The 61,052-nt window shown below is 41.5% G+C and overlaps 4 protein-coding genes across 9 annotated transcripts in view; 2 read left to right on the top strand and 2 right to left on the bottom strand.

The window, feature by feature from the left end:
* Positions 1–764: 764 nt before the first annotated feature.
* LOC105688550 (cholinephosphotransferase 1) lies at positions 765–11,233 on the bottom strand. 6 transcript variants are annotated; one of them, XM_048655779.1, is made up of 10 exons: positions 10,826–11,233; positions 10,274–10,421; positions 10,075–10,197; positions 9,893–9,996; positions 7,461–7,595; positions 6,220–6,351; positions 5,107–5,265; positions 4,896–5,021; positions 4,669–4,813; positions 765–2,306 (listed from the first exon to the last, which is right to left on the bottom strand). In XM_048655779.1, exons 1-10 carry the CDS (start codon positions 11,060–11,062, stop codon positions 2,260–2,262), a joined length of 1,356 nt encoding a protein of 451 aa, XP_048511736.1. In that variant the 5' UTR covers positions 11,063–11,233; the 3' UTR covers positions 765–2,259. The 6 variants fall into 6 exon arrangements, with proteins under 6 accessions (XP_048511736.1, XP_048511735.1, XP_012260392.1 ...); XM_048655778.1 differs by having other exon boundaries at positions 765–2,292; positions 10,826–11,231; XM_048655780.1 differs by lacking the exon at positions 765–2,306 and adding an exon at positions 2,651–3,971 and having other exon boundaries at positions 10,826–11,232.
* Positions 11,234–11,762: 529 nt separating this feature from the next.
* On the top strand, positions 11,763–12,907 carry LOC105688554 (39S ribosomal protein L21, mitochondrial). The gene is made up of 4 exons (XM_012404980.3): positions 11,763–11,960; positions 12,048–12,176; positions 12,322–12,642; positions 12,729–12,907. The coding sequence occupies exons 1-4, from the start codon at positions 11,861–11,863 to the stop codon at positions 12,827–12,829; spliced, it is 651 nt and encodes a 216-aa protein (XP_012260403.1). The 5' UTR covers positions 11,763–11,860; the 3' UTR covers positions 12,830–12,907.
* On the bottom strand, positions 12,855–17,199 carry LOC105688553 (transcription factor E2F8-like). Its single transcript, XM_012404979.3, has 6 exons — positions 16,871–17,199; positions 16,419–16,668; positions 15,901–16,336; positions 15,585–15,828; positions 15,310–15,498; positions 12,855–15,222 (listed from the first exon to the last, which is right to left on the bottom strand). The coding sequence occupies exons 2-6, from the start codon at positions 16,664–16,666 to the stop codon at positions 14,252–14,254; spliced, it is 2,088 nt and encodes a 695-aa protein (XP_012260402.2). The 5' UTR covers positions 16,667–16,668; positions 16,871–17,199; the 3' UTR covers positions 12,855–14,251.
* A 23,305-nt stretch (positions 17,200–40,504) lies between these two features.
* Positions 40,505–61,052, top strand: part of LOC105692882 (teneurin-a) — a 451,510-nt gene continuing 430,962 nt past the window's right edge. The window contains exon 1 of the mRNA XM_048655887.1: positions 40,505–41,917. The gene's annotated coding sequence lies outside the window, so the exon portion shown is untranslated. The remainder of the gene's footprint in view (positions 41,918–61,052) is intronic.

The raw sequence follows: 61,052 nt of genomic DNA, 5'->3' as shown, positions 1-61,052 counted from the left end.
TTGTTGAAAAACAAAATAAAAGAGATTCTTCGTGCGGAGTATGAACGTCTTACGAATTTTCTTTTCGGTTTTCTCTTTGTAATTCTGTAACACGGGACACCCGAACGCTGACGAGTTTAAGAAGTTACAGACTTGTAATCATATATAGGAAATGTTCGTTAATAGTTGCGACTCTTGATGAGGTATCCTGTGGAAAGGCTGCAGGACTGAAGAGAAAATTTGATACGTATGTATATTTAACTCATTCGATAGCATCTCGCACGGGTTCTGGAAAAATTTAAAATTTTCCTCTCTGATACGTAGCAGCGCAACAAGCTTGGCATCGCAACCCCCTTGTGAGTTACGCCACACTGAAAAAGCTGAGGGATTTTATAGGATATGTTATAATATCTCGTTCGTCGGGGGAGATATTCATCTTTGGGGGGGGGAATGATATAAATTTTGTCCTCCCGAGTTGACTGACGACGTTTTCATTTCAGTATATTTTTTATTTTCTATTTCATTGGTTTATTTTGGTAAAGAGAATTTCAGAGATAAATTCGAGATATTGCCATGCACGCCGCATGAAAAAAGAAATCACTCATAGATTTATTTCTGGTGAATAATTTTCACTATTTTAATTAAACATAATGCCTAACCAAGTAGGCGAAGGATCATGCACGTCTAAATATGCTTCCCATTAATGCATCATGCAACAGAAATACAATATGAAGCGTGCATTACGCATGAAAAATTCATTGGGATTGAAAAAAATATATTATGGATTATTATTATACACCATTTAAACAACACATTTATTTTCCCAACAACAAAGTTAACACGCATGCTTAATTTTTAGATAAAACTGTATTCACTATATTTATCAATATTATTAATAATTTAAATTCAATCCAAAAGTATAACCCTGTTATAATTTGTTAATTACGAATTTTCATTAAATAAATGTTACAGGTTCAACGAACGATTCGCCATCCGTTAAATATAATTGAACGAATATATTTTTCGAAAGATTATTTCATTATCTGAAGTTTTCGAATTAAATCATCGAAAGTCGATTAAAATACTCTTAAGGTACAAGGAATTAATTTTGTTATACTGATATCCTGTTGAGAATAAAAACTGTTAAAAAAAGAAGATCAACGAAATACTTTAGTGCTTGCAAAGTTCTGTGACGCAAGCTCATGAAAATTCCCTTTAATGGGCAATTTTGTCAGTCAATACACGTGTACACAATTAATAAATATTATAATAACTTAGGTACATAGTGGTTCTCGACACAAGTAATCAAGCGGTTGACGGTAGATTTCAAAAAATTCTGTAGTTAGTATCATCAAGATATTTTCGGTATATATTTTGATGAATACAATGCAAGTAATCTATAAAAAAACATTATGAAGGCACTTAGAGAATGCGTGAGACTTAAAATCTATGTACAATATTAAGTCTCACGATCAGAAAAATAAAACATATATTACTAATTCTATTTGATGAGATTGTAGAAATACTAGATTTTTTTCTTTCATTTACATCAACTTGATCCAGCGAGCAGAGGAAACTCATGTTATCAAATTCTTTGCTTTCAATATTCAACAATTTATCTTACAATGAATTACACGTATATTATTACAGTAACATCATCTGAGTTTATCAGCTTTTGGGTTACTTCAAGTGGGAATATTCCAAATAAAAGAACTATGGAATACAGCAGATTCCGATACATGGATGAGCAGCTATATTTATCAGAAGTACTGAATATTCTTTTATTTTGAATTCGCGTTTCTGAGAATTTTCTATGCATGACAGATAGATCTATAATTTTATTTACATATCGTTTTCTATGCAACTAATGTAACTCAGACTCTCATGCAAGAGCCGTTTGGCCTGGTATAAGACATTTATTACTGACAAGTATTGTAATCAACTAATGTTGTGGCAGAGCAAATAAACTGTCATTTCCTCGGTTGTACATTGACGAAAGAATATCTAAAGAGGATGCAGAATTTCTAAATTTTGAGATAGGTTATTGGTCATCACTTGTTATTTACTATTCTCTAATTACGAATTTCTTATGAAGAATAATACATCGCTCTGAGTTTGCCAACTTTGTCTCTACACACCATCCATCTTTAGAACCAATGGAATATCACATCATAGCGTAAGATTCATAGGCATATTATTAACCATCTACTGCGATAAAAAAATTATTATCTAAATATCAGAGGTCGAAGGATGTGTCAGAACCGTGGTGATACTCCTCGTCTAACAGGGGTTCTTGTTCCACCACCATGTGAACTGCAAACAAAACTCTTCATGCATACCAAACATTTACATATAAAAGAAATCATTAAAGTTATTTAGTTGTAACTGAAAATAAGGAGTGTTTGCGTATTTATTGCAAATAAAAATATTACGAATCTATTAAAAAAAAGTGAGTAACATCAAAACAGGAGAAAATAGTCTACAAATGTTGCACAAAAAAGACCGCACACCCTTACATGCAGGGTTTTAGTTTGTCAAGTGCATATCCAAAATCCGAAGAAAATCATACTAAAGAGAATGTTAACGTACCTAGAAATTTGTAGAATGTAGAGCATAAATTGAGCAGTAGAGATATGGAAAGGTTCTCTGGATTATTTAGTCTTATAAAATATTTCATAATACAACCTGCGTTTATTAATATACATCATCATTTCATTACTCAATTTATATCATCAACCACAACTTGTTTACCTTAAAAAATTCAATGCTACCTGTAATTTGTTTATAAGAGTATAAATGTTTCATCGGTTACATCTACAAACACTACGTACATCTTTCGCTCAGCGATTTGTACCAAAAACAAAGAAAAAAATAAAAATTTAAAATGAAAAGAAACAGCTCGACTGATGATGTTAAATAGCATACTTTAATACATTTCGTTTGGTTAATGATTCACATAAATCTGATAAATATATTAGGATGATAAAAATGTCATTTTTATATACAGTGTTAGGTCTCACGCTTAATGATATATACAAAAGGTTGTCATTAAGGGAAAGATGCTATCCTTGTGTGGCTGGGGATTAGAAAACTGGATGAATATTCCATCTATCCAAAAGGCAACTGAGCATCGTAACTCAATAGTTGACTTTCTTCTACAGAAAGTTATTGGAAGGGGGGGTGGGGTCTGATCTATCGATATTTTTTAATTGCTTTTAGTTGCGTTTAAAAATCTACATTCATCGTATAAATAATGCATGCGTACATCCAGAAAACAACACGTGACGAATTTCTAATTCTTATCTCACTGTCAACAATGTTTACTTTTTTTTTCATTTACTTGTAAAAAATTGGTGATAGGAATTTAGTTTTTACTTTGTTCGTTTTTTTCTACATTTAATTCACTCAGATCATTCTGAAAAGTCATAGAGACATAGACTGACTAGAAGACTGTGGTTTTACTGTTATTTTAAGTTATGGTGGGCTAAAGAGAGCAATGTAAGATACAGCGTTAAGATGGTACCGTAAGTCGTTTAATCACATCACTTGTCACCTCATGAACATTACTAGAAAATATATGAATATCATATGTATACTGAGGAAAATCAAATACATTTATGAGCAAGTAAATTAAAAAGAAAGAAAAGGTTCTAAACTGAATCAACTTTGTGGATAGTTTCTCAATGATCAAGCAGGTGGAAACAGATCTACAGCCATCTGATATCCTTGTAGTGTTTCATTAGACAAGTAAGAGGACAAGCGACATTATTCAACGTTTTTACAGTGTTGTTAGGTGTCTGTGAGAATTTGATTTCAAGTAGAAAGAATGTAGAACGCGTCGACTTATTGGTATTTCGGAGCACCAATTCAGACAAGTAAAGGTCATTAATAAGCAGTTGCATCTTAAAAGGAGCATCCAGTTCTGGTAACCTTGCTCACAGCCACCTGAGTGTTATGGAACTAGAGGCTACAGATTTCTGATAATCACCACTCTGTAAATAGGATAAAAAAGCGCAAACACTCACAGTTAAGGAAGATCGTTAAATAAAATTGAACTAATTGAGTGAAGTCATGCTAGATCAAATTCTCAAGCTTGCTTGCAGTCGTTTAATTATTTAGAAAAAGGACCCATCACCAATTCCTCGTTAAAAACCTAACTCGCTCCTCCGCCCCAACTAATGTCATGTAAAAAAATGAGCTCTTAATTTCCGAATTATTAACGCTAGTTCGGAATAAATACAACTGCAATTTTTGGCACTTAAAACACTGAGAAGACAGGAATGGGGCTTGATAGTTTCAACTTCATCATAGCGATGATTCTTACGTTGCTAATTTTCAATTAAGTAGGGATTCAAAAACACTTCAACTCTACTGAACTATGTTTCATCGATGAGCTGAATACTGGTAATTTGTTTGAAATTGAAAAAACCAGAAATCTGACCTCATGACTAAAATATAACTCATTTTTTATTGTCCAATTGGTTTGGGGGCGAGCAAAGTATAACGTGATAATGAACGAACAGTGCTTCGTGACATTTTATGTACAATGATATTAAAACTTTGGATAATAAACCACAAATCATTGCACAATCGTCAATTATAAAATGTGTATGTACAGTACATTCATTATCACGGTGTGGACCTAGTGGTGTTTTTTTTGCAGTCTATTACGTTGAAGCCTGTTAGTACCGTTTTTCTCGGTGATAATGGAAGTCTGTGAAGTCCCAATGCGGTGTCCACCCACTGGTATCCTGAAGAGCATGATTTTCAGGTGATCACAAATTTCCAAGCAAACTTGAGAAGAATACCGAAGTAAGTCTAATGTCACCCAAATCTGAAAGATGAATAACAATTTCATCAGCCCAACGAGTGAATGAATTTGTAATTGAAAAATATGATCACACAGCATCACTTACTAAACAAAGCCAAAGAACGTAATATTCTTTGATAAAGAAATTGAAGTACTGATTGAGGAACAGCATCGCAGGTCCAATCAGTGCAGTATCCAGGTATTGCATTTCATTTTTAGTCATGTGTGCGACCTATCAATGAAAAGACGAGTATTTTGGACACTTCCACAACTTTGTACAATATTTGAATAGGCTTTTTTACTAAACCACAACTTACCACAAGCCGGTTAGTTACTTTGGCAGCTACCATGCCAAAGGCCAGTATATACAAGGCAGGATGATTTTCATAGACGTGCTCAGCACTTTTTCTGTATATTATAAAGGCGGGCACCACAACAAAACTGAAGGGGATTATCGGTGACAGTACCGAAGTTCCCTAAAATAAATTAATTTCTACAGTACTCAGTAATATACGGGTTTGATTAATAATCTTTAGCTACAAAGCGATTATGCATTGCACTACTATCTTCATTAGCCCATTCCAAGTTTGAATTTTCCCCTCAATGCAATTGTTGAAATAATGATAGAAAAGCATGCCCGTGAATTTGATACTGGTAAACTTTCAAACCAGAACGTAAAATCAGATTTAATCATAACCCACCAACCAATAGTAATAAAATGATCATAAAACTATGGAAATTTAGGAAATTATTCAAATATCACTCAAGCAGAGAAGATTCTTTGAAAAAATGTATTCAAATTGATTACACTCAACCATAGTTAAAAATTTCCACGTCTGCAAAGTGAATGACAGGCACAACCTTTACCATTAAATCATGCTTCAAAACCATTTCACATAGCATTGTGAAAATTTTGTTATGCAGGCATAGTTTAGATGATTTCAAGAGAGAGGAATTATCAAGGTTTGGACTTTAAAATATGATTGATATTGAAAAGATTTGAAAAAATAGTGACCATTGATAGGTATAGAATGGGTGGCAAAGGTATATAAAATTAAGGAATGAAAAAACCACTTTGTGATACGATCAACTGAGATTACAGTGCAAGACCTAGGCCCATTGGTAAATAACATTAAATTGTTCTGATCTATTTGGCCAATTTTTCATACTCGTCGGATTCATTTGGAAATCTAATGCCTACAGCACTGCTTTTACAAATGGATTGTTTGTAAGAATGGTATGAATAGAATAACTAACTATCAATGGAATTCTATTTATTGCATTCTGAATTGTATGTTAACATATCAATATGACCATCATATTTACATATACCAAGTATATTTCTGATTTGCATGGGCCTAAATCCAAGTGATATATGGTTTGTGCACTACAAAGGGCAAAGGGTTCGAACTTTGTCTTGGCTGACTTACAGCAACGGTGGAGCCATTCTTTCCGACACCACCGGCAAGAATTACTGACACGCTGCTCTGCGCTAGCAAAACAGCGATGCCGACTGCTGCCCACAGAGGAAACACCTTCACCTCTGTGTTAATGTATGGCAACTACATGTTCGAAATATACAACTGCTGGTTAGTTGTAAAGAGAGATACACACGTGCAATGAGTACAAAAGTTCTGTCATTTTGGTCGATCAAATAGCATCAACGTAAAATGAAAGACTAATAACTTAATTCATGTTTAAATTTAAACGCTTCGAATCCCCCATGACACACCACACATCTTCCAATTATTATTAATAATTTAAAAAAATCAAACATTGAGACCAGTACTTGGTTCAAGAAAATTATGAATAGAAAACTAGAAGCAATTATTAAAACAATTTTGATAAGTAAATCTTGATTGTCATGAATTTCCGGTCATGGCGATCATTTTCATCATAGAAGGCATTAATGATGAGCACAAAGTTGTCTCTATAATTTGACTGGTCCATGAGATGATGTCTGAATAGTTTTTGACACGATCCAATAGTTGCTTTAGAAGTTGTTGCTTGCAAAATGTATGCATAATGTTTCTGGATTACGTATTTTGTGTTTTCAACCAGAATACTTATTCGCAGACTAGTTGAATTTACCATAACGAGTAAATCACCTTCCTACTTCATTGAATCGATACTGAAACGAATGAAAATAATGTTATAAATTTTTAGATTTGAAAATGATTCCACTACCAGGAAAAACATCACTGTTAAAATTGTAAGTGACAAACTTATAGCCCGTTCTTGTGAAATAAATACGTATTAAGAGACATCGTTTCACACATATATAAAAATATCTGTTAGTGTTGTTGTGGATAAATTTAATGTTGTGTTTCAGCAGTGTGAAGATTTAAATAAATTTTCATTGAAGGGCAAGATGTCTTACGTGATAGAACACATTATTTTAATTGAGCAAAATTAACTTCGTAAAATAGGAAAAAGAAAGAACTTCACCAGACAATGGGCACACCCTGCGACTGTCAGCTTTTAAAAAAAAGAAAGACTGAAGATTTTCCCTGGCTTTGTAAATTTTTCACCACGTAATACCCATAGTAATGCCCGATAGAACATGGGCAAGCACAAAGAGGCATGTAAATTATAAGATTTCCTATATTAATATATTACAAGAATAACTCATAAGGTTTAAATATGCAATGAGCCAATTATCATGACTTACTGCAATTGTGGAACCATTCTTTCCAACACCACCAGATTCAAAGACTCTACAGAATTCAACGAACACGTGAATGTAGCCTGCATAAAAAATCGCGGCTGCGGAGTTATTGATAGTGCCAAGTCCGGGAATGGGAATCTAAACAAACGTATAAAATCTGCCAATTATAGCGATTTTATAATCAAAAAAATGAGATAAAAATTTTGCTTCAGATGAGGAAAAAATTTCATCGTGTGCGCCAATTGTTTTTGGTGGTACCTATGCTGAAATAACGGAAAAAATAGAATCTGATAAACTCAATACTTATATATATTATCTACAAATTTTTCATTCTTTTTTTTTCCAGCTAATAAATTGACACGAGGGATTGAAGGCACGTGGGAACTGCTGACTTTTAAATTATCACACGATTCATCAAGAGACTTCTGACTCCCTTCCAAGTCCCAAATTCATTTAACATTAATTTTCGAAAGAGCGTTTTTTTACCGTTAGAATTAATATATTCCAAACCTATAGCTGGACTTGGAAGAAAACACGTTTGGTTATCTGAAATGAGCAGGTGAGAAAAAGTTTAAAGTAGCACTTTAGTGTGACAGAGGTAAACAGGTATTAATCAAAAATTCCATGCAACACGAAAAAAAGATTGCGCTACAGGTGCATGTAAAAGTATATAGAAATTATCGATTAATTAACATCAGAGAGTTCTAAATCAAAAGACTAATACTGCGCATGAGTACTGTACAAGCTGTATTCAACATATTTTTCTTGCTCTATTGAAAGTAAAAGATCAGAGACTTGGAAGTGCCATTGCAAGTGCCATTGTAACTTAAAGTTTACTACATTACATGTCTTGGTAATAATAGCTGCTATGAAGATTAATTCATAGCTGTAATATTATTCGATACTGCCTTTTGAACTCATTTGCATGATGTATTTTAGTGACTGTAAATTATAGAAATATTTTCACGTTAACATATCAGAGCAATAAAGTTTCTAAGACCCCGATCTAGTAATTACAAGGAAACCAAAGTTTAGTCTACTAATAACATCTATGTAATCGAAAAAAGAAAAGAATAATTTTCATGATCTGTTTAAGCATTGATCGTAAATGATAAGGACATGAACAAAGGGAAAGGATGAAATAGAATTGATATGACTTGAAATGAAGTAATTGAAATCAATGTTAGTTAATACAACATTGTGAGTAGGTAAAATCAGCACCGCTCCTCATGCCATGCAGTTCCCTTTTGCTGCATCGCCAACTGAAAAGTCTAACTATCAAACTTACAGCAACAGTCGAACCATTCTTGCCCACTCCTCCGGTGAAAATCACCGAAAACATGGAATATAAGTTTGCCAATGCACACACCACTGTCATTACTCCTAGCAAATATTTAAATTCAAAACCATCAATGTATGGTATCTGCAAGAAACATTATCGTTAGACTTTGCAGACTAGCATTTGCTGAGACACGTTGTCTAGTTTATAGCACAAGTAGAGCTGAGTTTTCAACCAGATCAGAAATTAGATGTTGCAACAGACGAATTAAGGTCTCTATGTGAGGTGAATCATTAAAAATAATTGGAAATTGAATAATAGCAATGCAAAGCATTTCATCATCCCTGGAATCAAGGGAATTGGAAAGATAAAAAATTAAAAATTAAAAATTAATATGTATTCAAGAGTAAGTTTGTAAAACCAATATTGAATTGCTTTCACCATATCTTTTAGAAAGAAGAAAACTGAAAAGTTGAGTTTTGATGTGTCATTAATTGGTGAAATTGTATAGAAAAATGATTGAGGAAAAATGATTCGTTACATGCTTATTGGTTTCAAACTCAAATGAGCCGAGCAAATAGCCAAACTTGTATCTCAAAATGAAATCTCAAGGGTGAATAAATTTAAGGTCACAGGTCAAAAGTTTGAGAACAGCTGTGGAGTCAATCTTACATACCTCATATAGGAAATGGCTGATTTTCTTTTCATAAAAATTTGCGATATGTGCTCAAAACTTGTTAAATAGGTGTTTTGAGTTTGAAACATGACATAATAGCCATTGGTCATTAGTTTCAGATTGACCATAGCTTGTATAATTGTCAAACTGAGTACAACTAATAAGTAATAATTCAATGTGGAATGAACAAATAAAAGTTATCATATTCTGATAATGAATGCTTCCTTGTAAAATCTTATTGTCATGGATGTGTGACGTGGGCTTCGAAATAATATAATCATTCGGAAATTTAGAATCCATACGCAATGTGCATACAGAAGTATGCAACGTAATAAAAGATTATCAAGAAATTATCAAGAAATTGAAAAGCACATGGACTACCTGTTCATGCTTTTAAAACTTATTGGATATTTAGCAATTCAAATGATATTCAGAAACAAGGTGAAAAATAAAAAAATTATATATTTAAATGAACACAACCTCCATCATCCAAACACTTGGCCCAAAAATTCCAGAAATAACGTGGATTCCCATGATTGTAAATTGAGCTTCTGTGACATCCACTTTCCCAAACCTCAGTGTTCCTGTTTATGAAAAACTTATTTGATTTAGGCTAAATGTCTACAAACATATGTACAGCAGATAAGACAAGGTATTCTTACCTGAAACATAAGTTTGCCAATGAGCGCAATAAAATAATGTCATGGCACAAAAACATTGGAAAAACATCCAGGTTGGATAGTATCCTAACTGCACAGCTATGCATGCCGACAAGGCAACAAACACTGTAAATATGATTTGTAAAGGTTATCGATTGAGCAGAAGGATATTTAGTTGAAGTTCAGTGGGTGACAAATTCACCTGTTGAAATAGAGTCACATCCGTGATCGAATAATTCGCCCAATGGACTTTGTGTTCCAGTTCTCCTCGCTTGTTTACCATCAATGGCATCAAGACTTTGATAAATGAACAAGCCGAGGGCACACAAAAGACATGCCCACCGTGGTGCCTGAACGTATAGAACAAGAATTGTTAGAGCATAAAATTGAACTGGTGCCAACAAAATGTATTCCTTGACAATCAGCGTGAGGAAAGATATTTTACATAATAAAATCCACATAATATGCCCACTACATGAGAACCTCGAGACATGAAAACAAATCTGAGTCACAATCTCCTGTAACTTGCCAATAAGTTTCATGTTCCAGAGTATAAATAAGCTGGCAGGTTCTAAAAATCTAAGATTTGACAAAGATTTGACTAAAATTGTAATTGCATAACTGTACGAAGATAATAATCGCTTTATCGAAAAAATAAACACTTCACGTGTAGTTGTATCGCTCAAATACTTTCTGACGTAAATGAGAAAAGTTGCGATTGGAGGTTATGGTAATGTTTTGAGTGCTTACGTACCTCAATTCTGGCGTCAGGACTGTGCCACACGAGTATTAGAGTTGTTAAGATGTTGATGACGAGACCAATAATTGTAATTAAGTTGGGCGCAAGCCATAACGGAACTTTACTGACAAGCCAATTCCACCACGGTTGCAAAAATGGGTCCATTAGGCTAACGCTAGTACAGCTGTACTTGTGCTCATTTAGCCTTTTCAGCTGACCTGGAGATAGCAATCTCTCTTTGTAAAACTGCATGTTTAATTTCTTATTATCGCTTTTTCACATAAGATACTCCGGACAACACTTTTCTGCACATTGATTATATTTTTTAGCACTTTCTTTCTGAATGAAATAATTTGACAGACTACGTGCTACATTCACGGGCACCTACGTACACGTACTGACAACTTATGCGAAGCGCTGTGGTCGCCGGAAGCTGTCTCACTACGGAAGCCCGCTGAGAATGGTCGAACTGACTTTGGTTGGTGTTCAGACTGTCGGCGTGCAAATTGAATCTGCGTTTTGGCACGTGACTTCAAAATTAGTTTCAGATGCCGAAGAGATATGATAGCATCATGATGATATAATAAGAACTGAATTATCTGATTGTAAATGTACCCTTCGTTGAAATAATGGGTAATTAGATTTTCTCAGATAGGATGTTCAACGTCGGATTCAGGATGGTGCATCGTCTGCGCAATAGTAATGAAATGCTACTTTCAATATAAGTAACTTTAGACCACTGAGAAAATACAGGTATGATCATCTATAAACCAACTAGTCACAACCAGGGAAATTATTTCCGCATTTACCTTCTGGGATGCGGGGGAAATACAGGATTTTTTTAATTACCTATGTATAAGATAATAAAGGATTATAGTTGCCGATTTCGTCCGATTGTGTATATCGGCAATTATGCAGTTGGGAACCCCTACCAGTGGTCGATGGTCACGCCGGACTATTGAAAGTTCAGTCCGTTTCCAGGAGCGTCACGTTTCGGATTAGCAGAGGGAACAAACATTTGCTTGGGAACAACAAAATCGCTACAGAAGTATGGCAGCGTTTATGGGTTTCTCCCGAATATTAGTTGGTGCGGCAAGTAATTGTTTCAAGAGAATTTCTCCACCACTTTTGATCAATGTCAAGGCGCAAGGTTAGCGAATGCGATATTTGTCAATTCATCTCACAGTCGGTCTCGTTGTTAGATCCATAAATGAGCAATTCATAACCTATTTTTCAGGTGTTAGATTATGGGAAATTCCTACCGCTGGATTACGTTCACAAACATTATCCAATCAAAATAAATTCGCTCCTTCGCATCAAGAAGAAGTTCAGAACTCCACAGAAGAGGATGAAAAAATAACACGCGGTAATCATCAACTTCTTGTATGTTCATTTCGAGGTTGAATGAAAATTAACATTGTAGGTGTTGTGGAAATTCCCACACAACCTGTCTGCGATTACAACTGAGCATTCGATTTTCTTACAGTTATTAATCAATCTATTACTTTCAGATGTTATAGAGAGAGTGAACGCACAGATAGCGACTGCATCTACAGGACGCTTGTTTGCGATAGTTCAAGTTTGCGGCAAACAATTTAAAGTCACTGAAAATGACATAATTATCATCCAAGGTTATTGGCCACCTCAGATCGGAGACAGACTGACTCTAGAAAAAGTCCTTCTGGTTGGAAGCTCTGATTTTACACTGATAGGAAGACCGATTCTCAACAGGCAACAGATAAATATTGATGCCACTGTTGTTGAAAAGTCTATGTCACATGTAAAAACTCACTTCAAAAAAAAGAGGAGGAAACAGTACATGAGAATCAATTGTAAGTTGATGTGTAGTATTCACAGCCCTCTGTAGTTCATATATTTTTGACATTCAACTATTTTTCAACTTATATCTTATTTTCAGTCCGCAGAGATGAGCACACAATGTTGAGAATAAATTCTATCAACATAAATGGCAAATTGAACGATTGTAAGGAATTTGAAGGATTGGACAGAATATTTTAATTTGATGTGATACAAAATACAAATGTACATTTTTAGTTTGATTTAATAACAAAGTATACATATAGTGGCTCCAGAAAATTAATTCCATTATTCCAATATAACAGATATTCTCATTTATTGTAAAAATAATAGAGCAGTTTTAATTCAATTTCAACTACAAGATTCTACCGCGTCCCAAAATATAACTTATAAGTGTAAAAAGCTAGGGGGAAACATAATTGAAAAAGTACAAAAGTTTGACTTTTGGTATTTTTTGGAAAAATTTTAGATATAGCCCCTTTGTATTGTAAACTTATTTCTGTGACGGATATTATACTACAAATTCATCGGTTATCTATTTTTCAACCAGATAGGGTTCTGCTGTCATTTAACATCCTAAATCAAATTTTCACTAATTTTTCATTAGATTGTAGCAGTACGATTGATTCGAGTAACTAATTATTTCTGTGACGGATATTATACTACAAATTCATCGGTTATCTATTTTTCAACCAGATAGGGTTCTGCTGTCATTTAACATTCTAAATCAAATTTTCACTAATTTCTCATTAGATCTTAGCAATGCGATTGATACGAGTAACTAATTATTGGTTTAACATTTGGGTGGACTTCAAGTAGAGTGTTGTTGCGGACAACACAGCGTGAATTATTAGATAGAAATTATTAGTCATCAGAGATGTAAATTATTGCACAGCGTCAGAAGTATCCTCAGACTTGAAATTAATGATTAAATAACAGTGATTTATTGCAAAGTGTCTTAGATTGAGGATTAAGCTCCATTGTGACGAATAAAATTTTTTAAAGCGACATCTTATTCAGTATAAAAACATAATTAGAGACCCACACCAAATTGCGTCAGTCAAATTCAACTTCTTATCAAACTTTTAGCGTGTTAAAGTCAACTCAATATTGAACAAATGATACAGCGACTCCAACATCTTTTGTTTCATTAGCGTAAGTGTAATATGCTAAAAGTACGAAAAAGTATCGTGCAGTAGGGTCGATTACCCATTAAATTTTCTATACCTCCGACTTCAGTAACAGCTTTTTAACATTTGTTTTCTTTACTGACAATGAAATTCATATTGCGAAGGAAGCTGAGATGATAAGGGCAACGATCATATCGTAATTGCTTCTAATGATAATAAATACTTATATCTAATATTATGATGAAACTTATCATCAGCGACTGATGTAACAAATTGTTAGTACGTGTATATAATAGAATCACAAAAATTTTGTTAATAAAATATGTATCCGTAGGCTCTTATAACATTGCATTAATATACTATAATATATTAATAATTATGATGATAAATCATATCTTTAGTGTGATGATAAAAAAAATCAACTCTAGATTCTGATTAGTTAATTTATAACTATAAATGTGATAAAACTTTACTCAACATCGATCACTTTTTGTTAGCTACAATTTGTATTGGACTGATTATTGATTTCACTGGTAAACTTGATCGTATTTTGATTGCTTATTGGAACTAGTTGTAAAGTGTCACCTATTTGCACGGCTTTAAATAAGTCTCCTGGGGATAACACGGGAGTTTGAACCTGGGTCAAAATAGCATAGCTTGTACTGTTGACACGGCTAGGATTTTCTACTACAATAGGTTGTAGCAAAGGAGAGGTGATTTTGTATTCGCTTGATTTTATAGGAATTAACTTATTGGTACTGAAAGTCGCGAGATTAACGAATTTCGGTGTGAAACTCTTAGCTTGAATTTTATATGGTGCGATTTTAACCATTCTTGTAGCGTTCAAACCGACATCTTTAGCTATTAATTTCCTAGACATGGTATTTTCAACTTTCATGATATTTGGATCTCTAATTTTTAGTTTTAATGGCGTAAAAGAAGCCTCGTTTTTCATTCGTACATCAGATTTCACGGAAGTTACGTTTACAGTAGGTACTTGAGTTTTCAAGCTAGGAACACTAATAGGGAGGGGTGAGTTTGATAATGGGAAACAACTGTTAGATGCATTAAATGCAGTATTTTCGACTAGATTCTTATTATCAACAGCCATAATAGTTTTTCTATCAATACTAGTTCCTGTTTGGCATTTAGGTATATTCGGGCTGGATTTGTCCAACAATGCATTCAATGGTTTGGAATATAGATTTTCGATATTTCTGGATTCCAAAGAATGCGGGCTGTTCAAAATATTGCTCCACTCACCTGAAACTTGTGTGGCTGATACGCAGGATTCAGAATTGTGCCTAGGAAATAATTTGATACAAACTTTTGGCTTTGGTTGTTCACTTGACTTCAGCCTCTCAAGTTCCATTTCTGCAACTTGTAATATTGAATCATCCAAACGATCTAAAGGTCGATCAGTATCCAGGCAAGGAGAGCTCATCGTACGACCAAATTTTTCATCTGGTAAGTAAACCAATAGTACTTGAAATATTAACTCATAATTATTTTACACTTGGAATGTGCATTAGGCAATTCATTCTAAAATACCTGTCCCAAATAGCTTCCTCTTTCTTGGTTCTCTTCGATGATTATTAGGGGTGGTTGAGCCAAGGAGTAATTTGTTAGGCGTAATGGATTGCTTCAAAGTGGATTGTGGAAAAAATTTGGTCGTACCATTTCCAATAGGGGTAGCCATTCCTATAAGCGAATGTCTTGTTCCTTCCCTGATGATCGTGTCTATAAAAGATCTCGATTATAGAGTATTTTGAAAATGTTGGGTCCATTAAAATTGATATTTTATCCTATTATCGTCGAATTCTTACCTGTGCCAAAGTCAATGTAGTCGATGTCTGGGCCGGTATATTTAAAAATAGGCTTTCTTATCGTACTATCTGACCTGCTGACTTTTTTTATCAAACCAATCGCTGTCAAAACATTAGCAATGTCATACAGTCTTCTTACTTTAGTTTTGAAACGTGATCTGACAGTGGTATTTGGTAATTTTTTTGGCTCGTCAGTACCCATTATAAGAACTTTTGCCGCTATATCCAAATTTATAACTCCGTTCTAAGACACGATACAGTTAGTATTACAAAGTATCTACAGGGCTAGAAAATACGTTATGAAAATTCGACATACCTTTAATGATACAAGAAAGAGCATGATAAATTTTTGGCACATAACTCCGAGGCTTTTATCCTCCTTAGCATTATTGATATCTGTAAAGCTTGCATCAATATTTGGGCTCTGTGCAACTGGTGCAATGAAATAAGGTGATCCATCAAAATAATCAGCTGTGTATGCGTTGTTTTGTTGCTGTATTTCTTGGATCTGTTCTCGCAGGCCCAATGTAATGGCCAATGATTTGAGTCTTGCTAGAGTGCTGGGTAAGTTACTTTGTCCGTGCCACAAGTATCGATTCTTTCCTGCTTTAGAAGCCATCTCGAGACTTTCAAGAACATTTATTATATCGTATATCCTTCGCTTTTCAGTACCCAATGTTTTTGCTGTTTTATCCAGCGATATTTCTTGCGGTATTTCACTTTGTATGCTCAAAGGATATAGACTGAGAAATCTATAGCAAAGTTATCATAATTAATTATTGAGTAGAGCCAGAGCCCGATCATGGTAATGTATCAAACCTTCCACAAACTCACTTGTTGCACAACAACCCAAGAGACTTTTCTTTGCGCGGTAACAATTTAAAAGGATCAGAATCTGAATTACAGGAAATGTTTATTCTGCTAATTTTTGCTTGAGCATTAATCTGGGGTGCGCTTTTGAGATTTGATGCCAAGGTAGTTAGAAGTCGAAGATTGGCTGTGGGGGATACAGGTTCTGTTTTGACGTTGCTAAGTTCACGTAACACTCTGCGATCTACAGACTCTTTGGCTCCAGGATCCATGGCTGAAATGTAAATTCATTATGAAGTATTTCTATTTATGTGGGAGTATAAAAATTCAACGTATTCATCCCTACACTGTCGTAGGGATGATTGTTACACTTCCTGAAATACAAGAACCTCTGCTGAATTTATACTCTATTTTTTTTTTCTCGTGATTTGAGCGGAGTTACCACCACTCGTACTTTGATTAAATTTTCTAATTACCTCATTCTCGTAGTATGATTAACGTACACTCAACATTCCACACCTCAACGCTGTTTAGACGCACTTATATTTCGTTTCCAGAGCTCTAGTTGGCTCCAGACTCTAGCAGCCTTCACTGCCTTGCCGGCATAAAATAATATCCTAACCTAACCTTCTAGTGCACGAATGTTCTTGATGTCCGATTCCACGTTCCTTTTTTTGGCGCGAGCCGGGCCAGTGCGAGATTTCGCGCTATTTGAATATCGACACATCGATATATTGTATCGATCAATTCTTCATACCGTTTGAAAGTTTGTCGGTTCCGCACAGTGCAGGAATCGTATGTATTAAGACATTTAATTACGTTTCAGCCAATTGATTACGTCATCAATGACTTCCACAATAATCCACATCATCGGGAAGGTATTCGGTGCGTTCAATTCATATTCAACTTCTAAGAAAGATGGGCAGCCTGCGATTGGGGACGATATTACTGATGTATCACGATTGCACACTTTATCATAACGCATTATTTTTCCTAGGAAATAAGAGGCTCTGGTAGAGATGTCCATGATGCGTTGACTTAACTCGTAATTTATAGCCATACCCCACCGATATTGATTCAATATTCCAAAACACAGTGAAGAATGCATCTACAGAAATAAACGAAGCTGCGAGTATGGTTTCAAAGTTTATTGCACAGTCACGAGTGATCGAACGCAGATTTTTCATTGCCTACTTGGTAGTACAGCCTCGTCTGAGTTCTGATTATATCTATGGGTCGTTTTGGCTCACGTCCGAGATCCGAATGTCAGTAATTTGGCTTCGTTGAGAAAAATCAGACAGGTATACACCGTTGACTGAAAATCCTCAGTCAACGTATACATTGCTAGATAGGCAGGTAGGTATGTGTAAGTACCTGCAGCAGGTGAATGTATTATTTTTATTTGCTATGTGGTATCAGATCTCGCTAACGAGACATTGATACACCATTTCTCTTTGCCCGTTGGGCTGGTCGGGTTTGAACTGTAAACTTTTCTGGACGCGGGTTCAACGAAGCGTCTGGGGTCTCGAATTTTCGTAATTCGACGTTAGTATGTGCGGAGGGTAGAGTACGTGAGCTTGCGACTCGACGCCACGACGCCCCTCAACGGCGGGTTGTCCTCTATCTCGAAAAGAAAAAGAATGAAAAACGAACGAAATTGAAAAAAAAAAAGAGGAGACGATACATAGATACCCAAAGGTACACGGCATTTTTACAACTTTTTCTCCAACTTCTAACATAGTTATATTTTTTTGTACGCGATTACGCGGAAATACGACGAGCAGTGTGGTTCCTCAGTGTTACGATGTTTGCTGATGAAAACTAATATTTTCGGGAATTCTAATGGGAATTCTAGGACCAGCTGCCTGTGCAATCATATCAAATACCATTACTTACGACTCGTCCGCCTTTTTGGCCGAGTCCATCAAACAGGACGACGATTTTCTTTTCAGTATGTTGAATAAAGTAACTACATACGTGTTCATTGTACGACCGATATACTTCGTGCTTCTCCAGCAATTCGTAGAGAACCTCGAGATCCGGCCGCAGCAAGCTCCGGTAATTACATGACTTGGCTTTACGTTGTACGTACCTCCCTATTTATACATGTTATACCTTCGAAGGGAGGTAGGCCCTGTTTCCTCTGTAATTACGTATACGTATTGGAAGATTACCTTGGTTAAGCCTTCGGCTGCGTTACGTCTCGCGCCTCACGTCTTACGCCCTATGCCTCTGGTATTGTTCTCTTTCGTCTTGTGTGAGCTTGGGCGGATGAATTTCGAAGATCTCAGGAATTATTTCAGCGTTGAGAATAGGTACAAGTGAATACATTTGAAGGTACTACAAATATGATCCTCACATTTGTAACAATTCAAAGAAGAGATAAGCTGGGTGGGGAAATCGATGAATAAAACGGTATATCCATTCTCCGGTCCTGTGGGGCTCCGGTCTGGTAATGGTAGCAAACGGTATAATGCAATGTCTAGACTGTAGAACCGATCTGTAGTGTTATTCGAGAATATTGAGCAATCGGTCTTCCATAAAAATTATTGGGAACTAGCAACAGAACGACACATTTTTCCTACGCCAAGTTTGCAGTGCCTCGGAGATGCTGATGTTTCTCTCCTCTGGAGTGTCTTTTATAAGATTTCAACAAATCTGTGTCCTAATTAGCACCTCGCCTTTCTTAATAAACTGAGATTTACGTTCGTCGCGTGGGACGACGCGACTAGTAAGGGAAACAATTACTGAACGTAGCTGGCTGCTGCCGCTGCTGTTGCACGAATGGGACTGTCAAGGAGTTGGAAAGGGAACTTTCCCGGAGCACCTTTTCCGTAGTTGAAACAGGTACTACGTGCATCTTCTCTTGATGTAAATTCAGGGTTTGATTAAAAATTCGCGTACACCTTAGCTACCGGTGGCGCATTTGTCAATGAAAAAAAAAATAACGATTTGTACATACAAAAGAGCACACAGTCTGTCTACTACGTCGTTCTTCGTGTAGGTATACCATTGCTCATTTATTTTCACCGTTCCAAAAATAAAGTCAACCGTTCTTTTTGTCAGAAGTTTTTCATTCTTTCTCGTTTATTCAAGAACAATGAAACTGGGGTAGTCCAATTTTCTCACATTTCTGACAACCTTGTAAGAATTTACAGAAGTCGATCTTTTGGCCATGTACCAAAATAAACGCCGGGTTTTCTACATCAAAATTCATCTCATGTATCACGCGATGTCCAATACCGATATCTAACTGATGTGAAAAGTTCAAAACGATGATACGCGGTGTTCGTTTCTAGGTGGAAGACGTAGGGAGCAGTCATCACGAGGGAGAAAAAATAATAGAGCATACGAAATGAAAGAAAAATGCTTCAAATGTTGCAGAAACGTAACTAAAGTGACAAAAAAACAAATTGAACATAATCACACTCGTGTATCGCTGGCTGGACATTTTCGGAATGACATCCTTGACGCGTTTTATACTCAGTCAATAAAGTCTGGGGCCGTAAAACTACGCCGATGGCAAATGGCGATGGCGATTGCGATGGTCGGCAGACAATGGGCACCTAGGGTTCATATGGTAACGGAATAGGCATTACAAGGGAGCACGCAGCAGGAATCGCGAAGCTTTTTCGTGAATCGTCGTGTGCAGTTGGCATCATCTCTTGTCCTACCGCTCTGGCGTCTGGCCAAGAGTCGTCACATTTATACGGGGATTAGCGTACGATATGTAATTACCCAGACCATGAAACTCCGAGGGCCCGTACGCCCGTTCTACGGTAAGTCCCACGGCGACGCGCGTCCCGACGCTTTTTGTCCTGGTGAAAAGCTAACGCCTCGCCCACCTTACTTTGTAGTATTCGAAAGGCTGAGTACATATGTACTTGTAGTTACTTATATAATTATCAAGTTCCTTGAATTTTCTACGAATTCGTAAAAAAGGAACCTTGCAGGACTTTAGCGGTCACTTTGACCGGATCACCGACAAACACCGAATCGATCGTTCTCAAATTTTTTTTTACTCTCGATACAGTTTCCTTACTACGAATAAATTCAGCTACATAAGCAGCTTTACTTTTCCCCCAAAGGAGCGAGCCCTAATCTACCGGTGATCGATTTCCTAATTGACATAACTTTATAAGCTCGATTTACGTAGTCTCCCGGTGATTTCAATTCAATCTATTCTCCGTTAGCGTACAGTTTCAGAAAGTAAGTGGACAGCCACCATTTCGAAGGGACGCAAACATAAAAGAAAAAAATTTAATGTCCGCAATTTTACCAGCTATTTATTTGCTTTGTAGCTTCTTCGCATTTGGCAAACACTTTTACCACGTGAAACCTTGCGGTTGGGTACACATGTTTCGCCAAATTATACAATATAATACACGTATTGTGCGTTTGGACAGTCGACGTTTGTCGGTGTGCCAGTATTATAGGTCGACAACAAAAGTGCAACGTGTTTAGGGGGTTTAAATAAAATGAGGTGACATTTTTCACCCCATTTACACGCGATTTCGAGAAATGTTCCTCTCTTCACCGGTGTAGTATACGTGTAGGCAAGTTTAGCGGCGTGCGCGATGTGCAGCACACACTTCAGATCGCGGATGTATGATAAAATTCCAGAAAGCAGCGGTAGCAGCAGCAGCTCGTTTTTACTTGTAACATCGGCGCTGCCGCTGCCGCTATGTGTGCGTACTTTGAGCCCTTAACTCTGCACGTCGGTCGGTCGCCATAGGTTAGGTAAAAGAGGTCAAAAGAAACGAAAATAGAAAATAAAAAAAAATAGAGAAAAAGTTCAGACGGAAAACGCGCGCGTATCTTTTTCCCGAATGACTTCCCGTGCTCTATCGAACGCCAGAATCGTTCGTTGGAATAACGCTTTGTCCTACTTTTCCCCTATATACCAGCGTTTAGTTTTCGTTTAGATCGTCTGCTGCAGCTCATGTCGGTTCAGCACCATTTCTGCGGAACAACTCGGGTCATCGTTATATGCACAAAGTTAGCCGATTGAACGAACCAGCTCGCGCAATTGAAACCGGTGGAGTATTTTCATATATATGTATAAAAATGCATATGTATACATTTTATGCGTACAGGTTTCGGATTTATACGCTAAAGAGTAACACGCGAATCACTCAATCTTAATGAGAATCGGTCGAAATACACATAATTTACAACGCGTTAATTAATTAACTTAATTACCTTTAATCATAATTGCCATCGGATTTTCAATTTTCCAGGCATCAAGTGATACGGCGAGCGCGTCGGTCGGACAGTTTGTATATCTTAGCGTGGCAGGCAGGCAGGCGGGCAGACAGGACAGACAGAGCGAGCGTTTCCTATACTTTGTCCTCTGCCGGTGTAACGTATACGGGTATAATATCGCATGGTATAGCGACCCTGTAACTCCCCCGTGGTACGGAGGGCGTATTAGTGAACCAGTCGGTGCATATAGGGTGGTATTAGAGACAGAGGAATTCGCAGTTGCGAATACCGTGTATTCCGGAATAATAATAGGTCCGGCCGTATAACTTCGGAGCTTTTATCACTTGGCTATTACCGCTTAATGTGCTCATTGCCGGGATATCCGCGTAGAGAATTTTCAAAGCTCTCGTGCGCGCGAAGGATTATCAGTTTAAACGACTCCAGTTTTTCCGTCATACATTTTCGGTTCGAAACGGTACGGGGATAGTTTACAAGTACGTCGACTGTATATCTCTCTCTCGGTGAACGCGAATCGAACGACTTTGGAAAAATACAAACGAGCTCGTATCGGTACACCTCTATCAACGTGACGGAGCGAAGCTCGAGCGAATTATCGCATGAAACCTAGTAAATTCTAATGCCTGTGCTCTGATCTGTTATATGAACAGCTAAATATAAGCCGACGATGCGCATCAGGTTTTATGGTTCAACGATAACTACGCTTAAATATTCGTGTTAACCTTGATCAAGCGTTATAACTCGTATATAATTGTCATTCCACCCGAACAACTCGAGCATCGTTTACCGGAAGACCCGGAAAACGAATGATCATTTTCTCATTTAGATTTTCACGCGGAAGAGTCCAGATCGAAACTTGGAGAATTTTCAACGCTCAACGTATCCTCATCATCGGCGGCATTGCATCGCGAAATCTCCACGTATGAATATACTACGCAACGCAGGGCACGATACATCTATTGTGGAAAGGAGGTCAGGCGCAGCTATACGTATAATGTGTGAACTTTGCAACGCGTGATGATATCAGAATAATAAGGATGACTGCTAGTCATCGCGAAAAGTAATAACAAACTTGTACCCCTAATAAATTTTCCGATACATCCGATCTCGTACACATCTCGCGTGTATAATAATTGAGAATCATTATACTTCTCCGCGAAGGATTTCAGGTGTATACCCGTGCGTGATAATATAAACTTTGTTCAATTGTGACGTACGCGAAGGTGCAGATGAGATCGGGGAACGTTAAATTACGTTCGTATACCTACCTTCGGAGCGCTACAGGAGCCGGAACAGCATACGCGATGATGATGAAAATTCTTCGGATTCGTGACGTGCATCGCTATAGCAACCCGTGCACACATAATTAACGCGTTGTATATCCGCAAATTTTCATTTCGAGAGTTCTATTATATTTTTCACTTTTAATTACATTCCCTTCTATTCTCACGTTACCCATAGACGCCCACGTCAAATGGTCCAAATTGCGAATAAACAAGTTCGGTTTTAATCCCCGAAGAGACGAGCCAACCAGCGGTAGCACTATACAACAAGAGTACGTATAACGGGCTAGCCATTGTCCTTCGTTATCTCGTTCACCAACCCATTATTACCCCTGTCTCGTTTTCCGTAACTCATACACAACGCGTATACGTACGTACGTACGTATGTACGTACGTGTACTACGCCCGCGGATTCCACATGTGCTGCAGGTTGTACTCGCGCGCGGTTAGCTCCGAAGGGCGATAGCCGTAGTTACTTGGTACACCTATACCTACGATACGTACCACGCTACCGTATTATACCTCCCTTTTTTCACTTCTTTCTATTTCCAACGTTTTCCGAGCCCCTTCTCGCCCCCCACAAAAATGCGACCCCCCACGGTAGGCGACATCCGGTGAAAGGAAGTCCGCAGAATGCACTCAGCTACCTACCCACCTACCCACCTATGGTATATAAATACCTACGCCATAGGTATGAGTTGGACGTACGTCCGAACCCCGAGACGCGAGACGCGACCCCGAAGGCGAATAACCCCATGCCGCGTTGTCGCTCTGTACTGTACAGCGGATGGTTATCGATGTACAGATATGAGATTGGCGAACTTAAGTTCCTGTTAAAATTTTTAGAATGTATATGACCGTCCCGGTAAGAAGATGGATGTCGAAAAAGGTGGGGGAATCGTCTTCGGAAATTCCTGATGTCCCATGTAAAACCTTTTCATTTTTTTAACCGGTAATAGGTGGGTTTTCATGAAAATATTATCTTTTACTCATTCCATGAGATACGAATGACGATAAAAAAAGAAAAAAAATGTTTCGCAGTTGATAAGAATTCTTATCAACCGTCATTCGTTCTCTCGATATACTACACCTCTAAATTACGTCGTTGAATTTGTTATGGACACGTAAGATGTCCAATTATTTTCTGTTCTTCATTAACGAGTTTCTCGCGTCATCGGTTTTGTCGAAAATTGGAAAAAACAATCAAACAAATGGAATGTAACGAAAATTTCATTTTCTCCTCATGTTTTACTCGTATACAATTATATTTATTTATTCGCAGGATAATGAAACCGTTCCGATGGTATCGATCGATAAAAATTATTACAAAAACCAGCGCTCTGGTATAAATCATACCTTCATTATTACAACAATTATTCTTGAACACGGCGACAGGGGAGGGGGGCGAGTTCTACGTATATTGCGATTATTATACTGATAACAACAAACGATGGTCGTGATGCAGACCAGACGGGCGCACACATCGATAATAATCGAGCAGACCGTCAGACGGACGGGCAGACAGACCGGTATTTTAACGCATCGATAAGCGGATTTAAGTGCAAATGAGAAGAGCTGACAATGCGGCACGAACTTCCATAGAAATCAAGAGGGTCATCGCGTTGTATTATATGGTTAGCGTTATAGATCGATATTCGCAAATAATTTCTGACTACGCAATCCGCAATTGCATGTACAAGCGAGCTACGGTATATACCTATACGCTGTCCAAGTTATACGATGCAAATATTCGAGAAATCAAATGAAGATCAGTCTGTTTTTTTTTTTTTTTTTTTTTTTTTTTTTTTTCGTTTTTTTGCCGCGATTCGCGATACCCGCGTAGTGAAACGTGAATCCTGACGAGGGTAGGAAAAAAAGCGGAAAAAAAAAAATAGAATACCAATTTCGCTGATAAAGATACGAAGTAATGAAACTCCGACTACGCGGACACTCGCGAGGGTGTGAATAACGCGTGATACATTTGAAAAAGCGTGCGTCTGGAATATTACGTGAGCAAACGTTACACGCGCACGGACACCGACGTACGACGCACGGGTACACAGTTACACGTAGGTAGGGTCTGAATCGCGAGGCACCGAGGAAAATGACAGATGACCTTGCCGAGTAATTAGCAAAGTTCACGGCTACTTTGGCTACGGCTTGTATACCTATACCTACATATGTGCATAGAAAGTCTGCGTGATATTTACAACGGACAATCTGGAATGACTGATGGATTCGGAGTCGAGCGTTCCGTAGTGTGAGTGGCGAGGTAGGCGTATGTGTATCTGTACAGGATATTTCGTAGAGCAATGTACCGAGGTAGGGTAGAAAATTGTCTTCCCCGCATCTTTTGTTTGCCGACGATAATTCGTGCGTCAATATAGGTGGATTGTTCGCCGACTATCGCGAAGTTTTGTAATACATTATTAGCGTTGTGTATCCGACGTCGAAATATTTGTCATGTAATTAGTGTTACCCGTAGATAAGATCGTTGAAAAAGAGGCGAGGGGAAAAACTTGACTCGCCCGTCCCGCTGGAGGATAGGTGGAAATATGAACGGCTAGTCGGAGCTAGTCATCGTTTATCGATCTCCGATACGTACGTTATACGTACAACGTCCGAATCGGCTCTAAAATACTTTGCGTGACTCGCTGACAACGTTGTACCTGGAAGAGGCGCCCACGCACCGACGAGCCGTATACCGTGTTAACCCCGTAAAAAAATCGTTTATGAATAATTAAGGCGTCTCGAGAGATTCGATTCGAGCTAAAGATGAGAAAAATCGTTAGTCGGAGAGCCGGTACAATAATAATAATAATAATAATCAGTTGGATATTCTAATTTGTATTTCGCTCGGTTTTCACCTTGCAGCGCAGCGACTTCGGCCGAACGTCAACCCGAAGAGTCCATCTCGATATTCGTCGCTGCGGTAATTGATTTTTCGTTGCCGATTTGGGTGAATCTTTTTCTCTCGTTTGAAAAGACCGATCTTTCGTAATTACTTATCAGATTCCTACGTAGGCCGCACTCGCGGAATCGGAGTTGCTTTTGTACGGATTAATTTCAACGTCTGGTTGAAACTATAGCCCTTGACGAGACCCGAAACCGTATGATTGCCATTCGCCAGGGTTGATAGGTGTATAGTTGGATGATGGTTTCCCTGGCTCGGTTCTACGTTCTACACGCGACTTTGAGCGCCAAGGGATTCGCTCGGAGCGAACTGTTCGCCGGTTGAGGGTGGCCGACTAATTATCCTGAGCATTCGTCATTGTCAGGGCGAACGTGGCAGCTGGCCCTTTGAGCGGCTCTGCCCAGGCGTCTGGTCATAGCTTGTTAGTAGGTCTCCAATGACGTTGGATGGAGGAATGTTGCCGCGACTGTCTCCGCTATTCGGTATATCGTAATAGGTGTTGATGTTCACGTACACGCGGCACGACTCGAACTCGTCACCCGGGGGAACCGCGCCGAGGAACAAAAAACTCCAAGTAACACCAACGCGCATGAATATGTATGACGAAGGGACACGCGTCCTGCCTCGAAATCCCCGAAAAAAATTTTAGAGAAAAAAATTGTTCTGCAACCGACGATGAACGAAACCGAAGCAACAACGCGGTGAATAGCTGCAGCGAGCGCGAGAAAACGCTGACGTGGCGAAATGTTTTTCCATAGTTATTTGTAGTTCGACACGGTACAGAGAATAAATTTCGGCGTTCAAGGGATAATTAATTGAAAAATTTCACAGTCAAATTTTATTTGCTCGGAAATTCGGCGAAAGGTAGATGCTTCTTCAAGAGCGTTATGCTAGTTCAATGCGAGAGTTGGAACGGTGTAACGCAATGTACTCTCTGGATCGTCTGAGTATCAATTTTAATTTCATTCTTCCATTTTCTTCAAAGGTGTTACCTGTTGTTTATTTAAAAAGTACTCCGTGTATCTTCGTTCTGTCTGGATCAACTGACAATGCGACGAAATATTCATTTCGTCGGACAGTCGCTGGCCCAGCTACCACCGTTTTTTCTCCCGCGATAAAATACAACGACGATTGAACCGTTTGCAATACACGTAAAAATTTCTATGTGTAGATATTATTTTCCATTTTTTATTGTAATATTCGGAAGCTTATTCGATCACAGTTGCAGAACTTTATCTAGACCCTGTGTGGCTCTTGAGACGAACGGCACATACTTCATAAGGACATCCGTTACCATAATTTCGTATATATATATATGTATTATGTATATATGTGTGTTGAGTTCATATTCTCAAGGGAAGTTCTGAGAACCTCGACCCCGAAATATGTACTAATTAAATTAGCAAGAGCTTTATGTGCCATGTCAAATTTCAACGAACGTACGACCATTTTAGAAATTTGGTCCTTCGAAAAACTTATGAGATTTCGTTTACCGGAGATCAATGGCGGATCGTTGATTTTTTACCACTTAGAAAAGACCTCTGTCGATTTTGATCCCGCGTCAGATTTAAGTTTTCTCAAAATTGAGCGAAGAGGTGAATTCATTTTTCAAGGGGAAAAAACACAAACGAAATCAAACGGTGGGTAAAAAAAAGAAAAAAAAGAAGAAGATGAGTTCGTAGCGAGACATCTTGATAATTCTAAACTCTCGTTTAACTATACGCTCGTAGGTAGATTCATATTCAGGTCGAGAAAATTATTCCATGACAGGTGGAGTTTTATGAGCTTCAAGTCTTAATACACAGACGGGGTATTTTCTTCCAAGTTCGCGGTGTTTCAAATCTGGGACGACGGGATACGCGGTAAGCGAGTAAGTAAGCGCACGAGAAAATTGGAACAGTAGCAATCTCCGAACAAAAACTTTGTTTACGTCTTTAGGTGGTCGGGTTTTATCATCTCGATAAAGAAAGGAGTGCCTATTTCGATGGGGCGAATGAAAATTGCGCGGCTCAACGATAACGGTCCCCAGGTTGTAATATGATCGGAAAACAAGTCAATAAACAATTAGGTTCGCTTGGCAATTACGACGGAGTTAGCGAAAGACCGTAAGAGAATCGAAGGGTATATAAATAGGAGTGTATACAGCGAGAATCGAGGGGGAACGGAAAACGCGGAGAAGATGGTGTCGGTGAAAGAGAATGGAAAGAAAACGTTGACGATCATTGGCTTGTTTGCCGAAGTCAAAAGTTCGACGGCTTTCGTCGCTTCGCGAATTAACGGAGGAAAAATAACCAGGGCCCCGGTAGTTTTCAATTTAAAAAATTTCGGCTGATGCGAGGTAGAGTATTCGGACGCACGGAAACTGTTCCTCACTTTTTCCCTTCTATTTTACGACGGAAAAGACGAGAGTAAAATTTGCATTAAATCCGTCAAACGAACGGAGTTTGTTTGTTTTTTTTTTTTTTCGCATTTTCTTCATATCCTCCGATGATTTGTAGAATTATCGCCGATATATTTTGGAATCGAGATACTCAATCTAACTTGAGATCGTAATTTAATCGAAACGGAATCCCGATTCGTTATACTTGACGTGAAGATAAAGGAGCTCTTACTTGAGCATATTTAATTTTCTTACGGTGAACTTATACTTCGCCGCCTGGCGATCGATCACGTTAACAAACAAATCGCGTGATTGCTTCGAAACTATCTTATCAAACTCGGTGTAGTGCGCCGCGCCGCACAGAGCGTACCCATCCAGCAGTAGTAGGAGTCGCAGTTACGTCGTACCTATACCGCCAGTGGTATAAGTCAGATTTAAGTCGGACGCTCCAGACTAGCGTAGCGGCGCGACCGGCGGCGGCGGCGGCTCTTCGACATCGACGCACGTCTTCAGTAGAATAGTTGAGGATTTGTTAGTCAGACCGTCCGCAGTGACTGCGCAACGCAGCGACCGACATAAGGCGAAAATTTATCGTTGCCAGATATCTGAGGAGTCTCAATTGACGGGTTAAATTAATTAATAAATTAAGTCCGTAAGTCTGGCTCGACGAGAAAAATGAAATCCCACGGCAGATGGGTCACCGATTTTAGTACCGCGCTGGGGGTTACTTTGATCACTTTTTTTCTTCAAACCGGCGAACCATGCGCACTAGATTGTCCCGATTGAGCCAAACTACATACATCTCGTACCTATGTAGTTTCTATCTTTGCTTTTAAGGTGGGTATAGAAAAATATTCTCACAGTGAAGTAAAACTCGCGTTTCTTATTGTGCAAAAATTTTATCGACTTCTATGTATGTAATACGTACTATGTACCGGTATATACCCCCAAACGCTCGAGGTTAGCGGAATATAGTGGCAAAACTTGTACCATAAATTACGTTATCTACTTGTTTGCTCCGAAACTGTCGCGACGTGTTCTACTTACGAAAAAACATACGCTCCGAAATAACGTATCGAACTTTTACGTAATTTTAAAACAAAAAAAAAAAAAAAACAAAAAAAAAAACACACAATTCAAACAATCTATAAGTGATGATTCTACGAATCGGCGGTATTAAATTTCTTCCACGGCGTATTTCAGACCGTCCTATTATTCGTTCGAAAAAAACTTTTTGAACGAAAAACGACGCCGAGGAAATATTATTATTAATATTTTTTTATTTTGCACGTACGCTTACGAAGAAATATTCGACGTGGATTACTCTATTTTCTTCGTTTTATTTTTCGCTTCTCTTCGTACGGAAATAATGCGATACATGATCAAGAAGCAACGAGACACGAACCGCGAGATAACTAAGACACGTAGAAGGCATGTCAAGGCAGTACGTCATGCATACCAAATATCTGGCGACTAAATTTCTACCATGTATACAGCACCCGTTCCACCTACCCGCCTCGCCATCTCTTCCACCTTCGTCGTACGTACGAACACGAGGGTTATTATAGGAGTTATTTTCCATTGTGCACCTATTACTTGTTCACTGGGGTACGCAAATGCCTTATTTTATATATTCCAGAGGTGTAGTAGCTCCGGACCTGCTGTAACGTAGATTTAGAAATTTCGTAACGCCAATTTTTCTATTTCGTCCTGGGATTTCCCTGGAATCAAATTTATAAGAGGGTATGCTCGCACGCTGAATCTGGCTGAAGAAGATGAAATGAGATGAAAAAGGAGGCGGTGAATAATGTTAATATTTTTTCAAAATCAGGGTCGAATGAAATTGAATTTTTCTTTTCTTTTTTTTTTTTTTTTTTTCTCAGGATCAAAAACGGAGACGGTTTTTCAGTTCGAAATTGGAAGGAATGTTGTCTCGGTTGGACGTTCGCTTCTAATACTGAAGAATATATTCGACAATTCGCCATTTTTCATTTCTCTATTTCGCGCATACGTGTACGCTGATATGAGAAGAAGCCGGGGAGATACTACAGGGGCATTACTTACGGCGTGAAAATAGCGAAGGGTAGTCCTCGTAACTCACGGGCTCCAGACACTGGTAATACAAGAAGGCTAACCAAAACAAACCGTAGATATCACGCCGGGAAAGACGAGCCCCTAGACTAATACAAAGGCCAACGTTCTAGCGGTATAAGGTAGTCGGATTTCTAAATAACAAGCCCGGTGGAAGGCAGCTATTTTCACGAATATGAGTCCTCGCGTAACGTGTTCGTCGTTACGGGAAACGCGCTGCGAAAATACGCCGAAAACTTTTATTCCTTTATTTTCTTTTCACCCTCAAATTTCATCGCCACGCCCGATGTGATTTTATAAAAAATTACGGACCGTTCGGAACATTCGCTAGCCGATTTCGATTCTGAAAGAAATTAATAGAAAAAAAGGCAAACTATTCGAAATCAAAATTTCACATCGTCGTATTATCTGTGTTTAAAACGCGGTTGGTGTGATTAAATTTTCGGAAATTTAGCGTCGTTGAGTTCGGCGGACATCTATTTCACCCGAGAGTGCAATGAAATTTTGCAACTGCACGGTCGAAATTACCTGTTTGTGTAATATTAAATTTCTACATATTGCCGGCCATTAGGATTTGTCATTTTAGATGTTATAAAATAGGCGCGGAGTAGGAAGTATTGCCCTAAAGTCATTACACCGTTTACTAATGATCGTTGCGCGAGAGAGCTGTAAGTGCAGATTTCATCCCTCGCCGCGTGAATCATCGCGCGTTTCTCCGGCCAACTGAATCGCTGAGAGCGTCGCGATAATTTATGTTTCAACGAATTAGAATGAAAATAAGAGAAGAATGGAGAAGTAAAAACTGAATTTGTCAGTCAGAGTTTTGAATCGGTGAGATTCTCGGGTTGCTATTTCCTTCCGTCCTTCGAGTCGCATCGCGAGGATAAAAATTGCGGATCTTAGGGTCGGTGTGCTCGCTCATCTGAATGACCCACGACCGCGAGAAAAACCTAAGCCCACAGTGATGTAATAAATCCGGGATCCGAAGCGGATACCTCCGACCAAAAATCCAAATCTTGCTAAAACCGTGCCCGAAATATGAAATTTACGAACGGAGTTGGGGTAAAAAGGCGGGACGGATGCTCCGAGGATTCGAAAATTTCCGATTGTTGCCGGACGAATCTCTCCGCGTCATATTTGCGAATGACGAGATATTCGTATACTCGCGAGTTTAGGGACTGGAGTGTTTCGGCAACTCGGGATTGAAACTCGGCAAGGGATGCTCGAAGTTCCTCTTTCGAATTCTCGGACGATATTAAGCGGAACGTCGAGTGTCGGAGATACACGTTCTCCGCACTTCTGTGTCACTGGCAAAGCTCTTTAACCCTTCGGCAAAGCGAGCGCGATAAATAACGCCCTGACCTGGCCCAAGGCGTCCTACCTAATCCACGGTATCAGCCCGGAAAACCGTGCAACTACATATTTCCGATTTCTCGTTCAATCGAAATAGCTACACGGATTCCCCGTTCCAATTCTGCGAATACAAGCGGCACCTCTTCTCCGGCTACCCTCGTGCCTTTCTGCCTCGCGCCGCCGTCTCTACGGAGAAACCACGAGGGCAGCAGATACCACAGCACAGCTGGCGGCGGCTAATTTCTTCCCTACACCGCTATTTACGGTTTTCTCCAGCGAATTATTGTAGTTTACCACCATCGCGTGCTACGCCTGCGAATTATTCGATTACACTTCGTTTCTCCCGTTTCTTCGCCATCCCTTTTTCTCTGTTCTTTTTTCTCCTCGACCTCTCCCCATTTTTTCTTCTCTCTCTGTCCTCGTCTCGCCACGCTTATCCCCGTTCGTTTTTACTTCGCATCTCTCTCTCTCTCACTCTCTCTCTCTCTCGCAGCGTCCCTCTTGACTTCGCGGAATTCCTATCGGCCCCCGTTGCTTCTCCACATACTAATATCTTCCGGCAAATAAAGAGCTACCTAACGCACTCGAAATCATCGGCCAGATTTAACGGAATAAAATGACACGAACACACTTATTTTCACCCCATAGACAATTTCGCTAAGGTTTACCAGGGCTGACCCCGAGTTTGAAATTAATTTTCAAAATTAAAATTCAAGTGTAATTTTAATCAGTGATTTCCTCGCCGCTCGTCGCACAGCGTGCACTTACACGGAGGGTAGTTGGATACCGGCGGAAATAATTTTAGAAGAATATAAAACGTACCGCCATCTGTTCAGCGGTTGCTTATACCGCACAAAAAAAAAAAAAAAGAAAAGACGAATAAAATCTGGCGCAGTTTTAATACCTTTCGGATATTTTTATTTTGAAAATTCTTTTTAACGACTCTCGTACACGTGCGAAGGAGAGTGAACTCGTCGAAGCTACATCAAAGGCGCAACCTGCAGCATGTTGTGTCAATTTCCGAAACAGTCGTTAGAAAGTAAAAAAAATGACGCCGCGAGTGGAATCGTGAATCCGTGGGGGACTCCTCGGTAGTCGAGAAACGAAAGAAAAAATCGGAAAGCTGCGGTGGTCATCGAAGATTTTCTCCGTCTACGTTTACCACCGCGGACTTTTGTCTCGTTGATTTTTCCGCGTTTCGGATCCACGCTCTAATAGTAAGCAATGTAGATGAAATGAAAAATGGTGGGCGACCATTTTTATCCGTTACCTCGCACTAATTGGCTTCCGATATCCACACCTCCTGTTACAGTTATGCCGTCGGAACATGCATGCAGGTATTTTCTACTTAATTAAATTTCACCGACCTACCACAAATTATCGAAGTTATCTATAATTTAAGACGCGACCTGTTACGGGCTCGGATTTTGCGGTACTAAATTACATAAATGCTTTCTAATACATAGCTCTCGATCGCGTAGGTATACCGCCCGGCTGCGGTATCGCGAGGTATCGTAACTACACTTGCTCTCTATATTCGTATCATATCATAACGGGCTATATTCCGTTACAATTTATTAGATATTAGTTATGTGTATTACACGTACAGAGATATGCACGTAGACACACGTATTCACGCAGGTATACTTACCGTTGGCATGACGGAGGGGTGGAAACTAATTCGTCTGCGTGCAGCGGCGGTATAGTTTGAGAGTTGGAGGGTCTTTTGGAGTACCGTGAAATTCGGTTGCGGTTTCACCGGAATAATTAATGATAACAGTTGTAATAACAACAACAACAAAAATAATCATATTCACGATAACAATAACGACGAACGTTATTCGGAGTTATTGCATGCATTGTGTTTACTCTCGCTAATATTTTAGCGAGCTTGATTGATTTGTTTGAATATTGAATTTTATACAGGATATATTATGTAACAACGATGCGAACGAACCTCGGGCAGAAACTCTCATGCGATTTCGATCTGAAACTTATCGTTGAATGGAAATTTATGAAGTTGTACTACATTGTTTTCTGAACAGTTTTTAAAGATTTCGAACAACCGGCTGTATTATCGAATCGGCCTGAACTTTCGAACAAAAGAAGATCAAACTTTTTCAACTCTCCTTGAAGAATAATGCGTCTTTTTTCCACTGGAATTTGGCACGTGATTTTGAAGAACATAAAATCGTATCGATGGCTCCCGAAAGCATCAGATTAGTAATTTAGGGAGAGCTTTTCTCTGGATTATTGCGCCGTTGCTTACGCGTCAACATCGTACGCGGTTTGTATAATTAATTTTGAAAAAGTTGAAGTTTCGAAACGTTAAAGTTGAAAAGTTGCCGGGTGTTGCGCGTATTCCAAAAGTTTCGAAACGAAAAAAAGGGTTGAACGCGTTGATGAAGAAGAGTAAGAAAGACGGGATAATAATGGGGGGGGGGGGGGGGAATTAAAAATATTGTGAAAGGTTTTCGTTCGGATGGTTTTCGCAAAAACACGGGGTTGGAGGAGTAGCGCGTGAAACAATGAAATAACACGCGGCTAGTCCATACAACGGAAAGTATAAATCACAGCGGAGGGTAAGCCACCGGTGACCCGATCTTTCGGTTTTTTTTTTTTTTTTTTTCATTCCACTTTTTTCTATCTTTACTCGAGCCATTTCTGCTTATAAGGACTGTTTTACAAGAAGTTGAGATCAGCCTGAGATTCTTAAAGTTACCCGGCCCCCGAAACCGGATCAGTATTGCCATCACGTATTTCTATTCGAGCCCTCCATCAACGCACCGCCCTTAGGGCTGCGCGGTAGGGTTCTACTCAAACGAAAACTTCCCCAAACAGAGCAAACGTTAAGTCAAGTTCTCCCGGGCAAAGACAGGGACGCGCGAACCCGAGCGAAGCTCGACCCGTCTGCCCGAGAGTTCTTCCGATACGCGCGCGTCCTCGCGTAACTCGCCTCGGGTATTTTTTGCCCTTTTTCTTTCATACGGCAAAGGCAGCGATGCGATTTTTATCCATATATTTTTTCCCCTTCCTTTTTTCAAAGACAATGGTGACGGAATCGAACGCCGTCGCTTTAATTCGTTGAAAACTCCGTTCGATGTTACAGCGAACCCGGAAAGCTTTTCGTTAAACAGATGAGATGAATATCTTCTGGACATTAAGTCTGATCCTAATCCTTTCGCTGTTGAATTATCCTCAAACCTTGGGGGACGAGCGGGAAGGTTTAAGGAATAAAGAAGTTTATCCGTCTGCTCGTAATCCTAGATACCATTAGCCGAAGTGCATTCAAGTGAGCCGTTAAATTTTAGAACAGATTGTTCAATTAAACGAGCTTTCTTTGGATCCACGGACATTTTGACTGTGAGACATCGTTAATCCCCCCGGGTTAGATGTGACGACGCAGTTCGACGTCGATTTCTTTGGCTTCGCATCGCCGGAGCGTCTTTATAATTTACGATCAACAAGATTCTACGCTACGTATGTACATGTATTCCAATCTGCGAAAACAAGCGGTTCGAGAAGACTACACAAAGTTATTTAATAATCTCGAAAACCTGGGGGCTTTTTCAGGAATCTGCAAGCTCACGAACTTAATAAGTAGACAAAATACCCGCCGCGGCGCCGCGCCGCCCCGAATATTGTGGAATATTCGATGTTCGGCTATACGACCGAAAAACGACTAAAAGTTGAAAAATACTCGTTGAATCGACTTCTGATTGCCGTATCACAAAATGTCGGGCTACCATTTATTACGTAATGTAAATATCTTGCATATTTCTTTTCCGCACTACAATACATTATACGCGTATGTACGTATGGAAATACATCTGCAGTGGCTGTGATGTCGACGTCGCATCACCGTTATAGGTATGTACGTAGAAGAACCTATCGCACGAGATGAGGAAGACGGATACGGAACCTTTTTTTTTCGCTGCTCTTTATAAAAGTGGACGCCGCGAGTGCAAGTTTAAATATACTACCCAATACTTTGGTACTTCCGGCAAAGGTACTTCATACTTTCACCATTTTTACCAAGGTGCGGGGGTGAATTCTCCCGGCCAATATGCTTTTCAACGTCCCAAGTTGGACGTTAAATTTACAACAGATGCATACGTACGGGTATAGATATACGTACGTGTGTAATATATCGAGCATCAAACTTTCATACGGTCAACGTCATAACGGGGAACCTGTTCCGCGTAAAAGTTATAACGTTTGGCGTCGGTGTGGAAAGGTTATCGTATATCTATATCCGCATCGGGTTCTGTAATATTCTCTATCGGAAGTGATGATAGCTACATGTGTGAAGAAGTAATTATACGAGCTCTATTGTTTCCCGCGATAGCTGCTGCAGGGGGTTTTATAATGAAGCGTTACACGCGAAAATAACAATTTTCAAAAAACTATTTTTCTCTCGTTCGTACGGGTACGCGTTAAACCTATAGCAAACCTGTAGCTGGTATATGAAAGCGGCACACAAGGGAGACGGGGTTCCCCCCCCTACATTTCAGGTTTGTTTCCGTTTATTATCACCACCACCACCTGCACCCCCGCACGATATAAAGTATGTTCAACTGACGCTGCATAGTCAGCTGATATTTTACGTCGATTTATGCGAGGCGATAATTTACGTTGCCCCCGGGGCTCTGCATCGCGGCTGAAAATTAGTAATCGTAATCGGGATCGTGAAAGGGATTATTCGAAAACTAAGTTGAAAAAACAATTCGGAATTACGATCGTTCGAGATTCTATCGCTGACGGTTGTACGAGTATTTATTTAAGACGCGTGTTACCGCGAGGGCTCGACCGTGTTAAAAAATTAACGATCAAGAGACACGGATGACGTGTACAACTACTCGCGTTAGACGCGTCTTAAAAATTTCAACTATTCTCAACGGCGGGCAGGATTGCATTCCTCGAGCTTTAACGAGCGATCGATTTTCCCGTGCAACAAAAGCTCTGGCACTATACCCGGTTGTCGGGTCCCGGGTACTCTTGAATCACAGTATTGTCTGAGTTTAGTGCTGCTGCAGTTTCGCACAATTAACGTGTTACCGTTACCTACTGCCACCACTACCGATGCGTCTTTTGTACGTGAAACCTGAATTCAAATGCGCAAACATACGTAATACACATCGGACGATCCCGCTGCTTTTCCCGTTGTTACGGAATTTCCACCGGAAGAATATCACCCGCAAGCATATAAATAATAATTGGGCACTGTGCGAAAGCGTGCGACGATTGTAGATGTCACATTTATTACCAACTCTTCACCTTTAATTCGTATGAAACACCTGTGCTGAAAAATCACATAGCGAACGATCGTTCCGATTCTGAAAGACCGTCATCTTCGTTCTAACGTTTTCTTTCCAAGGAATTGAGTGACCTGTAATTGATTTTACTACATGTGATTCTCATGACATAATTAAATGTGGATCTCATCCAGTTAGTTTCATATCATTTGTTTTTGCATCTTGATATCTACTTGAATTAGTATTGGTGTCGGTTGTTCAAGTTTTTAACTGTTGCATCGAAGTGCAAAAATTTTTAATAGCGCTTACGGTAAGCATACCGAACGAGTTCTTTTTTACCGCACTATACCGACACGTAGGTGCAGTGGTACTGTACAGTTTTTATTGAGATCACAATTCAAAAGAATACCATAAAAAACTCGGTGAAAAAGATCGTTAAATTTCGGCCCGAATTTTGCGAAAAATCTAAGGCTGAGCTTGGCTTTTTTTGGACTAAAATGCAAAGTATTTTTCAAACTGGATTTCAGGACGTTTTTGCTATGTATTTTTGCGTAAGAAACACGTAGGTATACGTCCATTGAATCAGGTAAGGAATAAATCTCATCGAGATATCATTGGCGATAGCTCGATCAATTTTATAGATAGACCAATTCGGTTTGCGGATTCGGATACCCGGGATCAAAATACATGGGAATAACATAGAAAAGCCCGGACAAAAAATGTCGATTTTTGACCCCGAATGAAAAAAAAAAGAAGAAAATTGGCGCTTGAATTTTTCATTGTCACTGTTTTTTTTTTCTATTCTCTATAGCCTTTTTGCATTTCATCGCGTAATCTCCGAGTGAGTTCTTTCGCGCCTAAGTGCTACGCGACAGGTCGTCGATGGTATCGATTTAGTTAAGTCTAGACTCGAGACGTATTCGATGCGTTCGACCTCGGGACTACTGCACGTTGTGACCACATCTTATCTTCACACATCGCTGAATAGAGATTGTTACCTACTATAGCATACCTACGTACGTACATACTATATCTGTCATGCATCACTCGGAACATCTGATTCGAATTCTACATAAATTAGTTACATGGATTTCTACTTGCAAACGTCAGACACGGCGATGGTTCGATTGGGTACGATCAAGATTAACGAAAAGTCGACTCAAAATAAAAAATAGTGTACCCAACGAGTCAATTTTCCACCATGCCTATATCAATAGTTTTTCATTCGCTTCGTTCCGTTTTTTTTTCCTATCGAATATTACGGTTCAAGAGTTTTTTTTATCGAATATTACGGTTCAAGAGGTGGGATAAAATTCGATATGGATGCACATGTAATGGAGGATCTCGGTAACCTTCTTTCGGATTTGGATAGCAATAAAATACACCCCATTTACCTACTTGTGACAAAAAAAAACAAAAAAAAAACCATCGGATTACGGTAAACTAAAAAAAAAAGAATGAAAGATAAAAGAAAATAAATCACAAGTATATCCACCCATTTTGCTCGGTTTTTGTTTCACCGATAATGATACTCACGTTGATGTATTTTAATTGAAAACAAAAAATACCGATATGAATATGTATGTTGAGGGGAAAATACGAAAAAAAAGCAGGCGTTCTCGAGCCAGGCAACAGCGGGAGGGAATTTAGTTTCTCAAATTTCAGAAAAGTAAAATTAAGCCCGAGAGAACAAGTCTCAGTGGTGGGAATAAGAATAGCGAAGGGGGGTGGCTCTACGGAATAAGGGTAAAAATGGAAGTGGGTACTCAATGGCACATACGGAGCGCGGTCAGAGGATCATAAATACACCCATAAAATTGGTGGGAGTAAAAAAATGGCGAAGTGAGGTGGGAAATTTAAGATCGTCGGATACCCGAGAGTGAGAATGTGTGTACACGATAAAACAATTAACCGTGCATGCACGGGCGGAGCGAGGGACTTTGAAAAATTCGGGAGAAAACGCGTCGGTATCGGCCGCGGAAAAAAAAACACGTGCGTGTCGCGGCGTAACGCGAAATATTCGAAAAGCTGTGTAGTTCAAGTTGTAATTATTTTCCTTAGGCTAGCTGAAAACGAGGACCTCTCGTCGCCCTCTCGTCGTGCCCTTGTCGTACCTCGGGGGAGTCATCCAGGTTAAATCTTTCGCGTTTCTCCAGTTCCCCTATAGCGAACCGTATACACCTCCGCCACCGACAACCAGCTCCCGTGGAGTGTGACTTTTCTATTGGGCGTTGTTTGGCTTAGGAAAGCGTAAAAAAAAAGCGATCCTACGTTTGAGCTTTTCACGTCATATTCCAGACGCCGGGTGCTACCGAGGTACCGATCAGGCACTCCTTTGTCGACTAGGTGTCGCTCGCCCCCGAACAAAGTGAGCGAGGTATTATTTTTTGTTATTTCCAATTTTTTTTCAGTTTTTTTTTTTTTTTTTCCACTGTCTAAAGACCGTACCAATTTTCAAAGGGAATAAAGCGATCCGTTTTTTTCGTTTTTTTTTTTTAACGAATATCGGATCCCCTCCACAGCGTCGTTTCGTGTTCTCAAATCTGAAATTCCCCCTCCGCGTGTATACCTATACCTCTCGTATTTTTCAATTTAGGGTCGCGCATATTGTACGTACGTCGCGCGTAGGCGTCGATGTATTATTTTTCGATTTATATTTCTTCGCGTTTTTCAACCTGTGAGCATACCTACGTTCTCATCGCAGGTTAGAGAAGTACAGATATATATATATGTATACATACGGAGCAGCCAACGGAAGTCCGAACATGAAATTGTGGGCAAACCGATCCGTCCATTACAATTTCCAAGTGCCGAGATGTGTATATGGTAGTCTCGATATAATTGAAGGCCCTCGTAACGCCGTAGAGGGTCCTTAGAGGCAGCCGGTAGCTGCTTCTGCACGCCTATAGTATTATCAATCGAGTTATTGGGCTGAAACATTAAACCCCCCCTACCTCCCCTTTTACGCGAATCAATAATTTTGGGCGTACAATATAGTTCACCAAAAAATATCAATCGTTAAAATCGCCGCGCTGTAATAAAATGAGTAAAAGCTCATCGGTCGCACGAGGCGTAAATGTGTATACTCAGCGGCCGGTCACCCGCGGACTATATCCCGAAGTAGTCGAGGTCGGTTATGGGTCAGACGTACGTCCGTAAGTGCGACGCATAAAATGGACAGGATGCAACGTCGAGTCCCATCAGCGTACGGTTGGTCCGGTAGCACTCGCTTACGGTTCGCCACATCCCTCCTCGCCAAAAAGTGCATGGAAGGGCGCTCGTGTAAAACTGCGTGGGTTCGACGGGGCGAAAGGTTGCAGTAAGGTGGAAGGTCGAAGCCTCGAGGAGGTGAAGCGAGGCGAGGGCGGCCGCATCAGGTAGGGAGCAAGGTGAAAGAGGCACACGCACCGCGAGCGGCACAACCATCCTCGGCGGCGGCAACGGCAGAAGCATATCGGCCTCGGACACCCTTGTACGTACTCTGCGTCGCTGTTTAGCGCACATAGAGAGCTTTTTACGTCGACTGCGAGACCGACGTCGAAAGCTCGTGCGCCGACGCAGGTGACTCTGGGTCGCTTACGCCCCGCCAGTTACTCTTCGCGAGCCAAGGAGCGCGCCCGCACTGCACTCCCAAACGCACTCGACGTCCGACGCTTTTACAACACGCCCGACGCCTTTACTCGTCCCGTACTTTTGACGACCGTACACAACGATAATCCGCTCTCGACGCTCAGCTCTCCCGAGCATCAGCGATCCGCACAGCTTATTCAAAGACAGAGGGGAATTTTTACCGAACATAATCACAGAGAAAAAGCTCCGACCTTCGCTCCGAATATCGGCGTACGATATACGTGTCGAGCGAGCTTTTTCTGTGGAGAGTACGAAGGGAGAGAAACGTGATCGGAGAAGAGGGAGGAGGGGGAAAACAATAACAAATCTCAAAGTTCCGAACTTGCAGGAAAATCATTATATGCCCGTTGCTTGATCCGCGTCAATTTCGTGGAATATACCCCATGCGAATGCCACATTGAATCAGAAACACGAGGTTCTAGTTTTGGCACCGCAAGCTCAACTTGCTTTCTACCCCTTCAAAGCGGCGGATCAATGATAAAAATTTAGGAACTTCCGAGTAGGAGAAAGGAAAAGGGATGAGAAAAGCTTGAGTAAGAGGGGAAAAAGTGAAAATATTTAATTCAGGGTATAAAACACGCGAGTCGAGTGTGTGTGTGCGTGCGTATCGCCATTACGAGAACGGTGAATTTCAAAGTTACTCTCGAAACTGGAACAGGAACAGGAACAGAAACTGGAGTAGTCAGATAGCCAAGTCGGCGGTAAATTGATGTTTTTGGCAGGAACAAACAGAGGATTAAAAAGGTAGCGGGGGTTGAGTACGACGGGTTTTGGTGCGTTTCAAAAATATCCTGCACTTTCAGGGTGGCTAATATTGTGTGTGTTGGTGGATATAAAACGTGGTTCACTCGCCACCGAAATTTTTTTCACGTAAAACGGTCTGTTGAACGAAAATAAAGAAACAATAAAAATAGGTATATCGCATATGATATTTCAGTCGCTGTGTGATAAAATTGTGTAATTGTGTAGTTGTTGAAATAATTGTCTTCGTGTATCAAGCATATTTATCCGTATACGTATTACTAATCTTGTGTAAACAAGAAAAATTGAAAATAATCAAAGTAAAACAATTCGTGAAACTACATACGTGCAAAAAGATCGTCCGTGTATAAACTGTAAGAATTTTACTTCGATATAGTTAATAAAAATTTGTTGGATAGAAAAAATAAATAAGCAAATTGTACCAGACATTTGCATCTTTGAAAAGAAAAAATTTCGTTCGTTATTTAAATTCAGTGCGCGATTATTGGTAGAAAAAATTATATAACCCCGTTGTAAATTTAGTGTAGCAAAGTGACTTCCGCAAAGTGTGCCGGTGATAAGACAATTCAGCCATTACCCCGTGACGTCATCGTCAGCATTAATGATAAACGGAATCAGGGAATCGAATTAAGGTAGGTGAAATATTTCAAATTTCCTCAATTGAAAAACGAGAAAGTGTCAACCGATCGAAGGCGGTTGTTCATCCGCGGTACCGCATGGCATCGGAAGATGAGCTCCTCAATAAGCTCTTCTGTGAGGAACTCCGGCGTCTTTAATTCAATCAACAGCTGGGCCGTTAACCTCGTAGAATATGTTTCGCTAGAATTAAGCTGACGATTCGATAAAAGCTTTCTTTTGTACGGGCATAGCCGACCTGGTTCCTACAGCAGCGGCTATTGTATAGCGGCTATCAGAATTGGACTAGCTTCGAAAACCAAACGTGGAGTAGATAGAGCGTTACTCTCCCAGAACGGCAAGAAACTATGAGAAGCGTAACGCGGGAGGAAATCAAGCGGGTGAACCTCGTGAATTGAAAATCTTTAATTTCGTTTCGCTATTTCCTACCGCAGCGTCGCGAGGGAGAAAAAAAATCACACGCACGTACGAAAATAGAGTAAAGTGAAATGAAATAAATTCACCCGGACATAAAGCGAGGCGAGGGTTGTTTGTACGAAGGAAAAAAATTGTGTAAAAAGAGACGCGCGGTAGGGCGAGCTTTTCATCGCTCCGGATTTTCGAGTCACCTCTAATCAAACTCCTCGCGCTAGGTGAATCCCTGTCACGCCAAACACCACCTCTTTCCGACGACCCTTTTTACCGAATTTAAAAACCACCACGGGAAAATTCAAAACCCGTCGTACCGATGGCGCGAAAACGAGCGAAGCACACGTTTCTCTCAGCGGCGAGAAAAAAAAAAATAAAAAATAAAAAAAAATACCCATCCCCGAATCGTAACGGCTCAGGTTGAAAAACCACCTGCGCTAATCACTCGACTACGCGATTTGAACGAGTACTTTACTTATCGGTTCACCATCTACTTTTATCGTATGGGACACGCACGTTTCCGAGAAACTTGACCGTGGGTACCTTCGTTAGCCAGATTGAACATTAGAATTAGCGAAAAGTTTGCTATTCGTTACGTACCCTTAAATTCACCATCGTTCAATGATGATTACACGCGAAGTATATTGTAATTATGTATCCGGTTATACAAACGAGCATCCGGCGACTCGTTTCCCAGAAATCATACCTGAGTCTAGGTACTCGAGGAGTACGATCATTGTCGTTTATTGGAATTGTCCGGTGATCTCCAAGTACTCGGGAATGAATGAATTTGATGCAATTTTATTGCGATTAGTGTGTGAATTATTGAATTTTTCCGCACAACCTGCATCCGCGTCGGTATGACGCTGCTTTTCGAGTTATTTACGGTGGGTCGGAGTGCACGATTTGTGTTCCGAGTCATTATTCGGGAGTTCGAATATTGAGCGGATTATTCGGAGCTCGGGGCACCCCGTCGCTTCGGGTAAAACGGCGTAGATATTGTATGGGAATTATACGTCCGACGTCGCGTACCACATACGCGCACACACCGTTGAATCGTATGCGGGCGAAAAACGAGAAAATGAAAAAAAGAAAAAGCAAAAAAACAATAACAAAAAAACAACAAAAATTGAAACGAAATACTTTGAAGAGAAAAATGACGAGCGGCGATTTGTAGCTATGCGGAACAGTTGATATGAGGGTAATTGCGTATGTATGGAGTCCCATAAACCGTAAAGCGGAAAGTTTTCACGCGCTGGCAGCATTACGCAGCGTCGTTACACGCTCGAATAGTTAGTTTCCGGGGGCGTATAATTCGATTACCATAAGGCGATTGAGCGTCGAAAACGGAAAACATGACAAACAGTGGTAACGTTGAATCCAACCCCTCGTTTTGCGGACGCACTGCAGCACCGGGCACGCCGCCACATCGGGGAAATGAAAATTTATACTCCCGCCTACGTATGGAGGACTTTTGTCATACGCTCGGGTCGAGAGAAAGGAACGAGAGAAAAATAACGACGATCGAATATTAAGAAAAACTGAAAAGACTGAAGGAAATAAAAAGAAGGAGAGGGAGGGATTTTTAGCGCGTGGTGCGTAAAGCGTGGGGCATCCCCTCCGTCGGAAAACACTGCGAACTGCTCTTTTGGTTGGTTGGATTCGCGCGCGCGGCTTTGGCGACACCGCGAACGTTTTGGGCGACGGTGCGGGAGACCGCATTCCCACCGTGACAAGGTACTCCTTCAATGCTTTTAGCCCATCTGGTCGTCATTCAGGGTTTTGCCACTATCCAATATCCATTAATTCTAATGATGCACGCCGCATAACCGCTCGACGCGTTTTACATTTATTGTAGTAAAGTTCAGCGGTAGCAATAAATCATGTTACTCTTCAAACTCCGTGGAAACCTCCGGCCCCCATAAACCGCACCGCGATCCCTGATCTAGGCGCTTTGCTCGCTACCGAAAAAATGATTATCTCCTCGATCTCCCCCGAAGTGATGGCCCCATTTTTTTTTTTGTTCTTCTTTTTTTTTTATTTTGCCTGAGCCATTCTCATCCAAAATTATTACAATTGACAGACAAGAAAGAGGAAAAAAAAAAAAAATAATGAGGCGATCGTCGGATGCGCGGCAGTTTTTGTCTCTTTGGCGCACGATACGTCGATAGGATCACAATTTATCTTTTCAGATGAAATTATTCCTTTGCATAAACAAAAAAAAAAAAAAAACTCGAGACAATTGAAAATTATTAAAGTTTGATAGAGAAAAATATGAATTAGTTCGAGCTTGGCGTTATATGCATGAATGGCATTGAGTGTTGGGGGGGGGGGGGGGGGGGGGGAAGAAACGTACCAATGTGGAAAAAAGTATACCGAGTAAAAATACGGTAGTATGGTAAGCAGATATTGAGATATGAAGATTGATACGTAGGCACCGGGGGACAGCCCACTTAATAACCCGTTCGCGGTTTCTGTTATAAACTCCAAACTACACGTATACGCGCTTATAATTTTCGAGACGGGGTGATTTATAATTTTTTTCAATAACGGTCCGCAGCTGGACAGCCCATTTAATGAGTCTCACATTTTTTCGTACGTACTCGCGTATCGCACACACATTCGGAAGAAAAGAACGAATTCTATGGAAAAAAAAAATAAATAAAAAGTAGTAAAAACAAAGCAAGGAAAATTCCGGATAAAGGTGCGTCGGACTTGCGAAGTAGGCGAATTGTATTTTTTAACATATTTAGTTATTCAAACGTGCTTCCGCTTTCCACCGAAATTATCCTGTTCGATAAATGATATTAGAACATCATGTCGAGGATATCATTTTTTTTAATTGTTACAATCATTGTATATTCCCGGAAATACAGATGACTAACAATAATTATTACTGTTTTTATTATCACAATCGTTGTTACATGTGGTAGAGAATCAACGTGGAAGTGAAAATTTTACCGGATAGATTTTCCGACCGGATTTCAAAATCCGTGACTTATCTTCGATGCGCGCTCGCCGAGCGCCAAGTGAGGGGACACTGGATAGATAGGTAGGTAGGTAGGGTAGGTAGGTGCATAGGTACTCTCGAGAAGGGTATCAAGGTCGAGTGTTATTTGACCTCGAAAGGCTTAACCCTTCACCCCGCACTTTTCAAAAGTGAACAATAATACAGATATGCAAAGTAGCGCAGCGGATGGTTAAAGGTACTTTTTTACACGCGAGAAAAATCGGGGGATGGTCCGGACGGCGGGTGTCCAGATGAAGAATCGATGCCCTCCTATTCCATGCTATACTTTGAACGCATTGGTACCCGGTGCCGGTGTCCGTCCATGTGCAGGTTATTTCGAGTGGATCGCTAATGTCCCCAGACTAAATCGGAGGTTGATAAACTGGAATTCGTCGGGGGAAGGAGACGGGAGGCGACGGGTGGAAAATTCAGGCCCCTGGTGGAAGAGGTCTAGTTTTATACCACATATTTTTCTGTGTACGAATAAATTATTCAACTCAATCAACGGAGTAGATGGTTTCGACCGATATTCGAATTTAGAACCGGCTACCTTTCTAATAATACCTGGCTGATACTGGAGTTTGTTCCGTACGGTACAAGTTTGATTTTCATTAGTTTGCTTCTCCCTTGGTTTTTGTTTCCTGAATCTATTGTTATCGTTGTTGAAGAAATTTCGAATTGTGTGTTTCGTCCGATTTATCATAATTCTTGGTTTTCAATCTTGGTGTGGGTTTAGAAGTGAGCGAATTGCTCCGTACCTCGTTTTAATTACTACTCACGCTACTGACGTAATCTTTAAACTCGCATTCGCTGGGATGTCAAGCGACGAAGCTTGCGCCGAGCTTTGCTATTCCTACTCCGTCACATCCATAGTTTTTTTTTTTTCAAATCTTCTTTTTTCGCGCGCACTTAACGCCCGTCCGTCCACTCCGTGAAAATGAGACGAAAAGGGGGAAAAATGGATGAAAGTAAACCGAAGAGAAACAAACAAATAACTAACGACCAAACGGTCGGTGGCGAATGTGATTCGAAGAATGAAAAGCACGAGAAAAATGAAAACTACAACACATGCGTATGTGCAATGTGTGCGCCCGGTGACGAAAGCTGGTAGATGGATCACGTGATACGAGAGCGAACCTCTTACCATATGCGGTATTACGATGCTTTTATTTTTTTGTTGTTTGTTATATTTTCACTTTACCCTCTTACTTTTCTATCCGCGAGTTCCGTGGGCACCGGGAAAACATTTACGATAGTAGTGCAGGACCGGGTGCTCCAGAGCTGCTTTGCCCTTAAAGGTATATATGTATAAATACAATATATATCGGTATAGGTATACACGTACAAGGAAAAGATCCTTCTTCCACTTTTGTCTCTTTCTCAAACACGGGTATATACGTACACGGAAAATCCGCGACGTCTCCGTGTTGAAATCTAGAGGATTACCACGTATGCGTAGATATAAAAACACATATATATGCGCACGACCGAATGCCTCTGGAAACAAAAATAAATATAAATAAAAAAAAAAAGGGAAGAGAAAAAAAAGCGCCCGAAATTGTAGGCTTTCATTTCCGAGTGGCTGTACCACTACGGAGAACCGTTCAACCCCCTTTCGAATTTTCCTTACCTCTTACATCTCCACTCTCTGATTAAATCACCGCGACGATTCTCTTCACTTTTTGCATTACCCCGGCTATATCTCACACATTCTTCGCACATCCACGTTTGTTTGGAAGTTCGAATGGCCCCCCCCCCCCCCCCCCCCCCCCGCAGAAATCCCCCGTAAAGGAAGTTTATCTTCCAATTTTTTCTAGGGGGTAAAATTTCCGCGGCCTCTTCTCCGGCCGCACGAATACGGGTGCGATCGTGTTCGATGATAACCGATGATTTTCCATCGCCGCGCGAGCATAAGGAGACCCCCCTTTATGTCGGGCATCGAAGATTCGCTCGGGCGGAGTTATTCGCAGTGGTTAAAGTAACGCCAAGGGCAGCCGTTTTTCATCCAAGATTTATTGTTTTTTATCTCCACCATCGTTGTATGGCGTGCGTAATACCGCGCTAGAGCCACTGTAACGTTCTTAGCGTGTTACGCCGCGCGGGGGATCGATAAGCCGGGATATTAGCGATATTAGCACCCGCTCTCACATTTTTCTCGGTTTATGAAATTTATGCTAATTTCGGACCAACGACTCGCGCAAGCCCTCGCCCTAGTGCCCTTCGCCTCGCCACCCTGCGCGCGCGTGCAAAAAACCAAAATAAATTTCTGTACGTTTATCGTCTTCGACTTTTTTGTATTTCGCCGTACGCGTATAACCGAATCAAGCGTCGAGCGATAAGGGACGAGCGTAAAGGACAAAATAGTAACACGCATTAAATCTCACGTGGTTAAAGTTTGTGAAAATCTCTGGTTAAACCTCAACGACTACTACCGGTAACAGCAGCAGCGCAATAACGGAAGCGAGTCCGCGAGATGAAAATGTCATAAAGTGGTAATCGGATGGAAGATGTTACTACCGGCAATAAAAATATGAAATGAACACCGGCGTACCCCACCACCTGCACCGACGGCAGCAACAGATTGCAAAGTCGTTACCCGTTTTTTCAACTTTTATCTTTTCTCTACTTTTTTTCTATCCTCCTTCACCTCTTCTATTTTTCCGCCCAATATTCCATGTATCGTGTCGCGTTCCGCTAATAAAACAGAAAATACAAATTCAAAATAGACAAAGCCTGAAAAATTTCATATACCGCATATTCGTTAGTTGTTTCATTTTATTTCCCGCGGATTATCGCTGCAGTTGATTTTTGATACCGTTCCCCTGTATTTGCACTCGCGTTGTACTCACGCGTCCGTGTACCTACCTACCTATAATACGGAGTAGGGGGATCGGGGCGCAGCGCGTCAGCGTTATCTCGTTACTTTTGGACGTGTTTCGTATTGTTTACCGCATCCGGTGTGTTAATATAGTAACCGCGGGCGGGGTGTGCGCTGCGGGTCGTACGTATGTACTGTATACAAGGGACTTAACATGCGGCTCTATGACGTAGTGCAGTCGTTGGAGTCATAACTCTGCGGAGGATATAGGCCGCAGGATAGCACCGACTCCGCTTCTCTAGGGCCAGCTTTCGCCGGGGTTGCAGCGATGCTTGTCGAGGCGACGCGCCACGACCTACGAAGTACCCGGACACACCGACCACCTACTACGCCCAGGGAATGGATCACCCTGCACACTAAGCACTGCGGCGATAAGCTCGACTACTTTGCATCAACCGGAGCTATACACACTTACTCCGGAGCTACTGCGGCAGAGCGGAGCGGACTGCTTCGCTCCTAGAACTTGCGACCACCTTCGTTGAGTTAGGCGAGGGAAATCGCTTTCGAGGGCGACTGGAATTATTCACACTACGGAAGTGAGAAGAGAAAGGGGTAGAAATGACGAAGGAAATTGAAAGTCCTGTTTTTTTTTTTAACCGGACGAACATTGAGACGCCGTATTTCATTTCCTTCGATTCGAGTACCTCGGTACCGACGCGCGAACGGGTAAATTAAAAGTAAAACTAGGGAGGGGCGTGTGGGGCGGGGATTAAACTAAAAGAATTATCGGGGTAATGTAGTAGCCGTGCTTGCAACGAGAGTGAAAAGAGGGATACACTTATTTACTTTATTCAACTAACGCCTCCGGCATCCGTTAGCCCTAAGTAAATCAGTCTCGGGTCTAGGTAAGCCTGCAAATACGGCGAAAACCACCCCTGAAATAATAATCCCAGAAAGTTAACGCGCGCGCGCCCCATTGTGCAGTGTTGAGAATAACGCTGAATTATAGAAAACCGGCGGGTAGATTAAAATTATCAATAATTTAGCGCGAATAGAGGAGAAAACGGAAAAGGAATTGAGATGATCGAAAACGCTAACCGATGAAAAGAAAAAATAACCTGGCGACAAATCACGTGGGCGTTGTGCATATCGTTCGCGAAGTGGTCGGTTTATCGTCGTTGCATGGGTTTTATGGGGCGTAATGTTCTGCAGTAGGATTGCGGTATAGAAGCGGCATTTATTGCCGCCAAATGATGAACACAAAGTTCATCCGGTTACGCAACGGAAAGTTAGAGATTAAGCAACCATGAAATCCTATTATAAAAGAGACCCTATTGATGATAACAGCAACCGTAAACTTTAGGCTTACGCTCGCGCCCTGTCCCCGTGATTTGTGGTTCCGGTCTCCGTTCTCGCTTGTTATCATTATTGCGTTTAGTATATTTTTACCTCGGACAACTTGAGCGGGGGGGAGGGGGAGGGGGGGGGGATTCCCCTGCTTATTATACCTACGTATAACTACCACGCGGTATGAACCCCCATTCAACAAAGTTGGCAATAATTTAGAAACATGACGCAGGTACAATGCAAGTAACGAAATATATTACGTTGACGTTATAACTCTTTACATACGTATATGTATATGTATACCGCACGCCGTAAACTTAGGCACGAAAACGACTTTTCTAAATTTCTTTTCTCTCTCCGTTTTTTTTTTTTTTTTTCATCCCCTCCCATTTCCCTCTCACACACACTTTAATTTGTATTTTTTTTTTTTTTTTTTTTTTTTGATACCGCGGTGTAATTTCATTTCATTGTTGTTATTTTGTTTTTTCGGTTCGGTTCGGGTTTTATGAGAAATACGCACGTTTTCGACTGTATAATAATACTCGAGCAAGAAACATGATTGATAATCGTAAAAGTCAGGTCACCTGTTAAAATGCAAAGGTAATTAGCTAAACCGAAACAAAGTTCGGAATTCGCGGGGTCCCCCCATCGCTCCCCTCGCCGCGACTCGATCTTGCTAATGGATGGAGTTGAGAGCGGCGAACTGTAGGGGGGGGGGGGGGTGGGGGGTTTCGGGTAAAGGGACGAAGAAAAGGAGAGAAAGAGCAAGAAGGGGAGGGGGAAAGATAGGGGGGCGGAGGAGGTATGATATTAATCTAAGTTCTGAGAACTCAAGTGGCTTATGACTAAATTGTTCCGACATCCCGTCGCACGGTGCGTGTCATTGTGTTGCTGGATGAATCCAATCACTGCGTAATTGGCATAAGATACACACGCGGCCAAATTGGACATTGTACATATAAGAGCCAACAAAGGGTTGGTTGTCTCGACGTTGCACCATCGCGTTATTAGGTACGGAGAGCGTGGCGAGGCCGGAATTGTGCGGCGGCCGTCGCAATAGATGGAATCGATTCTAAAGTCACTCAGCTACCGGGGAAATGTATGTATGTACCACCTACTATTATATGCTCAACGATTATCGGAGATCCCTCGGGGCGATAAGGTCAACTCGTAAATGTATGAGCGCTGCAAATAAGTTATATACCTACTCGATCACGGAAAAGCCGATTTCCTCTCACATTTTATATAATTTAAACGGCTTACGTATACTCGCACGAGGCGTATAATGTAATAACTATCGAGAATAATACTCGATAAAATATTTCAAATCTCGATCGACTTCCACCGATACAACGCGATTTCAAAAGTTCTATCCTCACCTCGCCGGGTATGAGAGAAAAAAAATGAAAAAAATGAAAAAAAAGGAAAAAACGAACAACAAATGAACGAATAAAATAACAAAGCGTGAAAATACGAGTAAAAATGAATGAAAATTGTCAGAGTTTTGGTAAACGCCCGGGATAATCCGATCCGCATGGGCTCGTTATACGTACAGTGCAGTACGCGACGTCGTGAAATCCACTTATATTTCATCAGGGATTAATTATTTCCGGAAGGCACCTCGTCGGCGTGACGGCGAAGCTTTCGGTAGTAAAAGCAGAAGCAGAAGCAAAAGCGGACGCGGCGGGGGTATGGGGTGTATAAGTTTTTACACGATGGTCCGGACCGGCGTCGGCGGCCGTTGAGCTGCTCGGGAGAACGCCATCTTGTTATACTTACCCCTCTCGACCCTCTTCACCGCCCCCGAGATAACGGTCCGGAAAATTAAAGATTTATCCGGGCATCTTGAATCGTTGAGACTCCCGAAAAGTTTAGCAATTTAACTCGACTTCCGCGCTCACAGATTTTTCCACCGAGTGCCTAATATTTATTTTTCGAAATCGCCGACGTTTCAACTTCTTCGCCTGCACACGGGGACGCGCGGCGGCCATGACCACTTCAAACGTCGACGCTACCGACGATATTATAATCAACGAACGCGTATATACGTATACGTCCGTCTCTCTTCGATTGTCGCGACCAATCGGTGCCGCCGTGCGCGACAATCGGCGAAAAATATTTCAATATCCATCGATCGAAAATGAATCGTCGAGCGTAGGGCGAAATTAATTTTCCGTCACGTGCCTTAATCGGTACGATTACTCGTCGCGCACATTTCCGACCGGCGAAACTCGACTCGTACGTACGCGGATATGTATACGTGTGGCGTGCACACCTAGCTACGCAGGGGTCAAATTGCTGCACTCTCGTTATGGCCGCATGGGGTGCCGTGACACCGAGGGGGTGGTTCTACCCATTTCCACCCCTTGTGTCTCTTCATCACCCTCTACAGAGTTTATTATAACGGTAGCAGGGTTATTAGTGCTTCGGTTGTTCCAACGAGTACGGTGACTGTACGTGTACGGGAATTCGCCTAGGTAGGTATAACATACGTATGCCGCGGATGCAACTTTCGAACACCATCTAAACCCCCATCGGTATATATATATATATATATATATGTGTGTGCGCGAATATCTGCTAGAATTTCGTGAAACACAAACCGCTATACGGTAGGTATAGAGGTAGAGGTGCAACTCGCCCCGCTCGCTCCCGCCGCGGTGTACGTACGTATGTACAGGTAGTCCACGGTGGTAACATTCCGTAGCTATACAATTATATACCTAGGTGTACGGCGAACTGCGAACACATACATAAAGTACATACCTACGTACCCATATTATTGCAAAATACACGGCTGTAGTTAACTTCTACGGGAGTTATGTATGTAGCCGTAGTGGTAATTGTAGCGTGTGCAACCTGCACCCTGGAGAACCTGCGGCGCCTGGATTTCGCCCCTACATATACCACCGACTCGTTTTTCTCACAGTTATTCGCCGCGCGTTCGACGTACGGCGACTGAAAATATTCTGCTTTCGAAAAGTGGGGGAGATTTCCCCCCCCCCCCCCCCCCCCCCCCCCCCCGGCTAAGCTGAAACGAAAAGGATATATTTTGGTACAAGTATGTATTTCCATTCTCGCGAGTATTCGGACGAGCGAATTACAGTTGTCGGTTTGACGTGAGACACCCTGTGCCGTTTAATTATTGCGGTTCTGCCGAGGTGAGGATAGGTGTAGCTGGGAAACGGGAAAGCTCTAACCTGCCTGATTTCCCGGTGCTCATCCACGGAATTGTGCGAGCCAATTGCCCGAACGTAATTAATTGAACGTTAATAAATTAGCGTATCGACGATCGCGCCGTTTTTTGACGTTTGTATCGCTAGACGAAAAGTTTTTTGATTTTTACTACCTCGATATCGGCGATGTTTGATATTTTTCGATATTCGTCGAATGATAATCGGTGGAATGGGAGGACCGAAAGCGGAATTTATCTGGATTTTTATCGTCCGGAATTTTAGGAGTCTACCGCGTGAGTCTATGTATGAAAAGCATAACCGCGATCGTAGCATTGTCGTCTTTATGATTATTGCATTCTTTACGTAACCATCGGCTGAAAGCACACGCGGTTAATGGACGTGTTTCACTTTTAATGGCCGGCGTTACTATAGCTCGACTACACAACATAAATACACACACGCGTACATATATGTACATTTATGGCACATCTAACAGCAATCGCTAAGTGTGAGGTGCGCGATAACAATTGAAATTGGAAAAAATAGCCGTACACGGAGTGCTCGCAGCCGGATTAAAAGCTGGTGCTTCAAACTTGGCACAGTCGGAGGTGTGTTGTATTTAATTTTTTCGGTACACTCGGATAGCTCGGAAGATTTTGAAAAAATGAAAACTATATCGTCGCAGGGGGATCTGCATACCCGCCGATAATATCTTTTAAAATATTCCCCGACGAAATTGACTTTTCACTCCTCGTTGGCGGGTGGCCAAATTCAAAGGCTTCGATAATTGAATAATTTAGGGGTGTTAGGACGAAGCGGGGTTGGCGTAGGGCGGCACATCGGACCTCCCCGAAGTGGGTCCTCGTTCATCCTCTTCCAGAGTTCGTAAGACACACCTAGCAGAAATCTCACTAATTTGCGTCGCGGTCGCGGTCGCATCCCCCCCCCCCCCCCCCCCCCCCCGGTCCTCTGATCTCTCTTTCCACCATTACGCGTCTTAATTGCTGAAAAATTGTTATGCAAATATCCGGATCCTGTTCATTATTTTTAATTTATTATGAAAACTTTTGTAAAATCCTCTCTTTCGTACCTCAGTCGTAGGTACTTCCAATTTCCAGCCTCACTCCATCTTTGTTCCTCCTCAACTATATATTCTTCCATCTTTTATTCGCCCTTATTCCCCTCCGACTCCCCTATTTTTTCGTTCCTTCCTCAAACGTGCTGAATGGAAAATATTCACCAGGCGTACCTAGGTGGTACCCGGCTCCGAGGTTCGCAAAATCACTTTGCCGAGGATAAATAAAAAGAGAGGGACGGAGGAGGTGAAAGAAGAAGAAGAGCCTCGGATCGAATTAAACTTCATAACGCTGGGAGAATCGAAATTGCCAGGAACAGGTCCTTGCACGAGAGTTGATTACACACTCCGTACGTCTACGTTCTCGCGGGGCACACGATGATACTTTTCTCCAGTCAGAGTCAAAGTAATTTCCACAATTTACTTATAAGCATACATACCCTCGCCTATCCGTGCAGTCCATGTACATATACCTATACGCGCGCGGAGTAGATTCTAGAAGGGAGTTCAAGGTTTGGAAAGATAATTAATTATTTTAAGCCACGAAACCGGTGCCTATGATTTTCTCCGGAATCAACCGACTGCAAAGGTACCGCCGCGGCGATTCTCTCTTCCGTGTCGCGTTACTTCGGAGTAAAAATCTCTCAACGAAATTAAACCACTCGACATTCAGCGGTATCACCGGCTACAAATAAATTAGGGTATTAATCGAGCCATTCTTTTCAAACGCCGTCATCCGTCCACGCGAATCGCCAAAAGACGAAAATGCAAGAGATCAAGAACAGAGAGAAACAAGCTACCGAAGAAATCGTTTCGCGCTGAATTCGAACAATTAATTCAGACATTCGTAAAACCCAATTGCTACATACATATATATATTACTGCGCGGGTGTAAAGTTGAGCTCTCAGGTATCAGCGGGTGTTACATGTAGAATTCACATAGGTATATGTTATATAGGTACACATATAGCTAGTTGCGTCACCCTTAATCAGGAGACTGGGGTGGATTCAACAGAACTGCGGAGAGACAACCATTATTATGCGTACACCGTTGGTTTTGATGGAGAATTAGGTCGTGTCACAAAGTTTCTGTATAAATTAGAGCTACGGTAGGGTATGTATGTACGTATGGCAAGGGCAACGGCAAAGGCAACTTTAACCTTTCCCTCACATCATTACTTCGCCGGTAGCTTTTCCTAACCCTATACAACGACTGTGACGGACCTTACGCGATATAACAGACGTATGTACACGTACGTACGCACGTACGTTGCTTATCTTTGCCACGTTAATAGCCCGCTCCTCTCAAGGGTGACGAAGAAACCGCTCGCGAGCTGCACCCGCCGGACGGATGGATAAAGGCCTATTTTTTCCCAACACTTTGACGGCTGTTTCAAAGCGACGACTCACGTCGCTAAACAATGATCTTTACAGTTATGTCCTGTATCTCCTTTCCATGATCTTTTTACTCTTCAATGATTTCAAAAGGATTATCCTCGCGCGGACCATCCGATATACTCTTTCAAATCCTTTGAACGCAAGATCCGCTTTGAGGTTTCGCGTTCTCAACGCATACACGTAAACGTATAACTTTGCCAATTCACGAAAATGAGAACCGTTTTTTAGGCAATCCACTCGATACACTTCTCAATCCTTGTTCGCGAAAAAAAAAAAAAAAACAAGCGAAAGAAGCAAAATGAAGAAAAGAAAGGATAATAAAAAGGAAAAGGGGGGGAAAACCAACGGGAAGGAAATGGTTTTTCACGTTTGATGCGATTCGCAACAGGGTCCCGCGCTTTGATCTGGCCATCTTTAAAATCTCCGTTTCCAATTCGGATACTCACTTTTTTTTTTGTTTTTTTTTTTTTTTTTATATTTTCTCTTGTTCCCGTCGGATCGATTGCTCATCCGCGGATAACCTGGCACCGATTTCAATTGACGTCCTCGGTAAATACCGTGTGGATGAAATTATGACCAAGTGCGATATTATTACAGGAGCAGCTGCGGCCGTAACAATTCTAATCTTTGACGAAACTTTGCTTCGGTTAATTCGTCGTTGCGGGAATTGAGAAACTATTAACGATGTTTATGACTAAACTACAAGCGGAGAAGCGTGCATAGCGTATAAGCTGCGATGATTTGAATGCGGAAGATACCGTACTACGTGTGTATCCAACGGTGTAGCTGGAACTTGTTCGTTGTATGTATAGCCGTGTTTGTGCTATCATCACGGTACGGTTCCCGGGCTTAACGTGGCAGTGTGTTCTGTTGACTGCCAAACCGATCCGCAATCATGGTCTCTAATGATCCAAACAATCATCGGTCTCAGCAAAGATTAAGCGTATACGGAACGCGTCGCGTCGTTACACTCGCTCCCTCCCTTTCCGATGCTGCACTTCCGTAATCCTCGCCGACCCTTCCGCCGATACGAACCGCATCGCGAACATCGACTCGTCAGCTGCGACCGGTGTGCCGAATTAGTCCCCCGCGGATTCCCACGTCCATCTTCATTCCGTTACGTTTCGATTATTTTTCTTCTCGTTTCTCGTCTCCTCATTCGTTCGCCGTGGACACGGTTTTTGAAAATTTTACGCGATGCTCCAACGGATTTAGGAAAGATACGGTGGTGGTCGGTCGAAAGCGCGCGCGAGCGAAAAAATCTCTGGTTGCTTTTTAACGAAGGGACGATTCCGGCCTCCCGAGGGAACACTACGCGCCACGTCTTTCCCGACTTCTACATTCCGCTGGTTTCGGATGCTCTGGAATTGTCCGGCAGAATTCAGCCCCGTTCGGCTCTTGTCCTTCGGTAAGCGGAGCACGATGGGGGGCCTACCGCGTATATATATATCGAACGACTGCCGCCGCTCCTTGCGTGAGTAAAATTTTCCCAACGTTATGTCAGGTGAAACTATGAGGTTAGCGAGTTACTTTTCGTTCTCCGAAGGTAATTGCACTCATCTTTTTCCTCGTATATATTCGGCGTACACTTTTTTCCGAGGGCGTAGGAAAAGCGTTAGAAGATTCTCGAGGAAATAGGTGGAAAATTATACCGTCTATTGCTGATTCAGAAGGGAATCCCAAGAAGGGTAGCGTACGATGGTGTAGAATTATTCAAGGCAAACATCATCATCCACCCTACTAGCAACGGATTTAGCGAAGGTCCGGGGTAATACATACACGGTGCAACCTTATTGTCAGAATGTAAAACAAGTGAGCAAAGGTGGCCCTGATAGAATGCGCGAGCTCGCCCGTCCCTTTCGGATATAAACCAGCCTGTCGAAGTCAATTTAACAAACACTCGAAACGAAGGGGGAAGAAAAATTCTTGCTTCTTTTATTTTTTTTTATTCTTCCCTTTTCTATCTTTTTTTAAACTTTGGCGGGAATACCGAACCGCCGAGTTACACGAAGACGGTGCGAACTGCGGGTAAACTTTTCTTTTACTGTGACACGAGAAAAAATAAAGAAAGTTATCCTTAAATTTTGACCGCACGTCTCTCGCCGGAGTTCGCGCGATCTTCAGTCACTCAAAGGATTTACAGGTTGACGGCGTTAAACATCACGAAGTATTATTTGTACAGAGAAAGCTGGAAGATAATACGATAAGAACGAAAAACAAAAGAGAACAAATTAAACGAAATTCTTAGCATAATTTAAATCCGTTTATACAACGAGCGGACTTTTGATAAAAGTTGGATGCTGGTATAATGCCGCGAAGAGATCGAAGGAAGAGAAGAAGAATGGGAAAAGGGGACCGAGGAATCGCATAAAAGGATAGCCAAGCTGTAGGGGTTGAGATCTTTTTACAGGGTGAATTGGCCCAAAATGCGAAATAGACAAACCTGACGAGAAAAAAAGCCACCCGAACGCAAGAGGATCAGAGATCAGTTTCTCAAACGATTGTTTCCACAGTTTTGTTTCGACGTGGGGTGATTCTACGAAATACCATCGAGGTGTCTTCATTTCTGTGAAATGCAACTTCGCCTCTATCGTTGGCTCGTTTCCATGTATCGTTTCTCGAGAGAAAAAAAAAAAAAGAACATTTCGTCCCAAGCCAACGAGGAAAATATATCGCTCGATTGAAAAAAGTACACCTGCAGCCGTCGAACGTGAAGTCGAAGGTCCGATGAAGTGATCCGTGCAGGAGCGAACGGTGATTCGAGAAATGATCTCTCTGGAAACGCCACCCTCTTGACCCGACTTTGAAAGACCAGTTCCGCGGTGGGCAGCGGCTCGAATGAAATTTACATTAAGCGTTGTATACCGAAGAGAAGTGAATGCCGGAGGTCTCTTCTTTCGTACACGGTCGACCCTGCGCTTGAATGTGGAGCAAGTTCTATGCCGAAAATACCTCGTAGTTATACCCCGCCATAGTGTCCGTATCCTTCTCCATTTGAAGTTTGACTTCACTGAGACTCCGAGGGTTGAATTTCCGTTGCGACGCGTACACACCACCGGGCTTGTTCGTCGACGGAAGAACTTTCGCAGAATAATTTATACACTTATACAGGGAATTCGAGGAACGCGAGGGATACGCAATAGAGCCGGTGGTGCCACCGCTGCAGTGGTTCGCGCCGCGCGGAACATTTCGGAATATAAATTCGAGAAACTCTTCAAATATTACCCTTGTCGTATAAGTACGGGGGGAAAGGTGGAGAGCGACGATTTTATTTTTTTATTTTTATACCCGAGTAGAGCGTTTCCGTGAGAAATGACGGGAGAAAATTTGGTGAGTTTTATATGCGGCCGTGGACACGTATTGTGTTTTCAAAGTGGAACGGCGTCGTGGCTTTTTCGGTTGAAAATTAGAAAATGACTACCTGCGGTCGAATCGGCATTTGCACCGTTTCGACAGACATTCTTAACAGCATTTCTCCTCGCTCGGAGTTTTAGGTCTCGCATTTCGCAGCGTATTATTGTACACGGTATACTCTACATGGTTTGTACAGCTACAGAAAATCGCGAAGAGGCACTTTGGAGAGTTGGCGAGGCGAGCCGACGCCCATTTGATCGTCACAAAAGCCGGCTTAGCAGCTTATGCGATTTACGTATTTCCTCTATACAAAGTACAACAATAACAACGATATTTCATTAGGCATCGCGAGCAAGGGGTGAGGGGTGAGGGGTGAGGGGTGAGGAAGAACTGCAGGGAATTTCGATGCTAGAAATCAGGCGACCGAGGGATTTCAAAGCAGATAACAATCTCGGAAGAATGGCAGGGGAAGGCGAGGGGAAGGCGAGGGGAAGGATTCTTTGCCACAAAATTCAGATTCGGATCCGACTCCGAGTTCGCGTTCGCGTTTCCTTAGTGAAAAAGTACCTTTTGCAGGATGTCAAGTGGCCCGCAGCAGCAGCAGCAGCAGCAAAGTCGGTGGTAGCGGCAGCGACGGCAGCTAGCAAAGGGTGCCGGATGATAATGCCCCGTAATAATTTAACAGGAATCCACGTTGCTTCGGTCCTTTGAAAGTGGATCACCGAGCTCCGCTGGCTATTTAGGCGGGGTACGCATGAATTATTCCGTTTCACCGTGGCTATCCGGTTGTGCAAGAGGGGTGTCTGGGGCGAACGTTGTGCATCACGTCCAAGAAGACACACGGACCGCTAATAATACTTTCGACGCCCGTCATCCGCTAATCGGATTAGCGACAAAAAGCAGGAGTAGAGCAAGGAAGAAAGAACTCGCTTATTCCCGCTTTCCGCGTACACGCTTTTCGAACGGGAGCAAATCGAAAGGCGAGATGCCGTGACAAACGAGCAATGATAAAGAATTATCATCGAAATGGATTTTTCGTCTTTACCGAGGGATGGACGAAATTATCATTTCTTTTTTTTTTCTTTTTTTTTCAAGCAAATGGTTGAACGGTGCTCCCGTTCGAACAGACTGTCGTCGAAACTCGCGTTTGACGAGACTTCGGCAAAAGCTCGATCAAATTTTTTCTTTCCGATTCTCCGAATCTCAACAAGATAAAAAAACGAATGACGTACACGCGTACAGGTCTTCGAGTCGGCGTGGCTCATTCTTCAGCGGAGTCCTTTCTTATGATATATCAGTACGAGGGTTAAGTTGGACAGATATCGCGAACGACCGCGTAGTCGTCTATCCGGTAAAGCGGTGTAGGTCACGGGGTCATTCTCGTTATTCGCGTCACACGCGACGGAATGACATAGCCTTCCCTACTTCCTCACCTCGAATGTCCTACTCTTTTTACCCCGTGGTACATTCGCCGGGAACAATTCTCCGTTTCTCTCCCACAGGGTCGCCCCGGTGTTCCGCGCCAGTGTCCCCTTCCGCCGACGTTGGCTCCTCGTTCCCCGGGGATCTCGTAAACCTAGTCCCGTAACAAACCACGTCCCGGATGCCCGCCACTCCCGACATCGCGGCGAAACAACCGAGCCGACCATCTTCGGGCGACCTACCCGAAATTCGGATACGAGACGTCGCGTATCGACACCTACCAAATCGTCAGCAGAAACGACCTGTGTACGTCATTTTCCACACAGAGTTTCGCTCCTGATGCGGATCTGAGGAATGAAAAATTCGACGTTAGAAGTTGGCGAAAGCTTTCGTTACTCTCGTCGGACACGCCCGAAACGCAAGGGGGAAAAATTGTCAGACGTTTTCGCCGCTCCGCGCGAACCTCGCGGTGACTTTTCAAGGACACGTTCAATCACCGAACTAGGTGCAGCCTACCGGTCTAGTTTACTCTCTATTATGTCCCGGTGAAATATAAGCCCCCCTATAAATAACAACCCCTTGTATCGAGCCGCGGAAGGGGTGGTTCGCTCTCTCCCGTGCTTCGCCCACGCGCGACTTACTCGGTGTAAGTGATCGCAGAGCGGGTAGGTGAACCAAAATACAACATAAGCGCTCGCTCCCCTTCCGTTTCCACCGCCGCCACGTACCTCATCCATCCTCGTGGCACTAGGTTAATGGGATATGCACGATACAGGTTCGCGTTTCGTTGGGATTCAGCTTTATGGTGATAGATTTTCGATGCAACTGTACAGGTATAGTCGGGCGTGTTCGACGCTGCCCCCAAATTTACTGGCTGCATGAGCTCGGGGCTTTGCCGATTTCTATACACTCGAATCTCTGCAGACGGACGGCGGCTGATCAATCGCGAAGGTTACGGGTACCGGTAAAGCGCTGCGGCGACCCGAACAGGTCGAAGAAATTTTCGAGGTGGTCGAGGTGGATCACCGCGTTCGATTGTTGAGGTACATTTTTGCGAGCTTACATCGAGTCGCGAAACTACGAGAAGGGAATGAAATGAAACGCGTAGACCTGTATTTATACA

This window comes from Athalia rosae, chromosome 5 (assembly GCF_917208135.1).
Source record: "Athalia rosae chromosome 5, iyAthRosa1.1, whole genome shotgun sequence".
In the NCBI taxonomy this organism is placed as follows: domain Eukaryota; kingdom Metazoa; phylum Arthropoda; class Insecta; order Hymenoptera; family Athaliidae; genus Athalia; species Athalia rosae.
Note: the sequence above shows the minus strand (reverse complement) of the source record. Positions and strands in the feature narration are given on the sequence as shown.

Bases quoted from the DNA above. Each gene is read 5' to 3' on its own strand.
- LOC105688550 (XM_048655778.1), bottom strand. From the start codon at position 11,062: ATGCAGTTTTACAAAGAGAGATTGCTATCTCCAGGTCAGCTGAAAAGG. The intron at 9,997-10,074 runs GTAAGAATACCT...TTTCATAAACAG, and splicing joins TTGGCAAACTTATGTTTCAG to GAACACTGAGGTTTGGGAAA. The intron at 6,352-7,460 runs GTAAGTCATGAT...TCGAACATGTAG, and splicing joins AGAATGGTTCCACAATTGCA to TTGCCATACATTAACACAGA.
- LOC105688554 (XM_012404980.3), top strand. From the start codon at position 11,861: ATGGCAGCGTTTATGGGTTTCTCCCGAATATTAGTTGGTGCGGCAAGT. The intron at 12,177-12,321 runs GTAATCATCAAC...TATTACTTTCAG, and splicing joins GGATGAAAAAATAACACGCG to ATGTTATAGAGAGAGTGAAC. The intron at 12,643-12,728 runs GTAAGTTGATGT...TCTTATTTTCAG, and splicing joins ACAGTACATGAGAATCAATT to TCCGCAGAGATGAGCACACA.
- LOC105688553 (XM_012404979.3), bottom strand. From the start codon at position 16,666: ATGGATCCTGGAGCCAAAGAGTCTGTAGATCGCAGAGTGTTACGTGAA. The intron at 16,337-16,418 runs GTGAGTTTGTGG...ACTTTGCTATAG, and splicing joins CTTGGGTTGTTGTGCAACAA to ATTTCTCAGTCTATATCCTT. The intron at 15,223-15,309 runs GTATTTTAGAAT...TTTACTTACCAG, and splicing joins GAGGAAGCTATTTGGGACAG to ATGAAAAATTTGGTCGTACG.